The following is a 72,089-nucleotide window of genomic DNA, read 5'->3' as shown; positions in this document are numbered from 1 at the left end:
TCACTTAATGGAACAATTTTTTTTTTAATTTACTGTAGGGTGCATGCACTTCTCCAATACAGACAAATGGAAAAGCATCCTCAAAGAGGATGGCTATGCTCCAATTTTTTCTCTTCCATTCTCCTTTCTGGATTTTGGGCTTGCACTCACACATGCCTATCATGCTTTTCAAGCTGCCTGGTCCAGGATTTGAACTGCACAGTGGGCGATGTGGGACCTAGTTGCCTTAACCATTATGCCACTGGCTGGTCCCTGATTCATTTTTTACTAATCCAAGTCACTTTTTTTTTTCCAGAAATTTCATTCAATTTAATTTTTCTGATTTTGATTATTTTAAAATACCTTTACACTTTTTTTGCTTTGTTTTGCTTCTTGCTTTTTTTTTTGTTGTTGTTGTTGTCTTTGTGTTGTTGCAGAGATTGTTCATTAACTAATGAACAAGTGAATGAACTGAAGACTGCTTAAATACAATTTTTTTTTTTGGAGAGGTTTTTGTTACGGGGCATGTGTGCTTGTCAGAAAGACAGAGAGACAGAGAGACAGAAAGTGAGAACTCACCCCCCAGGGGGATGGCCATGCTGCAATCCTTTCTCCTCCCTTCTCCTCTTGGGATCTTGGGCACGCATGCACATGCACATGCACATAGTGCCCGATGTGAGTTTAAGCCACTGGGTCCGGGATTCAAACCATGGTCTACTACATGAGACTCCAGCAACATAGCCATTACGCCATCTGCTGGTCCCGTACCTACTGTGATTTTTAAGCTGCCAGATCTAGGACTTGAACCACCATTGCTCATGTGGGAGTTCAGCACCTTAACTATCACACTATCTGCTGTTCCAAGTGTTTAATTTTTATAATCCATTTACCATCTACCCCTGCCCTTCTTAAAGCATCCTCTACATGACCATGTTCATAATATACACTTAGTTTGTGTACAGTGAAGAATGGTTTCCTCAGGTTATTAAAATGAATGGTTGCTTTTTGTCAGCATTAGTTGGGTTTCCATAGAATTAATACAAGAAGCATTCTCTTTGTCATTGGTCATTTAAATCAGATTACCAGGCAAATTTTGTGCTTTCTAGTAAATTTTCAGGAATCTGAGAGTTTTCATTTCCTAAAAGTCATGCCTTAGTTCTAGTGCTTTCATTGTGCACTAGATCTTTTATGCAAGATTTCAAACTTGAAATTTTTATTCCTTATTTTAGAACTTGCCTTTCTTTTTCTTTTTCTTTTTTTTTGTATTTGCCTGGTCTATTGTTTTATATCTGGTATAAGATTCAAATACTAAGTAGAGCTGAGTATTGTAAGATGCTGAGAAGTGAAAGTATACATTTATGGGACACTTTCTTAGACAGGTTGCCAGAAATAATTAGTAGCTCTTATGTAATCAAATGATCTTGTCCATCATGTCCAGATAATCATCTTTCCATTTATCTTCATGTATCGTAACTATTATAATATAATGGAGGACCTAACATTGGAAAATGATTCTGGATGGTAAAATAATCATTTTCATTCTTGCTCTCATTCTTTTACTAAAATGCCCATTTTAGTAGTTGAGTTGCAATGCTCTGTCTCCTAGTACTCAGGATGTCAGAGAGTATTATGTTAAGTCTCTTAATCCTGACAATTGGGCTAGGTTTGCTCTTTTATTATTATCTCCAGGACACTAACGGGTCAAAGTAATTTGAAAATTACGACTCTCCCCAGAGGAAATAGAAAACACATGGATGACCTTTAAATCAGTTCCATTTTAACATTCAGAATTCCGTTAACCTGTGACTGTTTCCAAAATTCAGGTTGCCTGGTAACAAAACATAAATTTATTATTATTCTTTTGCCTTTATTCCAAAGCCAAGTCCTTTCTCTAACTAAAGGATCTTGATCCAGAAGAATGTGAAAGTAAATCTCATAGTGAAAGTTGAGATACCAAGTAAACATTCAGATCCATGATGCTACCTGAGAGGGGATCTTAATTTAAGGGACCCAAAGTAGAAAGAAATCTGTTGATTATAATGTTTATGGTAACATTTTTGACTGGATCAATATGCAGTGTATTTATGATGTGAAAATTCATTTGTTATGTTGTAATGATACACAGTGATTACATGTATAATAGATAAATAATTAAATAAAAGACACCTTTATACTGTTGCCCTGCTTAGAGAAACCAAAGATTACTAATCTGCTTGATCACAGTCTGTGTTTCTAGAAAGTTATCCAAAGTAAGACATCTTTACTTTAGTAAAACAGACTTTTTACTTTCTCTCCTTTGTGTGGGGCTTAGACCTACCATCTGTGGAAGTCCAGGCCTCCTACTTCCCTTCCTGCTCCTGACATCTGCTCCTCTCCCAGCTCAGTTGTTCTTGCTCCTGACTGCAGCTGCCAGAGATAGTTTCTCAGACTCACTGAGCAGGCCCTCAACCTTCTCCTTGGTGTAGAAAAGATTATATCCAGGCTTCCATTACTCACCTTGCTTGTTGTAGCCTTCCCACCTCTCCACATTCTCAAGGAGCCCAAGAAGACTCTTCAGCTGAAGTACTGTGTTTGTACCATGGTTGAATGCCTTGGTGAGTTGTTGCTCCCCAAGGATGCCCAGGCCAAACATCAAGGTATTTGCTGAGCCTTTTTTTTTTTTTTTTCTTTCCCCCCTGAGCAATGGAATATGTGTTGTGGTGGAGGTATTTGTGATAAAATGGAGAAATATAGGACAAATGAGCTATTTGAGGATGAGTTGTGAAGGGGAAGAGCAGGGGAGGAGAAGGGAGGACTAGAATAATTACTTCTTTGTGGTCTTGGAGAATTACAACCATTCTACTACATCTGCATGATAATTACTGTTACTTCAATCTTTTCCTGTACTGCTTCTGTTTGATATCACCTGGACCATTTGGAGTCACACAGAACACTTTCTAGCACCCTCTAGTGACAGAAACTCAGGGTAGTGGTATCTATTTCTCCCACTCTCTCCTTGTCCCCTGTGTTGTCCAAGCAACCCTTCTGTTTGTATCTGTTTCTTGTGGACATTGTGACATTTTTATTCTTTTGTATGCAATATGTATAGAGTAACCTGATGAAGTAGATGGGAGATAAAGAGTCCTATGACACGAAGAGATGAACATGGGCAGATGTGTTTTCTGGGAGGTTTTTCGTTTTTCTTCTTTTCCATCTTGGAAGATGTAGTGTCTTTTAATCTAAAGATTTGATTCTCCAACAATAAATGCCTCTTTTTATTCTGAATTGTGAACTACTTTGAAACCATGAAGAGGCCCCAAGGTTTAAAATGCAGAACTATCTTAAGTAAACACTTACTTTTCCAAACATTGGCTTCTGAATTCTGTTTCCACTTTTTTTCTCCTCCACTTTCTGCCAGTGCCCTGCCAGTGAGGAAAATGGCTGCTGTGCGGCCTCTTTCAGAGTAAAGATTGAAAGTGCACATATCCAGAGACATTGGTTCCCTACCTCCCTCACTTTAGGGCATATGCGTTTGCAGGAGAGAGACAGAGAGGAAAAGTGAGAAATCCCTCTCTGGGGGAATGGCCACACTGCAATCACTTCAACATCCTCCTTTTGGAATTTTGGGCATGTACACATATGCACCCAGTTTGATTTTTAAGCTGTCAGGTCTGGGGTTCGAACTGTGGTCAGCCATGTGCGAGTCCAGTGCCTTAACCACCAAGCCACCTGCTCACCCTGACATTAGCATTTTTTATTATTGATGGCTGTCAACAATGATTTTCAAAGTTCAAGACTTACTATACTTTTGTCACGAGTAGCCCTTCAAAGGACTTTTCTGTCCTTTCTGTTTTCTTACACAGTCCTGTTGTCTTCATGCCCTTTGTTGGTTCAGGCACAAGCTATTTCAATATAACCTAGGTTTTCTTTATATCATGCTGTGAAGTAATCATTTTTTGCGAGGACCTCCAGTTTGTTGCACTGGGAAATTGTATTTAGGAACAAGTGCTGGTGCTAGAACTGCTCACTGCTCATGCAGGCTTTGCTCTGGGCACTTTCTGTGGTAGAGAAAATATAGACATACAATTTCAAAAAAAATGCTTGTATAAGAAGACTTCAAAAGGTTAATGAAAAAATGGAATTAGGGTATGAGTTTATATTGATGCAAAAAATTTGAAGTCTATGCATAATATTATCATATCAGATTTTCCCATAAACTTTTTGAAGCCCCCTTATACTTTTTCATTCAGATGACCCTAATTTAATCTAATCTTCTATTTTCTTTCTGCTAGATTGTAATATCTTCCTCCTCAATGGGTTTCTTGCCTCATGTTTCACCTCTAGTTTCATCCTTCTAATCCATAGTACAGTGAAGCCTGTTACTTTCCACAGTTCCGTTGTCTTCAATGGCTGACTATTGTTATTATTATTTTTTTTTAGAGGTTTTTGCCTTAGGACATGTGTGCTCACCAGAGAGAGAAACAGAGCTAGTGAGAGGAAAATTGAGAAATCATCTCCCAGAGGATGGCCACACTGCAATTCCTTCTTCATTCTCCTCCAAAGATCTTGGGCATGCACACACAAGCATGCGGCATGAGTTTCAAGCCACAGGGACTGGGATTTGAACCATGTGGAAGTCCAGCAACATAATAGTTATGCCATCTGCTGGCTCTATCAATGGCTGACTATTAAAAAAAGAATAAATGCAGAATATTTCAATCAGTCATGAAAAATACCAAGAAATCTCTCCACCGCCTATAATTTCTGACTCACTACCTGTTACTCTCCCTCCAGAACAGACACAGATTTGTATTGAGCCATATTTGACTACTTGCTTTTACACAGGCACACCAAATTATTCTGCAGTGTAGCTGTCTTCTTTTTTCCAGTTTTTCCTTTATTTGATCTGCCTCCTCCAGGTTTGTAAATTCCTATGCACCTTTCAGCGCTGTTATCCAAATTCTTTCTCTTGAAGGGCCACTAAACACTTCTTAGCCTCTATAACCTCATTACACTTTGTTACAATTGTATACTTGCAGGGTTCTGCTCTCTGAGGGGTGGAGAGACCTTGTGTGGCCCATTTTAATTTCTGTTTTGATTCACATAGAGTGTTGCACACATAAACACTGAATAAAATATCTGAAGTTAATGAGGACATAAAAGGATCAAGATTGTTCTATACCCAGCAATCTGAGAATATTCATTTACTCATCTTACTCTTTTTGTTAAGGTTATTTTTTTGAGAAAGGGGCATCCCAAGAGGATCTTCATGCTACATAAAAGGATCAAGACTGTTCTATACTCAGCAATATGAGAATATTCACTTGTCATGCTCTTTTTTTTAAGTTTATGTATGTTGAGAGAGAGAGAGATCCCCAACAGAGGCTTCATGCTGCCATCCATCTCCAGTCTCAGCGAGCCTGGTCAAGGACAACTATGCATTCTGGTGTGTTCAGAGAACTACCGGGTTGCTATCTGAAGACATTTTCTATGTGAGTCCATTTTTGTCACCACTCCACCACTGCCTAGGCCCTCCTTGTCATTTTCTTGATAGAATATGGGTCAGAGCTCTGAATAAAGGCTTTCTGGATATAAACTATGAGTGTTTGGCCTTATTTTTTCCCCAGGTCATATGGTTATTTATTTAGTTCATGAGCTGTGCCCCACCCTTTTCAGCACCTTGAGCATGGCCTCCCTGATGGGCTTGGATTTGACACTGTAGATGATGGGGTTGAGCACAGGAGGCACTACCAGGTACACATAGGCAACAAGGGCATGTACAATGGGGGGTAGGTACCTCCCAAAACGGTGGATCATGGATACTCCTATGACTGGGATGTAAAAAACCAGGACAGCTAAGATATGAGACACACAGGTGTTGAGGGCCCGGGCTCGTTCCTTTGGGGAGGCAAGTCCCATTACTGTGTGAAGAATGAGGACATAGGACAGGACAATAAGCAGGGAGTCTATACCCACTGTGGATAGGAGTATATATAGTCCCAAAAGGATGTTGACAGTAATGTCAGCACAGGCTCGTTTCATGATATCTGCATGGAAACAGAAGGAATGGGACAAGATAATCTTGCCAGGGCAATAGTTCAGTCGCTTCAGCAAGAAGGGCCCAGGGAACAAGGGACACAGTGGCTCGAGTCACAATGGCCAGCCCAATCTTGATGATGACATTATTTGTGAGGACAGCTGCATAACGCAGTGGGTTGGAAATAGCCACAAAGCGGTCAAACGACATGGCCAGGAGAACTGAGGACTCCACTACAGAAAAGGAGTGCAGGAAGAACATCTGGACCAAGCAGGAATTGAACCCAATGAGTCGATGGTCAAACCAGAGCACACCCAGGGTAGTGGGCAGTGTGGACAAGGTGAGGCCCACATCAGTGAGGGCCAGCATGGACAGGAAATAGTACATGGGCTGGTGCAGGCTGGGGGTCCTCCTGATAGCCAGGAGGATCAGGCAGTTTCCAGTGAGGGCCACAGTGTACATGGAGGAGAAGGGGATGGAGATCCAGCCATGAGCAGCCTCGAGTCCTGGGATGCCAATGAGGAGGAAGGCGGGTGGTTGGAAGAAGGAGATGTTGATGTAGGCCTTGGGAGGGAGCATGCTCAGAAAGCAGCTGCAGGTTCCAGGGAGAAGAAGTGACCTCTTCTATCTGGAAAAAATAAATAAATAAAAATAAAAAAAGAGAGAGAGAGAGAGAGAGAGAGAGAAAAGACATAATCAGTGGAATAAACATTAGCTCTCATATTAGGAGATATTGGTCTGTGCACAATAGCAAATATGGCATTATCATTTAAAAGTAAAATGAGAGTACCTGTTTCTTTATCTGTCGGCTACTAAAGTATCATGTAAATTTGTAAAGCATTGTTTTCTTACATATTGAGTAAATTAATATTTTCTTTAAAAATTCATGCTGTGATTCTGATAAGTCAAATTTTAAAAATGCACTATTTTGGGACCAGGGGGCATGGTGATTTAGGGCACTAGACCCCCTGCCTGTCCAACTATGGTTTGAGTCCCAGACCTCGTGACTTGCTTTCTCACTCTCTCTGTATGTGTGTATCTGGTGAGCATTCATGCCCTGTATCAAATCAAAAAAAGAATAATGATAAAGGAAATTAAGTAAAGATTTTTATTTGAAAAATGCACTATTTTAAACAAGAAATAGTAGCCTCACGTAAATAAATTGCAAACATACAAACAAACAAATTGCATGGATTTGTGGCATATCTCTTTTCTTGGATTTTGCTTTTAAATATCAAAAGAAGCAAACGAACATAAAATAAAAGCATAGTAAAAGTAGGTAGATGTAAAAGCATAAAGGAAACAGCTTCCAGATCTCTTTTAGCAGAGTTTAAAAATACATTATAAAAAAAAAGATCTGTGAGCTAAAATGGGTTTTACTAAGACAGCTGGAATCTGCAGTTATGCCATATGCAGGCCATGTAATCAGCTCACTCTGAAGGAAACAATGGTCAGATATTGGGGGAGGCCGGTGAGAAGGTAAACAAGTTAACAGACATTATGCCTACAGGGCAGAGGATGTTGGCTATTTTAGTAGAAGATTTTAAAAGGTACATAATGAATTAAAGTTTCTTCTTGTGTCAGTTCAGTCTTCCTCCATTCTTTTTCTCTCTTGTATATTATTTTTGAGCAAAGAAGAAGCCCTGATAGAACATACTCCATTTAAAAAATGAATAACCAATAGAGAAGTTTTGATATAGAATTTGCCAGATATAGTTTGTAAACATTAAGTGGGACAAAACAAATAAAACATATATAAAAAGCAAAATAATTATTATAGAAAAGAGAAGAAAATTCTATTTTAAGATTTTCTAAAAACTTGAAAGAAACCATGAACCAAATTAAAATTTGTGATATTTGAGGGTAAAAACAAGTTGAAAATAAAGAGCAAAAATATAATTTAACACAATAGAGCAAAAAAATGAAGAAAACTAATAAAAGTCACCATAATATTTTTAAATATTCTTATTTCAAAAAGGCATACTACTTATAATACTCAGAAATATGGGAAGTAAAATTGAGAATAAGCAGAAAAAGTTCAACTAAAACAGCAATGTGTCAGTGCATGGCCTGGTAATTGGGGTGGCTGGATCCCATATAGTGGATTGCACAGTTTGCGTCCAGACTCTGCAGCTTGAGAAATGCATTAGGTGTATGTACCTACCCAAAATCCTGAAAGGAGAGAGAGATGGAGAAGGGATTGTGGTGTGACCATGCCCCATGGGGAGTGTTTTCTCTCTCTTTCTCTCTCTGTCTCTGTCTCTATCTAGTGAGCACACATGCTTTCTGGCAAATTAAATAAAAAGCAGAGAGGATATAATAGATATGCTAAATAAACAATGAAATTGAAACATAATAGATATTTCTGAAAGGAATAAAAGAAAATGAAAATGAACAAAATGAATCTTTATATCTATATGTTGATCATGTACCATGAAATACTAATGAATATGCACATATAGATTTATTTATGTTTAGCTATGTTATTGCAAGGATAAACAAAAATCTAACAAGCTCCCTGAGAGTGTCAAAAAATGGAAAAATAGACTCATTCCAGAAATTTCTTAAGATTTTTAGTTTACACATGAAAAATGGAGGATAATTGTGTATTGAGTGTTATGGGAAAGTAGATGATAATCTACATTTTCTCAATTTATCTAGAATATTATTCACTTGGGAAGGAAAAATTATGTAAACTACAATGTTTTTATTATTATTTAAAAAATTAGTTTCATTTGCATTTTTCTTTTTTTAATATACATTCAATCACATTATTATCTTATGAAATATGCACTAACATTGTAGGATGAGTGTTTTATGTGTGTTAATGCCTTTGGGAACCAAGACTTTCATGGTAAAAGGAAAAGGATTCCTATCTAAAAAATCAAACAAGTTAATTAAAACACTATAATTATAAAACTAGACATATCAGAATAAGGGCCCCATGTATTTCATTTTTAAATAATGTTTTTCACCTTTATCGGCAGAAAATAATTAGAAGCAAGAAAAACAAAGGAGTAAGAGGCACCCTAATGCTTACATATGGTCTCTAATACCATCTTTTCCTAAAAGGAGTCAACTATCCTTTGTTAAATGGTTAATTTCAAACTTCGTGCTAGAAATGAACCGAATGAACTGAACATCTTTTAATACTAGAAATCATGGAACCATTCCAACACAACTGGGATCATTAAGAAAAGATAAAAATGTCGACTTGAAGAGGTTCCACTTGACAAATACAGATCAACTGCGCATCAATGACAACTGCAATGGATTGAGTCAGATTAAATGTGTTCTCACTAGTCAGTGATGCTAGGTACTTAATGTTCTGAAAACTGGCAAAAGAACTGCCTTTCTTTTATAAAGTTTTGCATGGTATAAACAAAACATTGATGAGGGATACTTTCTCTTTATAAAAGCATTGCAGCTTATAAAGAATAATAGAATTAGAGTATCATTTTTTTTTATGAACCCGATAAAATAATAGATAAAATTGTCAAGGGTCAAAAACATCATACAATGAAGGAAATCAAAGAAATGAAATTGGATATTTTATCAAAATAACAAATCTGGCTCATAGTTAACTACTAGTTTATAGAAAAGAGAGGAGACAGAATGAAACAAGCACATTGAAAGAAACCAGTAGGTGAAGTTAAAAAAATCCAAATTAAAAGCACAAACAAACTTGACAGAACAAAATGTCGGTTTCTTCTACAAATAAATTATTAGAAAACAAAAAAAGAAGAGGAGTAGATTGGACATGACTTGCTTAACAAAATGTCATATTTGGACCTGGTTAGAATATTATTTTGAGAAATAAAATACTTAAAATATTTTAAAATACAGAATGACACAATGTTTTAGACTGACTTTAAAATAATTGAGGATGGGGAATATTCATGATGGGAATTATGTGAAATTACTGTTACACAAGTGACTAATACTTAATATTTATAGTAGTTTTATTTTTTATTTTTGGAGAAGTTTTTGGTATAGGGCGTGTGCACTCGCCAGAAAGACAGAGAGAGACAGAGAGAGAAAGTGAGAAATCACCCCCCAGGGTGAATGGCCACACCACAATCCCTTCTCCTCCATTGTCCCAAACTGTGTTTCTTCCTGCTTTACGTCCAGTCCCTTCCTTCTTCCTTCTATCTCCATGTGAATCTGAGGTTCTGGCAGCTTCCCATCTGGCAAGTGGAAAAAGAGATATGTCAGAGTCCCTGATTACTCACCCTAGCTGTTGCTCAAGGCTTCCCTGCCACTCACATCCTGCAGGAGCTCACGATGTCTGCAATAGAGGCAATAGCTTTATCCCACTGCATAGGCCACTTTTCATCAGTGTCTATCTCCAGGGAAGGCCAGGCATGGACCACAGAGGAGTTGCAGGTCCATAGAGAAAGAGAAAATTGAGGCTGACTTGGGAATTGGGAACAGACAAGTGTTTGGAGAAATTAAATCATACGAGGGAAAGGCAGACAAGAATAATGGGTTCTATAATATCTCATCAAGTATAAATCACTGTTTTTGGAGGCTATCAGTTTCAATAGCCCATTTGAATTTGAAATCCTAGGACAATATTCCTAAAGCTTCTTCTGTGCCAGGACACAGGAAGAGTCCAATAGGAGCTCATGCTCTTTGCAGCAGGTTCTGATAGGGACTGATGAGGTTGGGAGATCAGAAGTGGTGGCCTACGCTAACCTTTTGCCTATCTTTTTGTGTCTGTGTGTCCTTTTTATCCTCTATTTTATTTGATAATTTCTCCTTCACATCTAAATGTCATATAACTTCTATTATTAATTTGTCATTATTCTTTCTAAAAAATCCATTGGGCATATTTGTATGGGTGTATTTCTGTGTTCTTTGTTCCATTGATCTATATGTCTATCTCTCCATCAATACCACACACTCATCTGTGGCTGGACAATAAGCATGAAATTGGGTAATTTGATTCCTACTACTTCATCATTTTAAAGATTGTCTTCATTGGGACCAGCAGTTAGCGTAATGGCTGTATCATTGGACTCTCATATAATTGACCACGGTTCGAGTCCCGGATCGGGTGGCTTAAACTCACGCTAGGCACGTGTGCATGCATGCCCAAGATTCCGAGAGGAGAATGGAGGAGAAGGGATTGCTGCATCGCTATTGCCCCTGGGCGGTGATTTCTTGCTTTCTGTCTCTCTTTCTCTGTCTGATGAGTGCACACACCCTATAGCAAAAACCTCTCCAAAAAAAGAAAAAAAAAAGTCTTCATTATTTTAATTCCTTTCCCTTTCCATGTAAGTTTTAAAATGATCTAGCCCATGTCTACAAAATAACTTAGTGCAGTTTTGATAGGAAGGTCACTAAACCTATATGTCATTTTGGTCAGAACTGGCATCTTTACATTTTGCCTTTTGACTCATGAATGTGGTGTTTGTCCCCATTGATTTAGCTCTTCTTTGACATCTTTCTTAAAAATATTGTTTTTTTTTCAGGGCTGCTGGATACCAAGTGGGTAAGGCACTGGACTTTCACGTGGCTAACTGTGGTTTGAGTCCTGGCTTTGTGGTTTGTAACCCATGCTGGGCACATATGCATGAGTGCCAAAAATCCCATGAGGAGAAGGGATTGCAGTGAGCACAGAGAAGGGGTAATGGGCTGACCATCCCCCCTGGGGTTGGTTTCTTACTTCCTTTCTGTCTCTGGCAAGCACATGAGCCCTATAGCAAAAATATTTCTTAAAAATATTTAATGAACTACCAATAAAATACCAGAGACATTTTCCACAGATCTAAAGAATACAATAATAGAATTTGTCTGGAATCATAAAAGAGCTTATATTAACATAGCAATCCTGTGCAAGAAGACTGGAGTGGGTGGCATCTCACTCTCTTATCCCCAAATATACTTTAAAGCTATAATAATCAAAACAGCATGGTACTGGCAGAAAAAGAGATATGAGGATCAATGGAACAGAATAGAGACCCCAGAAAAAAACTCCAAAAAAATATAGCAACTGTTTTTGACCAAGGGTACCAGTCAATCCAGTGGGAATAGGAAAACCTCTTTAGCAAATGGTGCTGGAAAACACTAGATATCCAACTGCAAAAATATGAATCTGAACTTCTACCTCTCACTATTGTCAAAAATTGACTCAAAGTGGATCAAAGATATATATCTAAGACCTCAAACTATAAACTATTGCTGGAAAACACTGGGGAAACTCTGGGAGACATTGGGGTAGGTAAAGACTTCTTAAATAAGACCCCAAAAATACAGTCAATAATTCCAAAAGTAGACAAGTGGGACTCCATCAGAATAAGAAGTTTCTGCATGGCAAAAGATATAGTGATTAGCATGAATCAACAGCCCTCACAATGGGAGAATATTTTTGTAAACTATGCTTCAGATAAGGGACTGATAACCAGAATGCACAGGGAACTCAAGCATCTTACCCGAAAAAAAAAATCAATCCAATTAAAAGATGGGGAAATGAGCTGAATAAACAGCTCTCTAAGGAAGACATAGGAACAGCCAAAAGACAAATGAAAAAATGCTCAACATCCCTCATCATAAGGGAGATGCATATCAAAACCACAATGAGATATTACCTAACCCCAGTCAGAAGGGCTAAGATAAAAAACAAAAAACAAAAAACAAAAAACAAGTGCTGGCAGGGATATAGTGAAATGGGAACTCCCCTACACTGCTATTGAGAATGTAAATTCATCCAGTCACAGTGTAGAACAATATAGAGGGTTCCTCAAAAATCTACAAAGAGAACTACCATTTGATACAGCAATCCCACTCCTGAGTATCACCCAAAGGACAGAAGAATGCTTAGTCATAAAAGTGCTTGCACGTCTATGTTTATTGTGGCATTATTCACAATTGCTAAGACATGGAACCAACCCAAATGCCCCCATACAGATGAATGGATTGAAAAAATGCACATATACTCGATGGAATACTACCTAGTCATTAAAAACAAGACCACTTTGATAGAAAGTGGATGAATATGGAAGATTTACTGCTAAGTGAAGCAAGTCAGGCTATGAAGGAGAGACACTGCATGTCTCCGTTCACTATACTGACGGTACTCTGGCTGAAAATGAAATAGTGGAGGATATAGAAACATAGAAATGGTTATAGGTACTGGATACAGTGTGAGAAGAGCATAGGAGGAGAAGAGTGAGGAAAGACATTAAGGAGAAAAACGGAGAGGCAAGACACTTATGGGAAACAGAAATGTGTTATAACTGTTGATGATAATGCATATAATATTCCCAACTGGACTGGTGAGAAACGTATTCATGTTGGAACATTCTCTTTATAAGCTAAGTGATGTGTAGTGATTAAATGTGTAAAGAAAATTAAAATAAAATAAGATATAAATACACACACACACACACACACACACACACACACACACACACAGTAGGACCAGCAGATGGCATAATAGTTAAGTCACTGGACCCTCACGAAGTCGACTGTGGTTTGAGTGCGGGACCTGGTGGCTTAAATTCATGCCAGGTATGTGTGCTTGTGTGCCCTAGATCCCGAGAGAGGAATGGAAGAGAAAGTATCACAGAGTTACCATGGTGATTTCTCACTTTCTGTCTCTATGGTGAATGCATGAGCCCTATAGCAAAATCTCTTTAAATCTATATATCTATATCTATCTATATCTACATATATATCATCTATATCTATATAATCTATATCTATATATATCTATATCTGTATCTATTCTATATCTATATCTACATCTATATCTATATATATACGATTTTCAACTGTATGTCTTACATATGTTCTGCTAGAATTATACCTAAGTAACTTAAGTATTTTTGTCAGTGATCATAACTGAAACCATACTTTAAATTTCACTCCATATGTTAATGCTTGCATATAATACAAATGACTTTTTGTATTCTTTTATCTTGAAATTTTATTAAACTCAGTAGTTCTAAGAAGATTTGTTTCTTTAATAGAGTATTTGAAATTTTTGTGCAGTGATCTGTAAGTAGGAATATATTATTTCTTCCTTTCAATCTGTACATTTTTCCCCTTTATTACATTGAGTACTGACTATATTAAATAAGAGTGATGAAAATGGGCATCTGGGTCATATTCCTGAATTTACAGGGAAGGCATTTAATTATTCACTATAATATTAATACTGAAATTTTTTTGCTTGTTTTTGGTTGTATAAGATACTCATTTTCAAGTTGAAGAAATTCCTCCTTTATTCCTAGTTTTCTGAGTTTTATAATGAACAGGTGTCTGATTTTATCAAATTCTGTTTTTGTATCAATTGATGTGATCATATAAGATTTCTCCTTTAGCTTGTTAATATTGTGTATTATATTGATTAATTTTTGAGTCAGACTTGTATCCCTGAAATAAACTTCACTTGATTGTTATATGTTTCTTTTTACAAGTTTCTGAATTCTTTTTGCTAATACTTTGTTAAGAATTTGTCTTTTATTTTTAATTGTGATAAATACTATCAGTTCACTTTACCATCTTGACTATTTTTAAGTGTACACTTGAGTAGTTTTAAGTATTAGGTTGTCAGAAAAGTCATGATGTATCTTTTCTATGTTTCTCTATGCAAAAATGCATCATGACTTTTCAGACAGCCCAATATATTCACATTGTTGTACCACCAATTTCCAGAATGTTTTCATTTTGCAAAACTGAAACTCTCTACTCATTAAAGAATAGCTCTTCAAGCCTCCCTCCCCCATCTTCTGGTAATCACCATTCTACTTTCTGTTTCTGTGAATCAGACTACTTCAGAAATCTCAAATAAGTGGGCTCAAACAGTATTTGTAGATTTCCTGACCTTATTTTATTCAGCATAGTGGGGGACAGGAGAGATAACTACTTCCCTATTTCTTCTTCAAGGAAGAAAACTATGAGATACAGTTTATGGTGTCCTACAATATCTTGTAAGGGTTGCCTGTCCAGCTGATTACTCTATAATGTGCCTTTGGTTTGGATTGCTCATTTCCTTGCTTCCCTCTCTCTTGCACACTGCATCTGATCAGAGTCGCTTTATTAGACTTTTGTCTCAAAGGAACCCAGAGGAAGACAGACTATGCTCTGGCAAAACAAAACAAAACAAACAAACAAAACAACTTCTTGTAGTATCAGCAATCATCTCACTGTTTTATGCCTCCATATGCTCTCTACTTTTCCCCCTTTAATCCCCAAACTCCAACCTGGCTTTCAGTTTAAATATCATCTCTTCATGAAGCATTCTCCCATTGCATCAGGAAAGCTCCTTTCTCCCTTCTCTGTGTGGCCACTGTACTTTGGAAATAGCCCCATGGGGCACTGTGAGTTCCATTTTAATAAATTTTCTTTTTATATCTGATACCCATCACGGTATTCACTATTATTTATTTTGTATTTCCTGAATGTTTCAGGGCATGCAATATTGATCATATTAAGATATGGACATTGGGCATGAACTTAGGCACCAACTAGGAGAATTGGTGATGATCATGGCTGGAAAGAGTCACAAATATGTGATGCTAGTAACCTCTGGTCATAAATATGTATTGAGTGTATATCTTTACTTCCAGTAATAAAAAAGCTTAGGGAAGTGTCTATCCCTAGAAACAAACAAAATGACATTCTTCTCTTACTTCTTATCAATCCAGTCTGAGATAAATGATGTGCTGGTTGGAGATGGGGTCAGATGAAATTACTGGGGGATGGGAGCTATCCTACTCATTGGGCAACCTCTGATTCACTACCTCTCTAGGGGAATTGGCTACCTAAACTGGTGCCCTCCACTGACCAGGCCAACATAAACAGTGTCTGGGAACAGGGCAATGTTTCTATGGTCCTTGGTCCCTGGAGACCCTGTTTCGCTGGGAAAGATACTCGCTATCGTCGCCACTTGCTTGAGATCTCCAATTCCAGAAGCCTCTCACGACAGGGGCTGCCTGGGCCACCTCTCTGAGCTGACTCAGCTCCCTAAGCACCCAGAGGCCCTCCTCCAGGAAGTCTTTCTAGATCAATGGGAACAGGAAGGCAAACACTCTCTCAGGACCTTGGTCCCTGTGAACGGGAATACTCAATAGCCATACAGTTCCATTTAGTTTGCCATCTTCTGTCAGTCAGTCACATTTTCCTGGCAACTTGGAAAAGGGCCTTTTTTTTGGCTTTCATCCTTTGGTGTATGAAATCGATTATTACAATCTCACTTAAATCCCTCCTTCCTCACTCACTGTGCCATCTTCCTTTTTTCTTCCCTCAGCCTTAGTCCTGGTACTGATGAAAGAGAGAAAGAGGAAGGGGAGGAGAGAGGAGGACAGGTAGAAGAGGAAAGAAAAGTAGAAAAGGGAGAGAAGGGTAGAAAGGGGATAGAAATCTCAGTTCTTGTACTTCAAACTCCCAGAGTAATCTGATCAGGTTAGTACTTTAAGAAAATCTATATGACTTACTTGTTTCAGGCACCAACACATATTACCATCCCCTGGACATGTCTGAGAGACAGAGATGAATGCTTACCCCTTTTCAATAATAATAATAATGATAATAATAATAATAATAATAATTTACTGAGTTCACGCTATGTACTAAGTATTATGTTTAGCATTTTCCATGGATTATTTTTCATAATTCTCACAAAAACACTGAGTGGTAGATATTATCAGCCCTAATAAACAGATGAGAGAAGCCCTACAGAGAGTTAATTGATTTGACTAGCTATAGAACTGTCTGTTCTTTGTATTGGAAGGAGTTTCCTCTTGAAGAGCCTGTGAATATCTTCTAGGGTGGGAAATTCTTTAAGAGCAGGTTTGATTTTTTGAAAGAACCATAACAGGCAGGAAAAGAGGGTAGGAGATCAATTTTGAGAAATGTTATGTTTGGTCAAGCAGTAAGTATGGCCACAGGGAATGGGGGCCGGCTTTCTCATGTGAGTGAGAGGGTACTTCCCAAGGAGGTCCCAGAGGGTGCCAGACTTGCAGGCAGTTTGGAATTGTTGGTGTCTTCTTAATGTTTAGAGAACATAATATTTAGAAGGGGATGAGATTTAGAAATAATCTTAGTCGTCATGGTAGGCCCCAGAGATTATGTAAACTATGTAAGGTCCCCCTTAGTGGCAGAACAGGTCAGAGATCCCAGGGCATGGACAGACTAAACTAGGGACTTGCCCAGGTTCTCTCTGGGCCTGCCGAAGTAGCACATAGAGTGGGATAGGAGAAAAGGCAGCTCTTTAGCAGCAGCTAGATATAGAGCTTATGGTTACAGTACTGTATCATACAGTTCAATTTTTGCTAAGAGGATAAATTTTATGTTAAATTTTCTTATCATAAAACAACAACATAGGGGGGTTAATTGTGGAGGTTTCAAGGAGGTATGCTTCTATTCAATCACCTCAAGTTGTTTACATTAGATATCTATAGCTTTTTGCATGTCAATTACATCACAATAAAGCAGATAAAAATAAAACATAAAAAGCTCACATCGCTTGCCCACAGAGTGGAATTTGTGAGAGTAGGGACACACTAGCTTCACTTTCTCAGTCTTTTGTTTGTTTGTTTTTACATGATAAGTTATTTAATTAGGTTCTTGGTAAAACATTAAGAACACCAATTTGTGAGGATTAACTCTATTTGTAAGGGCAAACATGGATCACAAATAGCCCTGGAGCTGAGGAACGGCTTTGATTTTTGGTAAAATTTGTGAGTCCATAGTGTGTGTGAAACAGGAGAATCTGAGGAAGGACATTTAGAAGAAAAATAGGAGGCAAAGCATTAATGGCACAAAGAAATATGGTATTATCTGTTGAAGATATTTAACTGCACTAGGGGGACATGTTCACCTGTTGAAATATCCATTTTGTAAGACAAATAATAATGTCATTGAATATATAAAATAAAATGAAATAAAAAATAATAAAAAATAAGTTAAAAAATCAAATTAAAAAATTTGTGAGTCCACAGCTTTTTGATCAACTTTGTGCTGCTCTGTAATCTTGTATTTCTCCTTCTCTGTATTGAAGATCTCACTTTCCTGGTGTCTGGGCTTCTGCAGCTTCTTTTTCTTGAAGTAAGCATTTATGAGGTGTTTGGGATTTTTACTCTGCTAATAGCAATTTTCGTGGCGGTGGCAATGACTAATTTCTGGTGTGTTCTACTCAGTGGAACTTGATTAAAGACTAGAGGTCCAGTCATAAGTAGCAAGTCACTGCTCAGCTGCTTCAGGAAAACCACTCTCTTGCCTCTGTGGCGTCCAGTGAGGATGATCAGAATGGCCCCAGGAGTGATGCTGGCTTGCAACTTTCTCACATGCTGACTGAAGGGTTTTTTGCCATGGCTCAAAGCTTTCGAGGCACACCTTCAGTAGGATAGTACCTAGGCATTTTGCCAAGTTGAACCATTCGGGTACCACTATTCTTGTCTCCACCAATTGGTTTTGCGACAGTGGCAAGGACATTCTCCTCCTTTTTCTTACCAAATATTTCCTCTTGTACATGGCCTTCCTGTAATACATGGCAGAACAGGAGTATCTGCTGAGGTCCCTGACTAGGACTGGGTTTCAACTATAACGGGCTTCCTTTTCCTTTTCTTGGGCTTTTTAGCCTTGGGGTCACCCTTTTTAACCTTGTCATTGGCATTGGCTTTTTGGCTTCAGGTTTCTTCTCCTTAGTATTCTGATTCACAGCTTTTTCACCTGCCAGATAGTTGCGTTGAAGGGCAAGTATTACTTTGTCCCTTATTTTCAGGTGCAAAAATAAAGAGGGCCGCAAGGGAAGTGATTTGTCTAAAGTCACCTCCTACAGAGGAGGTGATTTCCCAGGATCCTCCCTCACTTATCTGGATCAGTTCATTCCTGTTGGGGTAGGCTACAAATCACTAGTACAATTACAATGAAGTGTGAAAAAGAAGACTTGCCAGTCAGAGAAACCTAGGGTCAAGTCTAGACTCTGCCTTTTACTATTGAGTGACATAGAGAAAACTATGTAACTTTTTAATGCCTCTGTTTCCTAGTCTGCAAAATAGTCATCATTTCAAATGATGTTTTGTTTTGAGGATTATGTAAAATAGGAATCCCTCAGTAAATGGTAATGAAAATATATCGGATTTTGCATTTCTTATACTTTTACCTCGTTCCCTTAACCAGATAGGAAAGACGCTCTATGTGTCCCATGTCACCTCCTTGACCCACCCCTGACTTACTTATAACAGACACTTTCATTCATTCTGTTGCCTGCCTTGAGTGGGAACGCCTCTGTTATTATGTGCTTTGGGACTTTCTGCAAAGCACACAATGAAAGTGCAGAGAAGTTAAAGGCTCAGGGAAACTAACCAAATGAGGCCAAGAGTTGATGAACAAATGCTCTTCCCCATCTTTGGTGTTGGCTATTACCTAAAGCATTCATTCTATACAATGGTCTTGGAAGAGTCAAATAACTGTATCTATAGCAGTAACCTTGGCAATAACTCTGCATGAAATTTTCTTTCTCCCATATGTCAGCCTGTCTGCTTCTTTGCTCTTATTTTCTAGGAGCATGTCTTAATTACATTACTTTCAGCCAAGTTCTTCTTTCAGGATATGCTTTGAGGTCACCCAAATCAAGACAACTAAGCATTTTTTAACAACCTACTGCCTCATGCTTTAGGAACTCTTTTTTTTTTTTCTGAAAGAATTATTTATTTAATTATATTTATCATTATTATTATTATTATTTTCAATTTAACCAGAGAGATCCAGAGAGAGAAAGAAAATGAAAAACCAAGCCTCCAGATCTGGGACCTGAATTGTGGATGGCCATGTGAGAGTACGGTGCCCTAACCATCATGCCACCTGCTGGCCTCAACTTCAGGAATTCTTACATGTTTATAAATTACTAAAGCCCACTTGCTAAAGTCCACCAGGATATATCTGTTATTAAACAGAGTTAGATTTATTAACTCGTATAGCTAAGGAGAACATGTCAAGGGAACCACTAAGAATTTCATAAGGAGAGCGTTAAGGACATGTCTTTAAAGACTATGGGGATCAGGGATTAGTCACAAAATGGCTTTGGCAGGGATCATTCAAGAGTCAACTTTAGAACACATGAGTTCATACAGGCTAACTATTAGATCAATCTGTCATTGATCTTAAAATATTGGATGTTGGAAAAATGCATCATGACTTTTCCAATGACCCAATACATGGTTTGAATGAACTGATGTTAAACATTTCAAACTTGGATGGATTGTGATGGTTTTCATAGACAGAGCTGACACAGTCAATCTGTTTTGCATGCTGCATTTTTTTATGGTATCTCTTTCAATGATCAGTTCTTCCTTTGCAGCTCCATTGCTCATAGGGATGGTTTTTTCCCTTATTTCAACTATTAGGTTAGAATTTGTCAGAATCCTTTAGAGAAACAGAATTAGTAGTTCAGAAAGAGAAAGAGGGAGAGAGATTTAAGAGATATTCATGTTAAAGAATTGGCTCATGTGATTATGGGAGGTGAAGTCAGAAGCTGGGCTAGTAGACTGGAGATCCAGGAAGCCGCTGACATTGTAATTTAAGCCCAAAATCTACATCTGTGGGCAGAATTCCTTCTTGCTCAGGGAAGGTCAGTCTATTCTATGCAGGTCCTCAACTAATTGGAAGAGACCTACCCATCTTGTGAAGGACAATCTGCTTTACTCAAAATCCACCTATTTGAATGTTCATTTCATCCAAAAAAAACTCCCTCACAGAAACAACCAGAAAAAGATCTGATTAACTATCTGGGCACGACAGCCCAGCCAGGTTGATACATAATAATAACCCTCACAAGGTTATATAATGATTCTCATAGTCACCATTTTATTATTCTAGCCTGAAAAATCTTGCTAAATTATGATCTCATAGCACAGAGGGATCTTCAAAGTATACTTGAAATATTTTTTCCTATTCATGTATTTTTGCCCAGGAAATGAAACCTATAGTAAAGTTATAGGTAGAAAAAAAGGAGCTGAGGAAGCATGTGACTTATTTGAATAAGCACAGTGGCAGGAATCCTTGTCTCCCTCTTCTGTTTGCTTTTCCTCAGGCTGTGTGGCCAAATACAGGGGTGTCTTTCACAGCGAGATTTGAAGGCCATGATGTTTTTTGAATTATCTATTTATTATTATTATTAATTTTAAATTTTGCTATAAGGCACATGTGCTTGAGAGAGAGAGAAAGTGAAAAAGCAAGCTGCCATGTCTGTGACTTGAACTGTGGTCAACCATGTGGGAACCCTGTGTCTTAATCATACCTGCTGACCCCCGAAGGCCATGAATATTGCCACTAAAATTCATAGACCTGTGTCTGTTACAATCTTAGTAACCTTATGATTAAAATTTTATTATTTTGTATAAATTCTCATTTTGAGCTACTTTAAAAAACTTTTCTAACTAACATTTTCTGTAATCCAATATATCTAAAATATAATCATTTTATAGACTTTTGATATAAAATTTATAATGGAATATTTTATATTCTTTTGTGATTTTTATTGTAGTAAGACACACATAATATAACATTTACCATTTTAAATATTCATTTTACAATCTAATGGCATTAAGTACATTCACATTGTTGTGCATTCATTACCACTATTCATTTCCATATCATTTTTATTATCCTAATCTAACACTATATCCAATAAATAGTAACTCCCCATTCTCCATTCCCCTCACTCCTGGTAACCTGTATCCTACTTTCTGCTTCTATGAATTTACCTATCTAGAACTTTATAGAAGTGGAATTGTACTGTATTTGTCATCTTTGTCTGGCTTATTTTATTTAGCATAATGTTTTCAAAGTTTATCCATGTTTCAATATGGCTCAGAAGTTTATTCCTTTTTAACATTGGATATATTCCACTGTGTGCATGTCAACATCCAACTGCTGTGACACTAACTCTGCTAATCCTTTCCCTAACATCCTGTATGACAAGTGTTAGAAAGCCTTAAAAAAGTCCCAGAGCTCCGATCGGAAACAAATTTCATTCATTAAAAAAAATTCCATTGTGTGCGTACATCACTTTTTGTTTATCTACTCACTTGTTGACAAATAACTTGGGTTGTTTTCACCTGTGGCTACTGTGAATAATGATCTTATGAACATAAGCATACAGATTTGGGATACTTTTCTTTTTTTCTCTTCTAAGGCGAGGCCTCTCTCTGTTGTGGTCTTTCTTTCTCAGCCTCCTTGAATTACTGGTATTATAGGTTCATGAGACCATGCCCAGCCTTTAGGTTGGACCAGGAATCGAACCTGGGGCCCCCATGCAGTCCAAATCTAGTGCATGTCACTGTGACTGGGCTTGGGTCCCTTTTACAAGTTAAAAATTTTAAGACGAAGGGAAGGGGATGGGAGCCTGTAGTAGAATATGAATAAAGGCTTACTTTAAAGTTGGGAGGAAAAGATACACTATTAAACTGCCCATCTGCCTCTGTTCTGAAGCATATAGAAATAGGCTGGAGGATTTGATCTGAGGTATAGTAATGAGCAGAGAGATAGAAGAGGGTTGAAGTTGTGGGGAGAGATATAAGAAAGTTCTACCTCACAAAATAAAGGTCCTGCCCTTGTAATTTGAGGATAGGGCTCAACATCGGAATCCTTTCTATTATAGAGCATAGGTACCTTTTCATTTATTTAAGGAAGTTACCTATTTCTTCCATTTGATTCCCTTCTCTCAGCCCTAGTCTACCCGCCTTAATTAGCTGCATGACTTTGGAGTCCGCTTTACTATCTCTGAACAAGGAATAACAATCGGATGCTCACAGATTCATACGCTCGCAGGGTCTATCTGTGTGACGTCCCTCCTAAAGAAGCAGCCATAGCATTAACGGGACAAAGAAATGTGGTATGATCTGTTGAAGATATTTTATAGTTTTATCAACTGGACTAGGGATAAATGTTCACCTGCTGAAATATTCACTTTGTAAGCTAAATAATGTGATTGAGTGTATAAAAGAAAATGAAATAAAAAAATGAAAAAAAGAAGAAGCACCCATAGTATGGAGTTTCCTTCTCCGTATATCACCCAAATCTCCTATCCAAGATTTGTTCAGTGAAGCTACAGACAGAACAACTGTATCCAGATTTCAGTTGTTCATTGTTGCTCAGCAATACAACGGGGATATCCATCTCAAAATAAGAAGCATCCAGTATCTTACAGTTACATACACGATACCTGTCTGGACCTGTGCATTGATGAGAAAAAGACTGAGGAAAACTCTTACATCTTCAAATCAAAGTGTATAAGATTCTATGAATCAAAGGACAATAGCCATAGCACTTGAAAACATTTAAAATAAAATTTTATTTTATTTTATATTTAAGTTAAAACTCAGACAATAACATGTTCAAACTATTGATGAATACAAGACACACTAAAAAAACCGAAAACACGATAAATGTAAGAGATAAGTGGACATAAACATTCTCTCTTAATTAGAGGTGAAGCAAGCTCTAAGGTCATGAAAGGTGATCATAAAACATGAAGAGTATTCTGGATTTGTTGCCCACCACTAGGGCTGCGTTATTGCTCAGCACAAATACACAGATATCTGTCTTTGCACAGAGCAGAGAGAAAACAGATTTTTACAGGCTGAGTAAACAGATAGCAGATGTTAAACAGGAAGCACTATAACACAGCAGCTAAGTAATTGTATTTAGTTAACAAATTAAATTTCAAATCTTGGCACTGTAACCACAAGCTTGTGACTTAGATAAGGCAGCTTCTAATATAAGCTTCAATTCTCTCATTTTTAATGAGAGGACAAAAATAGTACTTACCTTATAAAATTGTGATGATGACGTAAAGCCTGCAGAAGTCTTATCATAGTGCTGGGAACATGGTAAGCACGCAAGCTGTGCTCATGGATATTATTATTAAGGACTGAGATAAATTCCCATGTAATGCCTAATAAATCAGCAGTGAGGAGTATGGCAAGCTCTGGTCTCCATGAATTGTCAGTTTCATTTTCTTCATTTTAAAATTGTTTACATCAGCTAAACAAGATATCCATAAGTAAATTTAGAAAATGGAATGGAAAGATACTTGTGGGACACAGATAAGGTTTATTATCTGTTGACAAAGATGTATATGGTGGTCTCAACTGGGCTGGACTGAGGTGTATATCATGCTGGGTAAAGTCTCTTCACAATATAAATGATATATAGTGATTTAATGTATGAATAATAACAATAATAAAATATATATAAAAAAGAAAGTAGAAACAAGAATAAATCATTAGAGGAATTTGAGCACATTTCCTTTAAGACATGTGCTGTTTTTCAAATTAGTTTCACTCCTCTATCCTTGTTTCTGTTAACATTATCAGTGTGTTTTGTTTTTATAGTAAGCTCTAAACCATGTAATATTCCACTGATAAGGCTTACTCTATATGATATTCCATGAAGTAGATGACCCATACCTTAGTTCATGATTCCAGCCAGAGACAAACACTAGTGTGCTAGAACTGAAATTAAACTAGTGGGAAACTGCAATTAAACTAGTGTTAAGAATAGTAATATGAAACCAGTAAGGACAAGGAGAAGTAGAGAGGGAGAGGTCACTTGCCTCCTTCAGCTTGAAGGTCCTTGTCACAGCTAACTTTGAACATGGCCAGCACCCGGGCTCTGATCTGTTTGGTCTTGGCACCGTAGATAATGGGGTTGATCACAGGAGGCAGCAGCAGGTAGATATCCCCCATGAGAACATGCACAATGGGGTGGAGGCTGTTTCCAAACCGGTGTACCACTGAGAGGCCAATGAGTGGCACATAGAAGGCCAGAACCACACTAATGTGTGACACACAGGTCCCAAAGGCCTTGGCCCGCTCTGACTTGGAAGGCAGTTGCAGAACTGTTCGTATAATTAGAAAATAGGATAAGAAAATGAACAAGACATCCACACCCATGACCAGTAGAATGGCAGTTAGACCATAGACCACATTGGGCAATGTGTCTGTGTGAGCCAACTTCATCATATCCTGGTGCACACAATAGGAGTGTGAGAGCACATTGGAGTGGCAGAAGGCCAGTCGTTTGATGAGCAGAGGTAATGGGAAAAAGAAGAGGGATCCACGAACCACGGCCACCATGCCAATCTGGGCTGTGATTGTATTGTTGAGCACTGCGGCATGGCGCAGTGGGTGGCAGATGGCCACATAACGGTCAAAGGCCATGGCCAGCAAGATGGTGGATTCAATGGCAGAGAGGGCGTGGATAAAGAACATCTGGGCAACGCAGGCATCAAAGTTAATCTCCCGGGAGTCAAACCAGAAGAGGGCGAGGATCTTGGGCATGGTGGATGTGGACAAGGCCAGGTCAATGGCTGCCAGCATGCAGAGAAAGAGGTACATGGGAGCATGCAGGCTACGTTCTGTCCTGACGATGAAGACCACGATGCAGTTTCCAAACACTGCCACAGCATACATGGAAAGCAGGGGGAAGCCAAACCAGAAATGGGCCTCTTCTAGTCCTGGGATACCGATAAGCACAAAGGTGGCGTGTGTGAAGTTGCAGCTCTCCATAGCTGGAACTGAGGAAGGGGAACTGGAGAGGCTGAAGTCACTCTCCCAGCCTATAAAGACATGGAGCACAATAAGAGAGTCCCCTGAAAACCTGTCTTGGTTCTCACTCCCCTACTGTTTCCTCCTATTCCCACTTAGGCTTTATCATAAACTATGAGGCCTTCTTTAAGGGAGGAATGTGACAGCTCAAATTTATTTATTAATCATTACCCTCAAATTTAAATTTTTAAAATTTTAAAATTTTTAAAAAGGAATTTGAGGAGAGCAATGTTTATCCGAAAATGTAGCCTTTCCTTCAGGTTCCTCCTTATGGCCCATAACTTCATTGTCTTTATACTGGGCAGCTCTTTTCTACAATACTGTTAAAAAATCCTAATGGGAATCCTTTCCAGATAGGCTTGTCTTCCTTCCTTTCTTCCTTCCTTCCTTCCTTCCTTCCTTCCTTCCTTCCTTCCTTCCTTTGTTCTTTCGTTCGTTCGTTTGTTCCTTCCTTCCTTCTTTCATTCTTTCCTTCCTTCTTTTCTTCCTTCCTTCCTTCCTTCCTTCCTTCCTTCCTTCCTTCCTTCCTTCCTTCCTTTCCTCCTCCTCTTTCTCTCTTTGTTTCTTTTACTTACTCATAAATATTTACTTATATGACCTACTATGCACGAGGCTATTTGCTAGCTGTTGACACTACAGAGATTAAAGACACTCCCCTTGCCCTCTAGATGGCTTGCCTAAGTTGGAAGACAGATACAGTATCAATATATTACAATATTGTGGTTAATGCTAGCCTAGGTGTACATTTAATACCTGGGAGAAGGAGGCTGATCACAGAAACTTTTTTGGAATGAATGATCCTTCTGTTCAGTCTTCACACATGAGAAAATTAGATAGAGAAGGGAATAAAAGGTGTTTTAAGGCAATAGGGATAGAAAGTAGTTGTCAAGTCTCAGGATTTTAGGCCCTCACTTCCAAGGTCAGCAAAGTGGAGGAAATACAACAGTAATTAAAAAAAAAAACAACAAAAAACAAACAAACAAACAAACAAACAAAAAACTGAAAAGAAACAAACTAACAAAAACTTAGGAGAAAAGGCCAAAAGCCATTCTCTTAAGGAATAAAGGCAATTCATCTGGGCTCATAAAATCAATGTCCTCCAGTGACTTCAGAGATGAAGTGCTAGCAGGATACTTGGCCCCCAGCAGATCCTAGTTGCTTGGTATGATCTCTGTAAGGAATCTGTCCTCTGCTCCTGGCCAATGAGTAGCTCCATCTCTGATAGCTGCCTTTGGCCACTCCCTGTGCCCCTAAAGAGGGCTTATGTCAAGCCCTGACTTCAGAACAGGTATTGCTGGGGCCAGCAGATGGTGTAGCGGTTACATCAGTGGACTTCCAAATGGCCAGCAGTGGTTTCAGTCCTGGACCCTGTGGCTTGAAACTCATGCCAGACTCGTGTGTATGTGTGCCCAGGATCATGGGAGGAGAGTGGAGAAGAGATTGCAGCACGGCCATCCCCTAGGAGGGGGCGATTTCTCACTGTCTCTGTATCTCTCTCTCTGGCAAGTGCATGTGCCCTAATGCAAAAACTTCTTAAAACAAAAAAGAAAGCAAAAGCAAAAAATGAAAAAAAAAGAAGCATTATTCACTTACGTAATGATATTCCTAGAGTTTTGTCTTTCCTGGAACATGTGCCAAAAGGACGTTAATGTCAGGGTATTAATTTGTTTTTTAGGGATCCCCTCTTTGGCTTTTTGGAGATCCCCATTGTTGCTTTGCCCCAACCTCCTATCCTACCCAAATATCTGGCCTCGGACCTAATCTAGTCTTTCTCTGTGAGGCTGCGTTTCAGTCTTTGATGTTAATTGTCTTTAAGGAGCCCAGGGCTTGACTGTCAGAAGCAGAAGCTCTGACTCTTGGAAATGAACTTTGTAGGTGTCTTCCTTGATAGTATTCAGGTTATCCTGTTATCTCTACCTGCCCCTCAAGGATTCTTCTCACTTCTAACCCGGGTTCTTACTGCAACTGGGAGGTGCTCTTCAACTTGGCTTTAATGGAGAGGATTTAGAGACTAGTGATCTTAAAATATAATATGAAAGATGAGTACTAAGATGTTTGAATTAGATTCACTCTATCTTGGATGAGCAAGGAAGAACTCACCCAGGATTGAAAGGCTACAAAATCTACAACTCTGTCCTCCATTTGCTCTTTTCTACCCTCAGACTTTGTGCAGAGACAAGCTACCTTTCTTGACAAATATAAAACCCCAAATTTAGCCCCCAGCTGCTGTCAGAACAGGAAAAACCCTTTGAGTAACAGATAATTACATCTTTCAGTGAGATAGGAGATAGCTTGGATCTTGACTCTATCTATCTGTGTGTCTTTCCTAGATAGCTTAGAGAGTGGAATTGAAGACATCCAAACAATTCATGCCAAAAAATAAAAGACAGAGCTAAGGAGCCTTCCCTGGAGAAACACCAGGTTACTAGATCCCTGTGGCCAAGAGAAACTGAGCCTAGGGTGAGAAACAGGGCAGGCACAGAGGAATCTCAAGTGAGAACAAGGGCTTACCTCTGCTTTCTCAAGGTCTTCTGCCCATGCTGATGCAGGAAGAGTGACAGACATGGGGCCTCTGTTGACCACAATCAAGTACTTTCTTGACCCCTCTCTTTGCAGAGCACCTTTTCTGCTTTGTTGGCACCTGCCCTTCCTTACTAAAGTCTAAGACATCAGCTCTTTTCCAAGAAGACTTATCTCCCTCCTGTGTTGTCTGGGAGTGACTCCTCACTAGGCTCAATTTTAGCTTGTTTTTTAGGTCCGAATATTGCTTCTGTATTTATTCTCATCTGCTTTCCTGAACCATCAGATAAGGTTCTGAGACATTTCTTTCTAGCACATGAAGAAGTGGATGGAAAACAAAGGCTTTCTCTGCCCTACCATGAAGGAGTTTGTAGGATCTTGAAGTTCCTGTAAGATGGCAGAAACCTCAGGCTGTTGGATCCCAGGATGAGGGTGCACTCACCTGAGAATGGTGCCGTCCTACATAGAGAGAACATTTGGAGCTTGCTTGCTTTCTGCACAGGCCTTATTATAATGCTACTTAGGTGGCCCATGGGAACAGGCTGGGACAGTTTGAATTGAGGCCCCAGGGACTTGGCAGAGGAGCACCATCTCCACATCCTCTAGTGTGTCATTCTACCATCCCTCACTGGGAGGAGCAATCTCAAAGGTCCCAATGCATCTATCCTTACTCCCCTGCCCACTTTCACTGCTATGTCTCCCGACAACCTGTCCTCATTCTGACAAGCAAACCCAACTTTCCACAGTCAGCGATGGGGCTAGCAGCTTTCCTCATTAACCACTCTGCTGGACACACAAGCAAAAGGAGTGCATAGATACAGTCTTGGGGCTCTAGGAATTTCAATTTTCTTTAAAAATCAAGATTGGCACCCTGAAATGTAGCTCCATGATTCAAAGCAGGAGTGTGTACTTTTCTGTATCTTTCTCTAGCTTTTCTTTCAGTTGGCCAAACAGCTTTAGAGGCAGAGAATCCATTTTTTATTGAATCTGGGTTGGAGATAAAGAACTAAGATAGAGAAAGGTTCTTTTTTCTGTTACATAGTTAATTAGTGATAATATCGGTTGAAGAACCAAGTATTATGACTATTTGTTCAGAATCAACAAAAAGTTATCATAAGCCTATACTGTCATAAGCAAAATAAACAAAAGAAATCCCTACCTTCATGAAGTATACATTCTGATGAGGGAGACAGACGATAAATGTAATTAGTATATATGTATTAAATTAGGTATTAGGTAGTCACAAAGAAAAAATAAAGGGAAAAAGTAATTAGATAAATACCTGGGTGGGGAGGCATTGAATTTTAGATGAATTTGCCAGGGAAGTCCTCACATAATGGAAACGTTTGAGGAGAAGCCCGGGGGAATGAAGGATATATCCATGGGAATACCTAGGACTGACCAGTCCAGAAAGAAGGAGTAATAGCTACAAATAAAGTTCCTGAGAGGTATGAATCTGATGGTTAGAATAACGAGAAAACCAGCATGCCTGAGTGAGAGAATAAGCAATAGGAAGTAGAATCAGGGAAGATTGTGCAAACTGAGTCAAGTAGGGCCTTATTGGACTTAAGAACAGTTAAGGACTTTAGGTTAGTCTATAAGTGAGCTGAGATCTATCGGCGAGTTTTAAACAGAAGACAGATGTGATTTGATGCACCTATAAGGACTAGTTTTTGCAGTTTCCCCTCAGGCTTGTTTGCCCCTGTATGTCATTGCCCATTCTGTTCTTCCTTTCATGTTTTCTTTTCCAGGACTTTTTCATGCTTTGAGCATTTAAGACCTAACTTAAGCACTACTTTCTCCAGGAAGTATCCCCAGTAGCTCCAGACCTTCCGATCTCTCCTTTCCAGTGACATGTATGCTGTGCATCAGGGCTGTATCATTATACTTATTCAGCACTTAATCCTGCCCTATGTGCTGGCCTTTCTAAATGTGCCTCACACATAAGCCTACCCTGCTTTTGTCACTGAAATCTCTGAGAACAGGAACAAAATTACTTCCTTATTATCAGTCACCTATACCTGGCAATGGAGTTACTTTATTTATGTCTAATGAGTATATCTTCAATGCTAGTTTTGTGTAGGCACCGAGTTGATTTTAAGGGTTACACAGGTGAGTAAGAGAAAGTTATTGTCCTTGAGGTGCTCATACACACCTCCACAAAAAATATTTAGTTATTAATTTATTTCTTCCATGAGTCACACACACACACACACACACACACACACACACACACACACACATACACACACACAGATCATTCCAACAGGATCATGACACCATGATCCATCTCCAGGCTCAGCCAGCCCTGGATCATAGGCATATATCTTCCTGGCATAGATAGATTTCTGGACATGAGCCGGGAACCTTCCCTGTGGGTTGACCTCACAGAGTATTGTCTTTTACTACTGTACATCTATCTGGTTCTCTCGTACAATCTTGAAATCACGTGGAAGAACACTGAATGCCAGCCATTTTTAAAGAGTTGAGAGAGTATTTATTTCATCAGGGGTAGGTCCAAGAAAAGATTATTTCACCAAAGAACAAATCATAGAGGAAAGAAACATAATTCTGTACGGGAGAGACTATTAGCAGTGTGCTATGGCTGCAGCATAAGGCAACACAAAATGAAAAGCAGAAACTAGAGGGAGAAATGGATGTGACATAATGGTAACCTCACAGAACTCAAGGACTCCAATCTGTTGGAGTTTTAAGGAGAAGGAAAGATTTTTACCAGGGACACTGTAACAAGTTATGTTTTAGATTTCTATTCTAGAGACGATTGGCAGCGACTGGATATGTTCAAACTCTAGTTTTTCAAGACAGAAACTTAAGATTCACAATTCTTTATCTTCCTCCTGTGGGGAGCGGCCAATCTGAGAACACATGTAACCTTTAGACATGCTTCTGTGCGCTTTCACAGAACTCAAGGACTCCAATCTGTTGGAGTTTTAAGGAGAAGGAAAGATTTTTACCAGGGACACTGTAACAAGTTATGTTTTAGATTTCTATTCTAGAGACGATTGGCAGCGACTGGATATGTTCAAACTCTAGTTTTTCAAGACAGAAACTTAAGATTCACAATTCTTTATCTTCCTCCTGTGGAGAGCGGCCAATCTGAGAACACGTGTAACCTTTAGACATGCTTCTGTGCACTTCTTTAGCAATGGCTATGAGAGTATTTACATATGAAACACTATCTACCTGCTGTCAGTTATTTTCCTGTTGTTGATACTGATACTGCAGGGTAGTATGAGGCTAAAAACAGTCACATCTGTTTATCAGATCTCACCCCAAAAAGAGCAGAGAAATTACATGGTGCCAGTCATTTTCACATCTTCAGATGATTTACATCCTAAAGCAACTGGCTTTGCATTCCATTTCCTCTTCCTGATTTCTCTGGTCGCAACTGCTCCATCAGAGAATTTGAACTCACCTGATCCTTGCTTTTCTATGCTCCTGTGTCTTTGTGTATTTGTTGTTAACGTTTATGTCTAATCCACAGCCTTTCCCACTCAGAAAAACGTGTTCAGCTGAGCAGGTCCTGGCACCTCCCATCCCATTCTTCAACCAATCTTGTCTATCTTTCCTTCTAGAAATCTCTCGTATGTTTCCTATTATGTTTTTTTTCACTATGATCATTCTATCCAAGTAGCTACAACAATGGCCATGTGTCCACTGCTGCTCTGGCTTTTAAGTACATGATTCATTGTGACCTGTCCACCTTAGTAAGAACATGATATTTGCTCTGAAACCCCCTCATTCTCGTGTCTACATTACTCACTTCCTGGTGATGGATGCTGGTTCCCAGGACTATTGGACAGTATAGCTGATCACAGGCTAGTGTGTGTGTGTGTGGGGGGGGTGAGCAGAAAAACCTGCACAAATGCCATGACCATTTTGGTTGTCTTGTCCTTAAGACAGAAGTTCCTTCTCCTTTCCATTTCTAAGAATGAGTACCTCCTTCCTTCTTCAGCCCAAGTTGTACTTTTCTCTCTCTCCTCTCTTTCTGCATACCACATCTTATGTAGTGTGTGGAAACAAATGAACTAACAAAAAGCCCATGTCACCTGAGCTCTTTTGTCTTCCCATCTTGAACTTGCCTATAGCTCCTTTGGATTTTAAAAATATATATTTGCTTAATTTTATTTATCCTTATTAATATTATTAAATTTGCTACAGGGTGTGTGAACTTACCAGAGAGAAAAAGAGAGGGAACGTGAGAAAACAAACTGCCAGGTCTGAGATTTGAACCGTAGTCATCCACTTGGGAGTCCAGCACCTTAACTACCACACCACATGCTCACCCTGTTTCTTTAGATTTTTAACTTGCTTCATTGTGAGTTAGAGGTCTGCAAAAATGATGTATGGGGTACAGCTGAGGAAGAAAGGAGAGAAACTCACAGAAATAGGCTGACAGTTTATTCCAAATACAATTGCCTTTTTAAAATGTCCTCTGAACTTTGTGTTTTTACCTAATTTATTAGTGACTAGATAAGGCAGGCTTTATGTAGGAAAGAAGGAGAGAAGAAGGGCTACATGAATTAGGGTAAGGTTATACTAGGTAAGATATGAATCAGAGAGAAATTTTCATAACAAAGGGCAGCACCTGGTACGATACTGTTCGAAGTGTGGTTTCATGGAAATATATCTTTAGACACTAAGGAGAACTTTCTAATGTTAGGGAACTTTGATGTCTTCTTGTATGCCATCCAAAGTCTTATGTATCTTTTACATTAAATTTTTTCTTTATTCATGATAGAGCATGTGCACACACATGTGAAGGGAAGCAAGAGACAGAAATGTACCCTCTGCAAAGTCTGTTTATACTGCGGTCCCCTTCCTCCAGTCCTTCAGCCTCTTAAGTCTTGGTCACTTGTGCATGTGCCCAGTGTGTTTCAGGTTGATTGGGCCAGGGATTTGAATTTCAGTTGCCATATGGGATCTGGTTTCTCTTGAGCAGTGCATTGCCACTGTGCTGCAGAGCTGGCCTCCTTTATGAAGCTTGTTTTCTTTTGTTTTTCAGTTTTGCCAGTGAGTGTGTACAATTGCTAGAGATGGGGTGTGTGTGGGGGGATGAGAAAACATCCCCCATATGAGGAATGGTCATGCCATAACTCCTCTCTTTAATTTGGAATATTGGGCACATATGCACACATGCCTGGTGTGTTTCTTAAACAGCTGGTTCCAGGACTTGAACTGTGTTGTCAGCCATATGGAATCTAGCTGCCTTAGCCATGGTGGCACCATGCTGGTGGCATGCCTTATGCATCTTTTAAGACACTCTTTATTTATTTTTCATTAATTTTACCCAATTAAAAGTTCCAGACATTATGGATACAAATGTGGAAACAACAGTGAATAAGACACAGTCCTTGGTCTTGAGAAATGACTTAAAAGTTTGTTGTGGAGAACAGTTATTTTTCTTGATGGAAATATTAGGATTTGTTTTTGGACATGTTGAGTCTAAGATTATGAGGTGTCATTCAAATGGAAATATTGATATATAAGCAGTTGGATGAGTCTGAACTATAAATGTTAATTTTGGATTTGTTGACATATAGGTGATAGTCCCAAAGATGGGACTATGACAAACAAAAAGTTTTGCAAACAAAGTACTGGGACATTCCAACATATGGAGAAACAGGCTAACAATAATTGATACTGAGACTATTATTGTCAAACACGCTGAAGATTCTTTTCACTCTTATTTTTAAATAGCACTGTAGTCACCTAATAGATAAGAATAATTACTTTTCCTTCTTTTGTGGATCTGATATCACCTGTAGGGTCCACCTTACCTGAGTAATCTTAGTGTATCATTCAAATACGTTTTAAAAGTATGAAAATGAATCTGTTTGAAAATGAATGAATATATCCAGGTTGAAAACAATTTATAGATTTAACTATTACATAATATTAGGTTGTCAGGAAAGTCATGACATAATTTTCTATGCAAAAATGTGTCATGACTTTCCTGAGAACCCAATACATATGGCACAAGTTTTAAAATTTCTAAGTAATGACCACAAGTTATAATTAATCTTCTTGACTTTGAAAACTCTCAGAAGATACGGCTGTGCTTTTATGAAAAAAATATTTATTTTTTACTTATGTCCATAGTACAGATTATATGAACTGATATGTATGTATATATCATATAACAATATACCAGTTTGTCTTATACCATATTATATAATGAGAAAAAAATATAGCATTAAAGTTAAGTGTGTGAGGGATCCTGAACTTGGTTTGCACAGATATAATGTCTTCTGTCACTTAATAGGCATTTTAGTAAGCTACTTAACATTTTCTGCCTCAATTTTTTCATTAGTAATAGAAGTAACTACCTGATAATGTTGTTTAGAATATAAAATGTGTTAATACATATAGAAAACATGTACAGCAATGACTGGTCAAAGAAAATAATAAATATTAATTAAAATTAAAGCTACAGATAGAAATATTACTTAGTCACTCTCATAAAAGAATGACTTTTCTATAATGTGTCGTGCTGTTATGAAGTGAGTGAGATAAGAATAGACAGGTTGTGGGACCAGCAATTAGCGTAATGGCTATGTTTCTGGACTCCCATATAGTCGACCACAGTTCGAGTCCCAGACCAGGTGGCTTAAACTCACACCGGGCGCATGTGCACGTGTGCCCAAGATCCCGAGAGGAGAATGGAGGAGAAGGGATTGCGGCATGACCATCCCCCCAGGGGGTGAGTTCTCATTTTCTATCTCTCTGTCTCTCTCTGTCTTTCCGGCAAGTGCACACGCCCTATAGCAAAAAACAAAAACAAAAACAAAACAAAATAAAAAAAACAACAACTCGCCAAAAAAAGAAAAAAAATAGAAAGGTTGTTAGAGAAAAAAGGCAATTACAGTTTGGTGCAATCAGTGGTCAGGAGGAGAAATTAAGGCTGTTTATCCCTCTCATTTTCATATAACTACCTCCTCATTCGTAAAATAAAGGGGTCAAACTGTCTGATGTTCTGGATACACTCGAGATTTAACTTGAAATGATTGTATACTTAGATTTATCAGGTACTCAAATATTTGTTGGTTTGTTTTTAATTGATAACGTGACCTGGAATAGATTATCTTGAAGGGTCCATCTAGCTGTCGATTCTATGATTCTATATTCCTTTAGAATGTAGAATTTTAATCAAAGCTCTGCGAATCTGTTTGGTCTTCACGCTGTAGATGATAGGGTTCATCACAGGGGGGATCAGCAGGTAGGTGTTAGCAATCAGAGTATGTACATAGGGTGGGGCCTGTTTCCCAAATCTGTGAACAAAGGACAAACTGATCAATGGAATATAAAATATAGCCACAGCCCCAATATGGGAGATGCATGTGCCGAAGGCTTTCTTCCTCTCTTCTGAGGATGCGATACTGAGGACAGTCTTAATGATCAAAATATACGAAAAGAGGATGAGAACCGAATCCACACCAACAGTAGAGATCATGGCAGTCAACCCAACTGCACTGTTGATCCTGGTGTCTGTGCATGAGAGCTTCATCACGTCGGGGTGGAAGCAGTAGGAGTGGTGGAGCACGTGACTGCGACAGTAGGACAATCTTTTAAGAAGAGCTACCATTGGTGTCAGCATTAGGGTCCCTCTGACGACAATTGCCACCCCAATTTGAACTATTCTAGAGTCAGTTAAAATGGTGGCATACCTAAGGGGATTAGAGATGGCCACAAATCGGTCAAAAGCCATAGCCAACAGTACTGAGGATTCCATGACAGTGAAGAGTTTGATAAAGAACATCTGTGACAAGCAAGCATTAAAGCTGATCTCCCTGGCGTTGAACCAGAATATCCCCAACATGGTGACCAGAGTGGATATGGACAGGCCGAGGTCGGTGGTGGACAGCATGGAGAGGAAATAGTACATGGGCTCATGGAGGCTGGGCTGAGTGAGGACGGCAAAGAGAATCAGGCTGTTTCCTGAGAGGGCAGTCACATAGAGAAAGCAGAAGGGAATTGAGATCCACGTGTGGAAAGCTTCCAGCCCAGGAACACCCGTGAGCAGGAAAACGATCGAAGAGGATGTGATGTTCTGGAAAGCTGACATGTTGGGTTAAAAGTACAGAATAAGATGAAAATCTGTAACAACAAAAAAACCCTGTATTTATTTATGTATTAATCCAATTACAAATAATTATATTTAACAGAAAACTGAGCAAAGATGAGTATCTCTATAAAATGAAAATATAACTGGCTCACTTAAATTGATAGAAATGTAAGATTCAACTGCATAGGTTCTTTTTTTTAAAAAAAAAATTATTTTCCTAGGGATCTCCCGCTAGAGACCTTTGCTGGTAGCTATGTTTGTATGTTATGATTTTTCCTCCCACTTCTCTAGGCATAGATAGCTGAACCAAGAATAGGCCCTTTACTCCACATTTCATTTTGTCTGATGCTTTTAATTGTGATAAAGTAATATGTTAGTTTTATATAGTTGGGATCAGTGAAAAAATGTGTGGCAGCTGTGGAATAGCAACATTGCCTAGGGCTCTAAGTGTGGGAAGCACAGAAGCTTACAGACAATGAAGGAAGCCAGAAAATGTTGTGAAGGATATCATCATAATACAATGTGTTACAAATGATGGGACACATGAATGGCTTAGGCACCAGTGCAGTCATGTGCAAGTACCGTTAGCATCTAACCATGAAAGGGGCCCTTACAATGCAGTCTCTGGTGTCGCATTTGGGAGACAGAGAGTTAGAGTAGAGACCTGCCACTAGGTTTAGGGACAGAAGGTACTTCCCTTTCCCTGATACGTGTGCTGCTCTGTTCAAATATATTTCCCCTTCAATCTGCCTGAACACGAGACCTCCAGAAAATATTTTCTCCATTTTGTTAAGATATACATCTTAGAAGACACCTAATAGAATGTTACTGTTTTGCTCTGCAGGGAAAAATGTAATTTCATTGCAAACATCACATTTCTTTTTTTCATTGAGTGGAGAATTGAAGATGAGGGAGAAGGGCATGTACGAGTTAGAACTGGGAGTCTGGGGAAAAAAAAGACACACAGATTAGAGTTGGGTTTAAAAAAGGCTCAATCAACAAGAGCTAGCTAATTTTAGGGTAAATTTCCTCAAGGGAAAAGAACAGTACTGAGTGGCTGGCAGGAAGTATATGATAAAAGAATCCAGGGCAATCTTAACGTTTCTAGACTGTACACATTCACCCAGATAAAGTGCCACCTCTAGGACAACTTGAAGAAATATTAGTAAATACGTTTTAGTTGAAATTAATTTTTAAAAATCAAAGAAAAAAAGAAGTGTTAATTTACATGACTTGAAATAAGTAAACTGTAATTTTTGACTAATAAGAGTGAGAGAAAGGGAATCAAAAGGAAAAAGAAAGAAGCAAAACATTTAAGAGACATAAAAATGGAAAATTATCTGTTGGTAATGTGTATGAGAATATCTAACTGGACTATTTTAGTGTATTCATGGTGGGAATATTGATTTGGCAAGCTGTAATGATATCAAAGATTGAATGTATAAAAATATAATAAAAAGAGTGTCCTCAGAGCATTGATTAAATTAATATCAGAAATGTATGATATGGGACCAGCAGATGGCACTGGACTGCCATGTAGCCCACTGTGATTTGAGTCCTGGACCCCGTGCCTTAAAACACATCTGGTGTGTATGCATGCTTGCCCAAAATTCCTAGAGGAGAAGAAATTGCAGCTGTGGCCAGCCCCCTGGTGGTGGGGGTGATTTCTCACTTTCTGTCTCTCTGGTGAGCACACACTCCTTATAGCAAAAAATCTATCTCTTAAAAAGAAAAAGTCATGATAAAGCTTCCTGATGGAAAAAAGAGTTAACAGAAAAGGGACTTTAGTAGAGTTGGAGAACACTTTCTAGGAAAAGTATGCTTGAAGTATTTCTGCATTTTGCATAAATCATGACAAAGAATTCCAAGGAATGTTATATGTAAAAGTGCCAAGCAAGAACGTACTTATATCTTCCTTTGATATTGCCTCACATTCTCAGGGACGTTTACTGAGTACCTACTCATTGCATAGTCTGTGTTAGAAGGGATAACAAAAATAACCTCCCTCTTCCTTGAAGACTTTATGATCAAGTGAGAGAGAAAGATCAGAACTGTTTTTCAGTAACTTATTATTTTTTTTTGGAGAGGTTTTCGCTATAGGGCGCGTGCGCTCGCCAGATAGAGAAAGACAGAGACAGAAAGTGAGAAATCACCCCCCAGGGTGGATGACCACACCACAATCCCTTCTCCTCCGTTCTCCTCTCAGGATCTTGGGCACGCACGCACACGCGCCCAACGTGAGTTTTAAGTCACTGGGTCTGGGAGGCGAACCGCGGTCGACTACGTGGGAGTCCAGCGACACAGCCATTACACTAACTGCTGGTCCCTGTTTTTCAGTAACTTTAAAAGCTAGTGTACACTGGTACATTATAAAAATGATTATGATCTCTAAGTGTGGATGGCCTCTATAGGTCAATAAATTCTGGCTATCGGTATTTTTTTTTCATACATGACGACTGAGTTGTCATTTTTGTCACTGAAGTCTTGGAAATTTTATAAGTGATCACTTCTGAAAACTTAAACTGCTGGGACCGGTGGGTGGCATGGTGGTTAAGGACGCTGGACTCCCACATGTCCGACTGAGGTTTGAGTACTAGACCTGGTGGCTTGCTTTTTTGTTTCCTTCCTCTCTCTGTCCCTCTCTCACTCTGTCCCTCTCTGGTGGTCAAGTTGAAAGTGGAAAAAAAAGAAAGAAGAAAGAAAGAAAGAAGGAAAGAAAGAAAGAAAATAATTCTAAAAAAATTAAACTATCTGAAAAATGTCTTCATTTTCTTTCCTTCATATCATTTCAATAACTCAAATAATTCATTGCTGATTTTTATTCTTCTTAGCAGTTTTTTCCCCCTTGTTCTCTCTTGCTGAGGGGTCATAAATGAACAAAACCAAACCCAATCAATAAAGTATGGTTTGACCTGATTTTTTTTTTTGAATCTAGTAGAAGATAACTCAAATTCTCTCTTTTCCATGGCTCTGTAGGAATATTTTACTGTACCCTGCCCTCATCCATGCTAGGCTCAGAGACAGAGGATTCCTAATTCTGTTACATAGTCAGTAACTCCACTGGGCTCTTGACCATGTGTCATGAACAGTTTAGATCAGTAGCACATATGTGCTGGGAGCTCACTATGTTTTCCATCAGCCACTGGAATACGATTTGGTGCCAGAGAAAACCAAACAGGTAGTCATAGAATGAAACCCTCATGTTTATAAGACTGAAATATAAGATTGAAAACCTTATCTTTTAAAATTGTATTTTATTCATTATAGGGTGTGTGTTCTCACTGGAGAGAGACACACACAGAGAGTGAAAGAAAAAAGTGAAAAATTACCCCTCTTGGGGGATAGCCATGCCACAATCCCCTCTCCTTCATTATCTTCTCAGGATTTGGGGTCATGATCCCTTTTCCTTGATTATTCTCTTGGGATTTTGGGCACACAGGTACACGTGCCCAGAGTGACTATCAAGCCACTGGGTCTGGAACTTGAACCATGGAGTTGACCCTGTGGGATCCAGTTACCTTAACCTCCATGCCACCTGCTGGCCTGAAGACATTATTTTTACTAGGAGTCTGCTGATTCTTATTAAAAATGAAAAGTGATCAATTTTTCTTTTTTTGGAGAGGTTTTTGCTATAGGGCGTGTGTGCTTGCCAGAAAGACAGAGAGAGACAGAGAGACAGAAAGCGAGAAATCACCCCCCAGGGGGGATAGCCACGCCACAGTCCCTTCTCTTCCATTCTCTTCTTGGGATCTTGGGCACACACGCACACACGCCTGGTGTGAGTTTAAGCTGCTGGGCCCGGGACTCGAACCGCCGTCTACTACGTGGGAGTCCAGCGACATAGCCATTATGCCAACTGCTGGTCCCAAAAAGTGTTCGATTTTAAACAGCTAACATGCCATGCTCTGTATTAAGCAAAGTGCACATCAGAGGAGTCAGAGACAGAGAAATGCCACTAGCCACAGAGCTCGTAAGCGTGAGTGTACATAAGAGGCGAGACAGAGGAACAGTGGAGAGCAACACTCTGAGGGTGTGTATACAAGAACATGTCTGTGTGGGTCAGGAGGAATCACTGCTCAGAAATCTTCAAAGATTAGATAAATTTCAACTATACAAAGTTCTAATAGGTGGTTGTGAGTTTATAAGGATTAAACGCAGGAGAAGTTTTATTTTTCTTTTCTTTTTTTTTTTTTTAGAGGTTTTTGCTATAGGGCGTGTGTGCTTGCCAGAAAGACAGAGAGAGACAGAGAGACAGAAAGCGAGAAGTCACCCCCAGGGGGGATGGCCATGCTGCAATACCTTCTCCTCCATTCTCCTCCTGGGAACTTGAGCATGCATGCACACATGCCCAGCGTGAGTTTAAGCCACTGGGTCCAGGACTCAAACTGCGGTCGACTACATGGGAGTCCAGCGACCTAGTTACTACGCCAACTGCTGGTCCTGAGGAGAAGGGTATTCTTGACATAGATGATAATGTGAGCAGAGATAGGAATGAGAGAACTATGCAAATGAGTTTATTGGGTAACTACAAGAAAACTGATTTCCGGGAGCCTTAAATGGGAGGCTGGGTGCTGTTGCGAGAGAAAGGTAGAAAAATCAACAGAATCCCGAAAGCATGGAGAGGAGAATGAACTTCGGTTCTAGTTGCAAAGCACCCAAAGCCAGGCATTTCTCAATAAGTTATGAATAAGTAAACAAACTATTTGTCATCTTTTCTAATTTAACTCCAGCAAAATTCTTTTTTCTTCTTTAGTGTCTTGTTTAGTACAATTGATTCCTTTGCTGCACTCTAAAATACTTAAGTTTTACTCCAACTCAATAATGAAAGTGTACCGTTTTTTTTTTCACTCACCAGAAAGACAGAGAGAGACAGAGAGATAGAAAGCAAGAAGTCACCCCCCAGGGGGGCTGGCCATGCCACATCCCTTCTCCTCCATTCTCCTCTTGGGATCCTGGGCATGCATGCACATGTACCTGGTGTGAGTTTAAGCCACCAGGTCTGGGACTTGAACAGCAGTCTACTACATGGGAGACGAGCGACATAGCCATTATGCCAGCTGCTGGTCCTACACTCACTTTTTATAGGTGTTTTCAACACATTCATTTCAACCAGGATATAATAAACAACTCTCATAATTGGCCTCTGTGCTTAGATAGTGAGGAACATAAGACATAGACTGTATTTCTCCTTTAGTCTCCTTTATCTTTTATTTACTTTTATTTGCCTTAGGGTGTGTATGTTTGCTGAAGAGAGAGAGAGAGTGAAAGTGAGAAATCACTTCTCAGGGGGAATGGCTATGCTGCAATTCCTTCTCTATTCTCCTTTGGGATCTTGGGCATGAACACACACACACACCTGGTATGATTTTCAAGGTGCCAGGTCCAAGACTTGAACAGTGATCAGCCATGTGGGAGTCCAGCAATGTAGCTACTATACCATCTGTTGACCTGTCCTTTATCTTTTATAGTGACAAAAAGAAAAAAAAATATTTGAAGAACAGTCTTCTGTTTCCTATTCCTTCATTTTCAGTAACAACCAGGTATCTTTAATGACTCCGGAAATCCTGCAACTGATGTCACCAATGACTTTCTAAATACCAAGGCTGGAAGTTTCATTTCAGATTTGTTTTTCTATCCCTCTTCTCAAATTCTGGTAATGTTGACTGCCTTCTTGAAACTTCTCCTTCATTAACTTCAACGATAGTTTTTTCGTGAGTTTTTTTTTTTTCCTGTTTATTACACAAGGTTTTTGTTCTCTACCTTATAAATTGTGACATTCTAGAAGAGTCTACTTTTAGATGTCTCTCTTCTTTTCTTACCCTCCAGATACTTTCCTTGACATATCTCAGTTATTCCCATGGCTTTAAATAGTATTTTTATCCAGTTGACTCACAAACATGCAATCTGATTGTGGCATCTCTGAGTTATACAAGCCAAAAATTAATAGAATCTCTAAAGCAAATGGCACCACAATCTGGTAAATCATCTAAGTAGAATCACCCACCTCCACCCTGCTCCAGGCACACATTCCCTGCACACAAATATTCATTAATTTTTTATTTACCCTATTTCTGAAGTGTTGAAAACTAGAATCTCAGGAGATCTATGTAAGAAGGCTAATTAATAGCATTTTGTTGGTTGTGGGTGTTTGAAGCTATATTTGATTACATTTTTCTTACATTGAAGAAAACCTAACTGCTCATATTGAAGAACAAAAGGAACCAAGGTGCTTGAGGAGGCACTGCAATTCCCCTGAGCTGCTCTTCTGTTCTGACTTCTCTCTGACATCTGTCTCATCTCCTCCAGTCCATATATATTTTGATTTTCTTCTGTATGAGATGAATGATGGTTTCTCAACTGACTTTCCGGTTCACTCAGGTCACATTGAAGCTTTTCTTTCATAATACTACCATGAACTGTAGCTTGTGGCTATCTTTAGCTATTGAATTAGACCATAAGGCATTATCAGTACTCTCCAAGCCATGGCCAATAGCTTGGCTGTGGTGAGTTCAGACCCTTCTTCAAACACTAGCTAGTTTTGAGGCAAAAATAGAAAATATTATTCGTCACGGTAGAAAATATTGTTCCCTTGATCTGTGAACCTTATCATGCCAAGTGCACTATAAGCATTCTATCATTTAATTCTTACTACACCACTGTGTGATATATTTTATCAGCTTTATTTTCAATTCACTTTTCCATGAAGGAAACCGATTATCAGGGAAGTTATGAAACATATTTAGGATCGCACAGAACTAATGACTGTCAGAGCTGTAACTTTCAATTTAGTTCTATTTCCAATGTCCATGTTCTCGAAAGCTACTATTTGTCTGAAACCAATAAGTAATGTAAACTTCCTTTGATCCAGTTTCCTCATCTATAAAATTGGATATACAGTATGTCTAATAGAGTACCTGGTGTGCAGTAGGTGTTCAAAATCATTTTTCATTTTTAGTAAGAGCTATTGGACTTAGAAATAAGGTACACTGACCATGCTGTTTATCAATATATCAGTACACTGAATAAACTTTTGACTTATAACAGGTTATCTAGTCTATACCAGACAGAACAAAATGCCCATTCTCTACAGATTTCCTAGGAATCAATAAGTCTACAAATTCTACCATCCTCCTCAGTCCACCATCTCACTATCTAATTTTATTCTGCATATTGCAAGGAAATTTCTTTTTGTGGATAAGAAAGCACGGCTTATCTAGCATCAAGTATTTTCATTGAACAAAGTAATTTTACTTACAGAGCCCATACAGCAGTTCTGCCTGTCCTCTTGGGTTGATTCAGAAAGCTGAGGATGCTTTAGATTCCAGGGGAGGGCAGAGCTTATAAGGAAACTTATCACAGCCTGGTTGGAAACAGGCTCAGAGCTGAGAGGCCATTTCCTGGCGGTGGTGCTAACTCACTGTGTCTCTAGGGTGTGGAGGTTCCCAGAAGACTTCTTTCGCTTTATACAATCTTTTTATATCTGTTCCGTTATGCAGTTACTTTATTGCAGCTCTGTGCTTTAGAGGCTGATGGACCTTTGTATCATGCTATTTTATTGAAGAGTTTTCTTTTAAAACAGCATGTACTGAGATATAATTTATACATGATTAAATCCCATACTAAGCAATTCAATAGTTTAAGTTGCAGAGTGAACTGTCGTCATGATATAATTTTAGAAAATGTTGTCACTCTGCAAAGAAACCCCGTAACCATTAGTAGTCACTCTGAAGGGAATTTTAACAATGAAATATTACCGAAGTGCTAAAAGGTGTTTATAATTATGAGTGTGAGTCCATTCTACCTTGTAACTCCGTAGCATCTATCATTATTCCTAGCTATATGGGTTCATTAGCCTACCTGTCCTTCTCAGCAGCAGCTGCAGTGTCTTTCATACACCAGGAAACGTAATTATTTTACTAATTCATACACCTGTCCAGTAATCATTTCATGAGCGTGCCCTATTTATTGTCCAAACATCATGTCAAGTGCTAGAAATTTACAGAAAGAAGAAGGAATACAGCATAATTCCTATCGTTTAGGTTTTTAGTGTAGATGACAGTTAATAAAAAATTACATACTAACCAATGACAACATTACCTTAGAGACATGAAGTAAGTTCTTGGTGAATATAATGGGTGAATATCTCAGTCCACAATTTAGGTGCATAGAAAACACAGTTTGTACATTTTAAAAAATAATTTAACCTATTTTCTATTTTGAAGTCCCAACACACTAGATGAAAAAAAATAAAAACAATATTTTGAGTATTCTCCCTATTTGTATTCAAATTTTGAGGAACTTATATTTTAAGGAATTGAGGTAGGTGATAAATCTAGCCATGGATTTCATCTGATGTGAGGTACCTATTACTCTCATTAGTATAGGAGGGGCTCAGTTAAAAGCATTTAATAAACAGGAATGCAGGTAGATGGGGCAAATGAGTTTTGGAATGGCATACCACAAATAAGTAAAAAAAAAAAAAAATTAAAAAACCCAGACATAGCCAATCTATCTATCTATCTATATTTCAAAAAGTAAAAAAAAAAATAGTAGAGCAAAAATAAATGGTACACATTATAATATGGTGTTCTTTGTCGAAAATTTGAAAGTGGGGACTAGCAGGTGGAGTAGTGGTTAAGGTGCTGGATTCTCATGTAGTTGACCACAGTTCAGGTTCTGAATCTGGCGGCTTGAAACTCACACTGGGTGTGGACAATGGAGGAAGAAAGGGTTGCCTATGGCCACCCTTTTGGGGGTTTGATTTCTTGCTTTCTGTCTCTCTGTCTCTCACGCCCTATAGAAAAAATCTCTCTCTCTCTCAAAAAAAGAGAAAATTTGAAAGTGATGAATATGGTATTATCCTTGACTTGACTATTGCATACTACAATATGCTTTGAAAATCTATATTATATGCTTTGAAAATCTATATTATATCCCACAAAACTGTACAGGAATTAAATGTAAACAAATTATAAAACAAAAGAGAATAAAATAGATAAGAAAATTAATTGCTGAACTAAATAAAAGCCTACATAAATTAAAAAAAAAATAGATTTTCCATTTTCTTTCCTATTGTTTCTTTAGATCTTCAGTATCCTTACCATTTCTGGACCTTTCTTGGGTATATGGGTCATGGATTGAGCCCTGATTTATGTCTTTTCTACCCTACATCCAAGCTATTGATAAATGCTAAGAATCTCTTGGAAAATATAACCAGAATTTGATCATTAATATTTCCCAAAGTGCCATTTTTATCTAAGTCATGGTTACTTCTCACTTGGAAAATTTCAGTAGTTTTTCCTAGTAATTTTCTCTGGTTCCTTCCTTATCACACCCTGGCTACTGAAAATATGTTGGCCTGAAATATTTTATTCACTATGACATAATAAGAACAAAACAACACCAACGTTTTATTGTGCATTCTAATCCAAGATATTATTCTAAGCATTTGTGGTAGGTAGAATAATGGTCCCTAAAAGTGTCCAAGTCCTAATGCCTGGAATATGTGAGTAGGCTGTCTTATGTGGCTAACAAGGTCCTTGAAGATGTGATTAAAGTTAAAGATCTTGAGAAGGGGGATTATCTGGACTTTTTGAGTGAGTCCAGTCCAATCACATGAGTCTTTCAAGTGAAGTACCAGAGAGATGGCAACCTGAGAAGAACTTGATTCTCTCTCGCTGACTTTAAAGATGGAAGGGAATGCAAGCCAAAGAATGTGGGAAGCTCTAGCTGGAAGAAAGGTAAGGGAATTGATTTGTCACTTAGACTCTCTAAATAGCAACACAGCCTGCTGATGCCTTGATTTGAATGCAGCAAGTCTCATGTCATGCTTCTGACCTATACAACTATAAGATAAATTGGGTAGGATAATTTATTAGTTTGATTTATGTAGTTGCCATGTATAAAAAGTTTTTTTTTAATTGTTTTTTAGAGATTTTTGCTGTAGTATACATGTTCTTGCTGGAAGGACAAAGAGAGACGGGGGTGATGGCCACACCTCAATCCCCTCTCCTCCATTCTCTTCCTGAGACCGTGAGCATGCACACACATGTCCCTGGCATGAGGCCCAAGCCTTTGGGACTGGGACTCAAACTACTGTCAACCATGTGGGAGTCTGGTGACCCAGTAACCACACCACTTGCTGGCTCCAAAAGTTTTAAATAATTTACTTAGATTTCTAAATTAATAGATAGCACAACTAGTATTCAAGCCTGGGTTGTCAAATAACATTTCCAGTTTCAAAACTCATTCCCTAAAAAGAGTTTTCACATGACTGTCTATTCACCCTACCTCCAACTTGAGTCATCTTAACCAAACAGCACGTATATGTACTTGTGGGCCAGACTGGATGTTAAGAGGTTGTCATTTGTATATATATTTTGCACATAAAAGCTTTTTTAACTGTTTTGTCTTATCGTGAATTTCTCAAGATCTTTGAAAACATTTTCTCTACCAGGTTGGGCAAAACTTGGGGCTGTGAGTAGTTTCCTATCAGCCTCAGAAAACACTTGGGAATGGTCTCATTTATTTTCCTGTGGTCAGAAGACTATTATTCTTCTCTCAGAGCAATAGAGTTACTATAGTGGTATGATATCAATTCTGTGACAGAGGTTAATATGTGCATATGGAACTGGTGTGCACAATTGAAAAAGCACCGATATACACACTGGTGCACACTTAAAATATGGCCCTTTTATTGCCTTACTTTGAAACCAACCTAGCAGAACACCAGCTGAGAATTTAATTAAACTATCCGAAAACCTGAGCACAATTTTCTTTGTTAAAAACACATTACAGCATACCTAATTAATATGTCTGTACTGGTATCATTGAATCTGGGAAACACTTTACATCTGTGATGTCATTGGACTTCCTATTAATGTTTCTCAGACTTTATAATACAAACAGGAAGAACAGAAATGGACACCAGGAAACGGCTGTAAGGACTTGCAATAAATCTTATCTAGTGAGTGGCCACATTGCACTATATAAACAGTAAAATATTCTTGCTTATCAAATCAGCAAATATTTTTCAAACCTCACAACACACAATGCTGTGTTTCTGTGTTATAGTGGACTAGGTATGCTTTACAATGTTTGTGTGAACTTCTGAAAGTGGATTTTCCAGTATATTATTATCTTAAAAAGTTCATAATTTTTCATTTCTAAAAATTTATTGGAAGGAAAATATCAGAATTACAGTCCATGTTTTATATGTAGGAACCTTAGAGCAGTATTATTTATAGTAGTTAAACATACAGGAAAAAATTCTCAATGATATGAAATACATAAAGTATTTATATACAGTGCTGGTATCTTATGCAACCTTTAAAATTCATCCATGTAACAGTTCATGTAGATGGTGTTGCTGGGTCAGAAAACAGGGAAGTGGGTTTCAGGAATGAGTCCTCCAAGGCACAAACAGTGAAATAAAAAGAGTTTGTGACCGAAGCAAGAAGCCAGAAGTCACCAGGTAACTTATGGTTAATGTATTCAAGTTATGGGAAGTAAACTTAAGATCATGCAAATAACTACAACAAGAACCAAAACTGGTTCCTGCATCAAAAACAGTACTGTTCTGTTTAGGTTATTATGTACAAAATATATAAAGTCCCTGTGTCATCCTTGGTCCGTTGAAAGCACGATGTAACTCTTTTCCTTTGTCCAGCCGTGTTGAATGATTAGTTTTCCTGCCCTGTTGATTTGGCCAACACTGTTCAATTTTAGAGTATAAGCAGCTGTAACTCATCCTTACCTCTCACTATGAACTTCCTCTGGCTATTCCTATTATTTCTATTTATCCCATTTCTCTCTTTACTCCCACGTTGTCTCGTACATACTTTCATCAATGTTCTTCATCCCTCATTGCAAAAAATATTATATGTAAACCATGCATCTGATATTGAACAAAAGCCTGAAAATATAACAGTGACCACAACAGTCATCACCCTAGATGTTACAGTGTGATGTCTTGTGGGAGATACAAATCTCTGGGGAGTTACAGTACCAGTTATAATTCCTCTCAATGGATATTAACAGATCTTTGCTGTTAAAGAACCAATAGCATAGGCATCATCTAGAAGCTCTTTGGAAATGCAAACATTTATATGTCCAAATTCCAATCTGCATTTTTACAAGATACTTAGGGTATTCATGTGGCATTCAAGCTTGAGTAGCACTGGTGTAGATCACATAGGGGTTGGCACAACTCAACCTGTGTGGTCAAGGGAGGCTAATCAAACATATTGCTCACATGACCCTGAAGAAGTCAAGAGTTTCCTAGAGGAATTAGGAATGAGGGCAACAGAGTGGAGAGTAAGCTGAGGAAACAACTAGAGATTAAGGACATGTTTCAGGCACAGAGAACATTGGCTGTGCTTTATCTTTTTAAAATATGAAGCACAAGATTAGGGACTGTAAAGAAGAGAGACTAGAAAGAAAATCGAAATAGAAAAAAAATTATGTAAGAATCCCACATAATTAACTTCCATTAATTTATTAATAATTTATGAATCAGAAAATCTAGAGAGAAAAAAAGGTATTTTAATTTTAATGTAAATAAAAAACAAAATTTATTTTGAGTTACATTGAAGGCAGCATTTAAGAAGTGGTTAGCACCCTAATGCTGTCTTGGAGACCAGAATGAGAGAAGGCTTAGCCGTAAACCAGAGCATACCATATTCGAGTAATTAAAAATGAGTTCAGTATGAAGCAGAGAAAGTGGAAAGACAATGCTCCCAAGGGCAGAGGGAAGTCAGTCTGAGGACAACGGAAGGCAAAAACATTGTAAGTTTAGTAGTGTCCCAATCAGATTTGTCTTATTATATTGGTTGTCTTACCTCCTAGGAGTATGAACTTCTTGAGGGTAGTTACTACACCTTTTCATCTAATTTTTAGAATGTAACACCTGACATATGTCAGGCACTAAATGATAATTTACTAAAATCACTGTATTGTCAACAAAAAATAATGGCAATGAATATTAGTAATAATTGGTACATTTTGAGTGAGTCCTAAGTGTACTGTGGCTAAGATCTTTCCTTCAACTAATAAATGGACATTTAATTTATTTTATAAAACTTTTTTTTTTTGAGAGGTTTTTGCCATAGGGCACGTGCGTTCGCCAGACAGACAGAGACAGAGAGACAGAGAGCAAGAATCACCCCCCAGGGGGGATGGCCACGCTGCAATCCCTTCTCCTCCATTCTCCTCTCGGGATCTTGGGCACGCACGCACACGCGCCCTGCGTGAGTTTTAAGTCACCAGGTCTGGGATGCGAACCGTGGTCAACTATGTGGGAGTCCAGCGACATAGCCATTACGCTAACTGCTGGTCCCTATCTTATAAAATATTTTAAATAATAAAATAGAAGAAAGAAATTCACTATGTTAAATGCCTCATGTAAGTGGAATGATATAATATTTATCCTTTATTTCACTTAGCATAAGGTCTTCGAGATTCATTCATGTTGTACCATTTATATTAATGTTATTTTAAATCCTCTGTTAAAATGAAAAAAAAAAAATTCAATGAAACTTACCAAAAAAATGACAAATAAATAAAATTTTTTTTGAGAAGTTTATGCTAAAGGGCACATATGCTCATTAGACAGACAGAGGGATGGAGAGACAGAAAGCGAGAAATCACCCCCAGGGGGGATGACCACACCTCAATCCTTTCTCCTCCATTCTCCTCTTGGAATCTTGGGCACACACGCACACATGCCCAATGTGAGTTTAACCCACTGGGTCCAGGACTTGAAATGCGATCGACTACATGGGAATCCAGTGACACAGCCATTACGCCAACTGCTGGTCCCAATAAAACTTTTATTTTAATTGTCTCCCCCAAGTTAAACTAAACAGAGGTGCAGGTCAGCAGGTAACATGGCGGTTAAGGTGCTGGACTCCCACATGACTGACTGTGGTTTGAGCTCCCAACCTGGCAGCTTAGAAGTCATGCTGGATGTGTGTATGGGCATGCCAAAAATCACAGGAGGAGAATGAAGGAGAAAAGAGTGCAGTGTGTCCATCCCCTCATGGGGATTTCTCACTTTCCTTTTCATTGTCTCTCTTTGTCTCCCTCTGGCAAGCACATGCACCCTATGGCAAAGACCTTAAATTTATGAACAGAGGTAGGGCAGTTATGCAGTTAACCCAAGGTGATGCATTGCTAACAGAACTGAGTTTTGGACAAATGCTGTCTTGTTCCAAATACTTTTCAGTTGATCCAATGCTACATTGACCTATCATGGATAGCTAGATGCAGGGAAGATATTCAAAATATTTAAGTCCTAGGACAGGCCATTTAGATCAGACACTAGGTCAAAATGAGCTCTGACCATCATTTTCTTGGTCTGTGTACCCACTGATTATTAAGTCTTGGCTAATGAATAGTTTAAATCCCTGAGATAACACTGAAAAAAAAAATAAAAGCCTTGGATTCATGAACCAGTGTTCCTCAGGTTGGGATCCTTAGCATGGACAGCAAGATATTTACATTTGTTTCCCTATGGGACCCTGTACATCTCCTTTTGCTTCTGTATCTTGGAAATTTGTTTGAATTATGCATTTCTCCCTGGAGTATCATACATTTTGTGGCACATTTATCCAGGACTGGGAAAATATCTCTGCAATATGTTGAAGTGCTTTCTGGGTAGGGCACGTGTGTGGGGGGAGGGATCATGTTTCTGTTATCCAGAAGACACGTGAAACAGTCTTTTTTTCTCCAGGTTTTGATGAACTCCTGAAAAGAACTGCATCTTTACAAATTTTCCTAGAGATCTGGAATTCTGTGACAGAAGAAAAAAAATAATAAATGAAACAGGACAATTAAGGTATCTGCTGTGCAGCACATCTAGTGGATATAAACAATTTTCTCATCCCAATCTTTCATACAGGATGTTTTTGCAAGGTAGTGAGGTCTTCACACAGCTTTGCATGCCAAGAAGCATACTTAGTTATTGTTCTTAGAATTCACAAACCCTCGAAGCTCACTGCTAATTGTCAGAGGCTGTGTTAGTGGGAAAAGGCACAGGAAACTGGTGATTGTCTGTGAAATGTGCTTAATTTTCCACCACAGTGGTATATGTAGAGGCAGCAGTTTCAAGCCAGTTATCAGAGCAACTCACTATAAGCTAACACGGGACATGCAAGGGATCACAAAGTTTTTGTTTTCCTTTAATCACTTCTTCTTAGGTGACTGTCATTTTCTGTGCCTGCACACAGGTTAGCTACAACTCCCGAGATCCTCAGAATGCCCAGGCAAAAGCCTGGACTGTGAGCAGTCATACTGGCTTCAGAGAATAGAGTTACTCAGCAACCCCTTCCTAACTGGGTTCTGTGTCTTATGGTCATTACAAAACAGGCAAATGACAGCTGTGCAAACTGATGGATGATGCATTAACACTATCCCTTACTCTCTCTATGCAAAGCTCTGGCCCACAGCTATTAGGAGATCAAATTTGCTCGTGAATGAGTACTGCGATTCTAACTCATCTGCAGGATTCTCCTTTGAGGAAGTAAGAGTAAAGCTAGACTGAAAAGAAACTGCCCATTGCAATCTGTAATTTGGAGCATGAAAGATTAGAGGACACAGCTATAAAGAGTTCTCCCCTAGGACTTTGTTTTTCTGGGGGTAAACGATTCTCACCAGGCAACTCTAACCAGTCGGCTCTTATAAAGGCTCTCTTTCTCAAATCTTGAATCTTGAATTTTTTTCCCATGGGTTCTATAGCAAAAGAAAATCTCTTTGCAGATAATGTCAGGGGACACAACTGACTAGGGATTGATCCCCCAGTTACATATATACATATATACAGAAGGATCTTTCTGCCAGTAAGTTTGTGAGTTTGTGGTAACCTCTCTTTTATAGACTGCTGGTGTCTGGAATAATCCTTCAACAAGCAGAGGGCAGAATCAAATGATGTAACATCCCAGGTCCAAGAATTTTGTGTGTCAGGTCAGTTTTCAGTGCATTGTAGACTTTTTTGATATACCAGGCAGTGTAAACTCTTCACATAGTTCATTAAGCAAGCATAGAACAGTTCAGAGGAAACTGGTGAGGAAAATCTCAATAATACATCTTCAGCAGATTCACATATTGGGTTGTTGGAAAAGTCATGATGTGTTTTTTCTATGCAAAAATGCATCAAGACTTTTCCAACAATCCAATATTATGCCGTTTAAGAAACATTGTTATAATGACCAAAATAGTTATTACACATTTAGACTATAGGCATGAGCATGTGTTCTTTTATTCCATAATATTTTGTAAAAAATTAAATTATGTTAAAAGAGAGAATGGCAAGAGCATTGCATCTAAAGTCAGAGGAAAGTGTTAATTTCTGGAATCTGCCTTTGGCTTGTTGAGCAAATGTCAGAAAGAAGTATGGTTCCTCTGAGTCTCAATTTTCTAATCTTAGCCTTTCTCATCTGTAAAAAGGAGTTACTAATAACCAATGATAGTGTGACAGTGATGGCTGTAAAATATTGTAGTGAGAGCTGTCTATTTAGACATTCCTGGTGGCCTAGTTATAGGATTGTTTAAATTTTTTCAAGTGCCTGTGTTGGAAGAATTCTCAGTGGGTGAGAAAGAGATACTTAAGTATATCTTTCCAAAAATTTATTGAATATGTCCTCATTAGTTTTAGAGTAAGACAGCCCAAGTGTAGTTTAAGAATCATATAAATTAAAATAAAAAGAAAGAAAGAAAAATTGCTCTTGCCCCATTTTTGCTACTAGAGTTCCTTGTGTTAAAAGTATTCTACTATTCCCCTTTGACCATACAATTTTTAAAAAGATGCATTGAGAGTTGTCCATTCAACTCATTTGCCCATATAACTCGAGTAATACGCGTTGTTTTCACGCTGGTAAAACCCATTTTGTATACTTTAAAGATGCACAGTGACTAAATGTAAGTTAAGAAAAAAAGATGCCATGGGCAGTGGGAAGGAACTCAGACAGAGATAGTGAGGTAAACTGGCACGTAGGAGGCACTTAACACATTACCACTATAGTTATCAGAAAGAAATTCAGCTTGAATACTTAGATAACCCATGGGGTTGTCTTTTTCTCTTTTATTTCTCCTTTTTTCTTTTTCTTTCTTTTTGCTGACTACAGCAGTCATTTTATTTTTTAATTAACTAATTGTTTTATTTATGTCGTGGTCAGAACACTTAACATGAGTTGTACTCACTTAACAAACTTTTAAATGCACAGCACAGTATTACTAACTATAGGTACAGTGTTGAATAGTAGATCTCTAAAACTTACTCATCTCTAATAACTGAAACTTTATACCTGTTGAACAGCATCTCCCCATTTCCTCTTCCCCCTAGCCCCAACCACTATTCTTCTCTGTGTCTGTAAGTTTGACTAAGATACACTTCCAACATGTGAATCACGCTGTGTTTGTTATTCTGTGATTGGCTTATTTCTTCTTCTTTTTTTATCTTGGAGAGGTTTTTGCTATATGGTGCGTGCTCCTGCCAGAAGGACAGAGAGAGATGGAGAGACAGAAAGCAAGAAATCACCCCCGGCCACACTGCAATCCCTTCTCCTTTATTCTCCTCTCGGGATCTTGGGAATGCAAGTACACGTACCCAGCGTCAGTTTAAGCCAACGGGTCCGAGACTCGTACAGCTGTCGACAACATGGGAGTCCAGTGACATAGCATTACATCAACTGCTGGTCCCAGTGATTGGCTTATTTCACTAAACAAAATGTTCTCCAGGTTCATCCATGTTGTAGTGTGTATCCACTCAAGTGTTGGAATGAAAGTTACGAAGTTAACTCATATTCAAATATTTTATTTTGCCGAGTTATGTTGAAACCTTTTTGGAGTACCAGGTATAATTCTTTTCTTTTTTTTTTTTTTAAGAGGTTTTTGCTATAGGGCACGTGCACTCACCAGACAGACAGAGAGAGACAGAGAGACAGAAAGCAAGAAATCACCCCCCCCAGGGGGGATGGCCATGCCACAATCCCTTCTCCTTCATTCTCTTTTTGGGATCTTGGGCACGCACGCACACACGCCCAGCATGAGTTTTAAGCCACCGGGTCCGGGATGCGAACCATGGTCGACTACGTGGGAGTCCAGTGACATAGCCATTATGCTAACTGCTGGTCCCAGTACCAGGTATAATTCTAACTACCCTTGTACATTGACACTTTGTAGGTATTTAAACATTGGTTGAGTAAATATATGCATGATGAATGAATGAAATTGGAACATTTGTGCATTAAATCCCAAACATTCTTTCTGTAGATAAAATTTTGATGTGAGAAAACTTAGCACAAGAACTAAGATAAAGGAATTTGAATCCTGTAAGTCCATTGACCTGAATGAGAGCAGACAACTTATTTTCAAACAGAAGAGGGAGATCCCACCCCTACTAGCAGCCAGTCCATCATCAAACTGAAAAGCTAGACACTTCTTTAGATAATTTTGTTCCAATTAATATCTATTAATCACCACTGAGTTCTTTTGTTCTTATTGAAATTACCTTTAAACCATCTCTCTTCAGGCAAATTTTCCTTAAATATAATAAGGTTCTTAATTACTACCTATCTGTTCAAACAAACTCTTGTTCTACTCTCACCAGTTGTGATCTATTTGCACAACCCTTTTTTTGTTTTGTTTTGTTTTGTCATTTAGATTTTTCTGAGGGTTTATGAGCTCACTAGAGAGATACGGGAAGAGAGAGAGAGAGAGACAGAGAGAGACAGAGAGAGAGAGATTACCTTCTCCATTCTTCTCTCAGGATTTGGGGCATGCACACTCATGCACCCAGCATGTTTTCAAGCCTCCAGGTTTGAGGTTGAAACTATAGAATTGGTCATGTGGAATTCAGCAGCTTAACTACCATGTATTTGCACAAATTTAATTGGTCTTTCCTTGTATTTTATTTTTATCTTGTATTTTTATCAAAATATGTTGTGTGTTTATTCAGTCAGAACTACCTTACTAGAAGATATTTAATATTATTTTATTGCCCTATTTTCATTGGGTACACAAGAATTTACAAATCTCAAAAGGGGTTCAGGGTTTTGCTTCAGAAACTGAAAAGTAAAGAAAAGATGGGCAAATTGCCTCTTCCTTTGGGTTATGTTTGCCCAGAAATATCCTGTCTTCCTATGCACATAGAGTTATAGTATTAGAAAATATTATTATCTAGTGTAATTTCCTCTCTATCTAGTGTACACACACACACGCACACACACACACACACACACACACACAGGTAAGTATACAGAAGCCTAAATATGACATAATGGAAATGTGGCTTAACCCAGATTTCTCTACCATAGCTTAGTGTTCTTTCATTCTAGTTTATCCAAGATCAGTTCTAAATGTAATAAAATAATACCTGGCTATACATTTATATGAGTGACACAGCATGGTTTGTAGTAACTGTAAATTGTATGATTCGTAGAAGAGAGTGAAAATATTTTCTTTCCTGTTATTGCAGGGTAGGATCCCTTCACCCCAGGAAATCTACTTCCTTCACTCATCATGTCATCTTTCAATCAAAGTATTTTCCACCCTGAAGTCTTCTTACTTACTGGCATCCCTGGTCTTGAGACCTCACACACCTGGATCTCTATCCCATTCTGTTGTCTCTATGCCATTGCCCTCTCTGGGAATGGCATGATCCTGTTTGTCATCATCACTGAGTCAAGTCTCCACGAACCCATGTACTATTTCCTCTCCATGCTCTCCTTCACAGACCTAGGTCTGTGCCTTTCTACTTTGGTCACCATGCTAGGTATTTTCTGGTTCAATGCTCGAGAAATCAACTTCGATGCCTGCATCGGCCAAATGTTCTTTATCCATGGTTTCACATTCATGGAGTCCTCAGTACTCTTGGCAATGGCCTTTGACCGCTTCATTGCCATCTGTAACCCTCTGAGATATGCCACAATCCTAACCAATTCACGCATCATCAAAGTAGGCTTTGCAATCATTATTAGAGGGACAACAGCTCTAGTGCCTTTACTTCTCCTCCTGAAGCGTTTGTCCTTCTGCCACAGCCATGTACTCCACCATTCCTATTGCTTTCACCCTGATGTGATGAAGCTCTCGTGCACAGACACCAAGATCAACAGTGCATTTGGCCTGGCCATTGTCATCTCTACTGCCGGGTTGGACTCTGTTTTGATCCTCCTCTCCTATGTTCTCATTATCCACTCTGTGCTCTGTATTGCCTCCCGGGAGGAGCGTAAAAAGGCCTTTGGCACCTGTGTCTCTCACATAAGTGCTGTGGCTATCTTCTACATCCCCATGATCAGCTTGTCACTGGTGCACAGATTTGGGAAGCATGCTCCTCCCCTTGTGCACACTCTTATTGCCAATGTCTATCTGCTCATCCCTCCTGTAATGAATCCCATCATCTACAGTGTGAAGACCAAGCAAATTCGCAAGGCTGTGCTCAAAGTATTTCTTTCTAAGCCAATTTAAGAGAATTTCAGAGTACCCCTTTGCAAAGTTTTCCTTGATTCATGTCTGATTATTCACTTGTGTGAATTAACTCTGTACTTTGAAAAAACTGGTTTATTCATGCTCTCTCTCTATTCTGATGATCCAATAACTTACTATTTATATAGTTCTAGATTAAGGATTCTTTGAAGGCAGGGACTATATCTTGTGTACTTCTCCCTCCCCCACCCCCGAGGGTGTGTACATTTACCTGAGAAACAGAGAGAGACAGAGAGATAGAAAGTGGGAAATCACTCCCCAGGAGGGATGGCCACACCACAGTCCATTATCTTCCATTCTCTTCTTGGGATTTTGGGCATGCACATACACATGCCTAGCATGAGTTTCAAGCTGCCAGGTTTGGCATTTGAACTGTGGTTCACCATGAGGGAGTCCAGCGATGTAATCATTGCACCATCTGCTGGTCTCTATCTTGCTGGTACTTTTGATCTTATCATGAACACTTATCTGTCACAGCATATAGGACCATGGTTAAACCATCTGAAAGCATGGAAAAATGAAGTCATACCTGAGAGTCCAGACAGTCTCACTGCCTATAGGGTATGTAGCTATCCAAAATAGATGTCATACAATACAGGTAAAAAGAAAATATCTACATGTCTGTAATTATTTTTCTGTTTTAATTAATTAATTAATTAATTAATTTTAACTTGCCAGAGTGTGCAAGTGTCCACTGGATAGAGAGGGAGGAGGAGAGAAATGTGAGAAAATTTCTCCCTATGAAGGATGTTTGCATCAGAATCCCTTCTCTTCCATCTCTCTCTCTCTCTTTGGGATCTTGGGAATGCATGCACCCATGCCCAGTGTGTTTCTCGAGCTTCCAGCACTGTCAGTTATGTGGGGTCCAGCCATCTTAACCACCACACCATTGGCTGTTCTGGCTTCAGTCATTCTTATAGTTTATTGGTGATGATAAATATTTCCCCAAATAGATTAGTTTTTGTGACTGTGGAACTTGAGTAAGGACAAAAAGAAAAGTGAGTGAAAAAAGTAATTTCCTAATTCTTAAAAAAGTCTTTAAGGTTACTTTGGTATATGTATTATTTTAATTATGCAAGAACTAGTGATTCATTTTCTAAATTTGTGTCTAAAGGGGAGAAATGAGCCATAATGTATAGATTTGTGATGTTCGACCTAATTGTATATTGCTATGGAAATTTAGAAACCTCTTGGACAATTAACTTAGGGTATTGATTAAATAAAGTACAGCAATAAACTAATACTGATATAATTATAAATTATATTAAGAAAAAAGATAGATTGGTATAGAGCATTTATCACAATTTGTATATATATTTCATGTAAATATACACACACATAGATACAAATTTTAAAAGGTATGGATTGACATATCCAATTGTAAAAAGTGTTTATCTTTTGATAGGTGGGTAATGTTTTGCTTATATTTTCTTTATACTTTCCTGTATCATTTTTTTAAGAGTTATTTCATTGGGACTAGCAGTTGGTGTAATGGTTATGTTGATGGAGTCCCATGTAGTCAACGTGGTTCGAGTCCCGGACCTGGTGGCTTAAACTCACACCGGGCATGTGTGTGTGTATACACAAGATCCCAAGAGAAGAATGGAGGAGCAGGGATCATCTTCCCGGGGGGGGGGGGTAATCTCTCGCTTTCTGTCTCTCTCTGTCTTTCTGGCGAGTACATATGCCTTATAGCAAAAACTTCTTCCCCAAGAAAGCTATTTTATTTAACTTTATTTATTTATTTATTCATTTGCTTATTTCTATTTGATCAGAGAGGGACAGAGTAAGAGGGAGAAAAAGAGAAAGAGAGAAAGAGATTGAAACTGAGAAACAAGTTGCCAGGCCCGGGACTTGAACCATGTTCAGCCACGTGGGAATCCATCACCTTTAACCACCATGCCACCTGCAAACCCCTACTTTACCATATTCTATAAGTGGTCAATAATGAGGTTTAAAAAATATATATGTAATAAAATAATCAATTTTCATTAAATGCTTCTCCCCAGAACACACTTTTACTCTTTATCTTTTCAGAGGCTCTTCATTCCTGTGGTTCTTCAAAATCTGGCTTTACTCAAATCAGTGGATTCTCTTATAGCAGAGCATCTATTTGCATTTGAACCCTTCATTGTGCTCAGAGTGGCCTAGCACTAGTGTATCAGAAACACTTGAGATTGTATGTCGTGTATATTTCAAACTGGGCCTCCTATGTGGTCTCAGCCTGCCAAATAGTGGCGTCAGCCATGCATGCTACCACCCTTGCTCCTGATTTTCTTTTTATTTATTTGCTTATTTATTTATTTTATATTACATTTAATCACACATATCTTTACGGTGTATAACATTTCTTTTTCAACATGATTACCATGCATAGCAATCAAAAGACATTATTATACACATCATCAGCAGTAAATAGCTTTTCATTTTTTTAAAATTACAGATTTAAACTCCAACCTAGAACTGTTTAATCAGAAACTTTTGAGATGGAGTCCACAAATTTTCATTTTAATCCCCACCTGCAGATTATCATACACTCTGAAATAACACCCTTCTGGAATCTAGGATAATACATGCTTCTAAAAAACACCACACATACCTTGCCTCTAGATCTTTGATCATTTTACTCTAATTAAAATATCCTCCCTCCTTTTGTTATTGCTTGTTCCTTTTTTCATTATTCCAGTTTTCATTAATAAATCTTTGCATGATAAGTAATCTCGTTTATTTTCCTCTACTGGCTAGAAGTTTTTTAATATAGGCATTACACTTTTGTACTTTATCGTTTGTACCTTGTGAGAGTTGATTTATCTTTAAAAGACTCAAGCAAAGGGCTTTATTTTTTTAATAATTATTTTATTTAACTTGAAACTTGATGTATTTATTTACTTTAATTTGACCAGAGAGGGACAGAGAGAGAGAGAGAGAGAGAGAGAGAGAGAGGAAGCCACCGGGTCCAGGACTCGAACCATGGTCAGTCATGTGGGAGTCCAGCTGCCTTAACCACCATGCCACCTGCCAGCCCCACAAAGGGCTTTATTATTAACAATTACTTAGTATATGCTTATTTAATTTAATTTAGTTTTACAAAACTTTCCATATATTTTCCTTATTATTTTGAGGTTCTTCATTTTGCCTAGCATGGTGGGAAGTACTAGATTGTACTACTAGATAGAGTACAATGAACAATGAAGACATAGTTTCAGTTCCTAAGGTATTTATCTATTTGTTTATTTGAGAGGTTTTTGCTATAGGGTGCGTGCACTCTCCAGAAAGACAGAGAGAGACAGAGAGACAGAAAGCGAGAAATCACCCCCCAGGGGGGATGGCCACGCCACAACCCTTCTCCTCCATTCTCCTCCCAAGATCTTGGGCATGCACACACACGTGCCCAGCCTGAGTTTAAGCCACCAGGTCCAGGACTCAAACCATGATCGACTACATGGGAGTCCAGTGACATATCCATTACACTAACTGCTGGTCCCCCTAACATATTTATAATCTGACTGAATATCTCAATTGAAATAATGTTTCAATCTGTTTTTTCTTTTTTTTTTTTTTTTCCTTTTAAAATTTTGCTCACAAGAGAGAGACAGAGAGGAAATTGAGAAAACAAGTCACCAGGTTCAGGACTCAAACCATGGTTGACCATGTGAGAGCCCAGCACTTTAACCACCACACCACCTGCTCACCCTAGTCAGTTGTTTCTTAAGAATGCTTTACTGGGAACCGGCAGTTAGTGTAATGGCTATGTCGCTGGACTCCCACGTAGTCGACTGCGGTTTGCATCCGGGACCCGGTGGCTTAAAACTCACGCCGGGCACGTGTGTGTGCGTGCCCAAGATCCTGAGAGGAGAGTGGAGGAGAAGGGATTGCAGCGTGACCATCCCCCCTGGGGGGGTGATTTCTTGCTTTCTGTCTCTATGTCTCTCTCTGTCTGTCTGGCGAGTCCACGGACCCTATAGCAAAAACCTCTCCCCCCCAAAAAAAGAATGCTTTACTATGTAGAAAACAGTAGCTAAAAGGAGTCCTAAATGTTGGTGTGTCTCCTAGGGGAAAAAAAAAAAAAGAGTCAAAACGAAGGTAAAATAACTAACCCAGGAAATACTTAACCTGATGAAAAATACGACTCCTAGAAATTTAGGAGACACAATATGCATTCATTTCTAAGCAATAAAAATGCAAACTTAAATGATTTAAACTTCACAGATGCTCAGAAAATTTTGAAAAAGAAGAATTTTGAAGATGGGGCCACCATAATTTTGGGTGTGTTTTAAGACAAATGTAGTAGAGAATGTTTTTGTGAAAATAACAATTTTAACTGATACTACAATTAAAAAAAAGATAATTCACAAAGTATCAATAACATGGTTTTGTGTAGTATAGTTTGTATAAATCAGTAAAATCTCTTTGTAAAGTGATACATTTACATAAAATTATTTAAGTAAACTTTTATTTCCTTTTATTCTTATGTGCTATATGTTTTACTTTTCCTACTAGCTGATTTAGGTTCTGAATTCAACATTATCAAATACAGAAGTCTATGTTTTGCTTTCACTGAGAGTCTTTGGGACACAATGCTTGTTCAAGATCCTTTGAAACAATGCTAAAAATAATCATCTGGTTAATCTGAATTAGAATTTGGAAGAGTAGGTGAGGGGGAGTTTTGCCAAGACTGAGCTCATTGAGGTTCTGTCTGAGACTGTTTCCTAAAGTGATATTTCTGTGTGATTGTTTTATTGTTGCTTAAAGGAAAAATGACTTGAACTATTCAGGTTGATGGTGATACCAAGCAGGGAACTGCATTATATTAAAGATCCTTAAGTAAGGTGCTTGACTTCCTCTGTTGCTTCACGGAAAGCTGTGAAACTGTGTTTTTCTTGGAAAGGAAGAAAGATTAAATGCCATATGAGAAATTTATTTCATGTTACACCATAATTTTGGGTGTGTTTTAAGACAAATGTAGTAGAGAATGTTTTTGTGAAAATAACAATTTTAACTGATACTACAATTAAAAAAAAGATAATTCACAAAGTATCAATAACATGGTTTTGTGTAGTATAGTTTGTATAAATCAGTAAAATCTCTTTGTAAAGTGATACATTTACATAAAATTATTTAAGTAAACTTTTATTTCCTTTTATTCTTATGTGCTATATGTTTTACTTTTCCTACTAGCTGATTTAGGTTCTGAATTCAACATTATCAAATACAGAAGTCTATGTTTTGCTTTCACTGAGAGTCTTTGGGACACAATGCTTGTTCAAGATCCTTTGAAACAATGCTAAAAATAATCATCTGGTTAATCTGAATTAGAATTTGGAAGAGTAGGTGAGGGGGAGTTTTGCCAAGACTGAGCTCATTGAGGTTCTGTCTGAGACTGTTTCCTAAAGTGATATTTCTGTGTGATTGTTTTATTGTTGCTTAAAGGAAAAATGACTTGAACTATTCAGGTTGATGGTGATACCAAGCAGGGAACTGCATTATATTAAAGATCCTTAAGTAAGGTGCTTGACTTCCTCTGTTGCTTCACGGAAAGCTGTGAAACTGTGTTTTTCTTGGAAAGGAAGAAAGATTAAATGCCATATGAGAAATTTATTTCATGTTACTTATATTCAAATGCCTTAAAATGCCTGAAAGATCTTCTTTAACATGGATCCTGCCTCCTTATTTAGCTTCATCTCTTGCCACCGTTCCCACATTTACTCAGGGTTCTTCCCACATTTACCCAGAGTTCTCCCCATGTCTACCCAGGGTTCCAGGGAACTGAACGTGTGATCAGTCATCTCCTGTTTTCAATACTGTGTGCTCCTTTTAGTCCTAAAATATTTGGTTATGACTTTTTTTTGCATGTTTCACTGAACTCGCCTCATAAATATGTGCAGTTTTATCTCACTTTAGAGACATTTAAAAATATCAGAAACTCCATTGTCTTTGGGTACGCTTAGTTACAATTCTTTTAGGATGATTTTTCACCAACTAACCTCTGCACAGTTATTTTTTCCTTAGAGAACTCTTTCAATTCCTCCCTCTCAACTTTTTAATTTATACAACCTCTGCTAAATTTTGTTTGTTGACATATTTATTTTCTGAACTATCCTATTTTTTACTAACTATTCTCAAGGGCAGGTATAATATTCAATTTGTATCTCTATAGTCTAAATCACTTACCAGATTCAGTAATGTTTGATGCTAAACTAAACTAACATCCAAAATTGATTGAGAGGCTAAATACTATGGCTTTCTGGAATGGAGCAAGTGCTTCCTTTTTACCATCAAGTTTGTGTCTGTGTCCTCCCTGGATTGTGAACTTTGGAGGGAAGAGACTAGACTCTGCTTTATTCTCTGTACTATTGCTGCAAAAACCTGGAATGTGGTAGAAAATCGCATTTTTTTTTTTTAAAGAATAGGGGAAGCCTTTTTATTTGTTCTGGGCCTGAAGAGCAGAAGCAAAGGGGTTTGAGAATTTACCAAGATGATATTAGAGGAGGATAAATTTATCAGCTGGGTATGAAAATAGTGTGGGTATGAGAGGCAAGCTCATGAATATAGCAGGTGTTTTTTATTTGAGGGTTTTTTACTCAAAAACTTAACTTTAATAAAATTTTATCAGAGCATAAGGTCAAAGAATACCACCACTAGTCTCTTCATGGGAACTTTAAAAATGGGTGTGACAAAGTAAAAGCAGAAATTACCCTTAGGAAGCTTCAGACTCTGGGGATCACCAAAATCTCCATCAGGGTTTTCTGCTTAAGGGATTTGGGCACTTTGAGATCTGGCTTCTTTTATATGCCTCCTATGCCTGGGTAGAAAGCCTCCTCAGCTCCTCAGACTCCTTCCTAGAAAACGGGGCAGAAAAAAACCAAATCTCTATACTTTGTAAGTACAATTGCTGTATTCAAGAGAAATATTAGTTTTTTGTACACTTGTTTCTTTTAAGAATGAGAGTGATTTTATTAGCTACAAAAAGTCCCCATGGGTACCTAGGGAAAATGGTGGATAATGGGTTTTACAGCTGTAAATAAGGTCTCTCGAATATGTGACATAGATGCTAGTTAATATTATATTATTTCAGGCATTTTAAGGCATTTGAATATAAGTAACATGAAATAAATTTCTCATATGGCATTTAATCTTTTTTTCCTGTCCAAGAAAAACACAGTTTCACAGCTTTCCATGAAAACAATATTATGGATAGGTAAAAAGGACAAGTTCTCGTGTTATAGAGTATAGCAGGGTAACCATGATTAACAATTTACTGTATGTCTTAGAGCAAAACCAAACTAAACCAAACCAAACCAAACCAAACCAAACCAAACCAAACCAAACCAAGAAAAAACTCATAACAGATTTGTACAGCTAGTATTTTTTAACTGTAGGAGAGCACATGCACTTGTCAAAAGAGACAGAAAGTACCTCCGAACTGGGTGTGGTCAGGGCTTTAGGGTTTAGGTCACTTATGTACAAGCATCCAGCAGGTTTTTCAAGCTGCAAGGGCTAGGATTCAAACTGTGGTTGACCATGTGGGGCTTCCTTAAGCACTAGGCTATGAGACTGGCCCCACTTTATGAGTTATTGATGAGGGAAAACAGATACATGTAATAGTGATGCAGGGTTAAGAGATTTTTTTGACTGTTTTGTTTTGTTTTAGGTTATGTTTAGGTCGAGATAGGAATCAATATATTTATATAGATTGTGGTGCTACAAATTCACTACCCCTTTAAAGTGACATGATAATTCTAGACTTGGTCCCTGTTGCTTCTTAAATACTGCTTTTAAATAATTTTTAGCTCACACTTTAGAGACATTTAAAAAATATCAGAAACTCCATTATTTTTGGGTATGCTTAGTTAGAATTCTTTTGGGGTGATTTTTCACCTACCAACCTCTGCACAATTATTCTTTACTTAGAGAAACCTTTCAACCCCTCCCTCCCAACTTCTTAGTAAATACAACCTCTGTAATTTAAACACAATTTTATTATTGCATATATGAAATTAAATTTTGTTTGTTGACACATTTGTTTTCTTTTTTTATTTTTCTTTTTTTGGAGAGGTTTTTGCTATAGGGCGTGTGCGCTCGCCAGACAGAGAGAGAGAGACAGAAAGCGAGAAATCACCCCCCAGGGGGTATGGCCATGCCGCAATCCCTTCTCCTCCATTCTCCTCTTGGGATCTTGGGCACGCACGCACATACGCCCGGTGTGAATTTAAGCCACTGGGTCTGGGACTCGACCTGCGGTCGACTATGGGGGAATCCAGTGACATAGCCATTATGCTAACTGCTGGTCCCGACACATTTGTTTTCTGAACTATTCTATTTTTTACTTAACATTCTCAAGGCCAGGTGTAATATTTAATTTGACTCTGTTTCTCTGTAGTCTATTACAAGATTCAGTAATGTTTGATGCTAAACTAACTTACATTCAAAATTGATTGAGAGGCTAGGTACTATGGCTCTTTGTAATGGAACAATTGTTCATCTTTTGAATCAGAAAAGATAAGGAAAAATGTGGAAAACATACCCGTGGAAAAAGAAGGGACCAAATGAGGAAGAGCTATCAAAAATATCTACAAAATAAGATTTTTTAAAAGCCAGCCTCAAGAAGCTCGAGTAACTTATTTACTGTATCAGAATCATTGCACATACTATTTACTATTCATCTAAAATGTTATACAACCTTTTGAACACATGTTAACAAACATTCACTGATGACCTAGCATTTGAAATCAGGAAATGATGCACTAAAATCTCAGCCTTATAACTTATCAAATATATGACCTTAAATAAGATAGCATGCTGCTGCATTTCTTTTGGCCTACATTCTCTATCTACATGCAATTGTTCATTTTTTGTTTTCTGCTTATTTGATACTGTCTAAGTTTGCTTTTTAAATCAACCTTTGTGAGCTCTTTATACAATATAATATAGATATTGTCTCTTGTGAATGTTTACCTGGAGAAATAATTAATTTCAGGTTTAATGCATAATAAATAAATACACTTTATGATTGCAGGACACTCAGCTTAAGGTTCTACAGCTTGAGTTCAATATGCCAGCTTTCCAGAACATCACATCCTCTTCGATCATTTTCCTGCTCACGGGTGTTCCTGGGTTGGAAGCTTTCCACACGTGGATCTCAATTCCCTTCTGCTTTCTCTATGTGACTGCCCTCTCAGGAAACAGCCTGATTCTCTTTGCCGTCCTCACTCAGCCCAGCCTCCATGAGCCCATGTACTATTTCCTCTCCATGCTGTCCACCACCGACCTCGGCCTGTCCATATCCACTCTGGTCACCATCTTGGGGATATTCTGGTTCAACACCAGGGAGATCAGCTTTAATGCTTGCTTGTCACAGATGTTCTTCATTCATCTTTTCACTGTCATGGAATCTTCAGTGCTGTTGGCTATGGCCTTTGATCGTTTTGTGGCCATTTCTAATCCTCTTAGATATGCGTCTGTCTTAACTGACTTTAAAATAGTACAGACTGGAGTAGCAATCATTACCAGGGGGACCCTAATGCTGACACCAACGGTAGCTCTTCTTAAAAGATTGTCCTACTGTCGCAGCCATGTGCTCCACCACTCCTACTGCTTCCACCCCAACGTGATGAAGCTCTCATGCACAGACACCAGGATCAACAGTGCAGTTGGATTAACTGTCTTGATCTCCACTGCTGGGGTGGACTCAATCTTCATCATCCTTTCATATATTTTAATCATTAAGACAGTCCTCAGTATCGCATCCTCAGAAGAGAGGAAGAAAGCCTTTGGCACATGTATCTCCCATATTGGGGCTGTGGCTATATTCTATATTCCATTGATCAGTCTGTCCTTTGTTCATAGATTTGGGAAACAGGCCCCACCCTATGTACATACTCTGATAGCCAATGCCTACCTGCTGATTCCCCCTGTGATGAACCCCATCATCTACAGCGTGAAGACCAAACAGATACGCAAAGCTGTGCTGAAAATTCTTCATTCTAGCATGACAAAGAAATAACATCCTTTCTCTTTTCCTCTAGTCTTTGTCATTGTATAGAAGAGTTAAATGCCCTTCAGATCAGCTAAAATGTTTAGACTCATGCTTGTGCTGAAAGTTTCCCAAAAGAGGGACCAGCAGTTGGTGTAATGACTATGTGGTTGAAGTCCCATGTAGTCAACCGCGGTTTGAGTCCCAGACTGAGTGGCTTAAACTCACGCCTGGCGCGTGTGTGCATGCCCAAGATCCCTAGAGGAGAATGGAGGAGAAGGGACTGTGGCAAGGCCATCCCCCATGAGGGGTGATTTCTCTCTTTCTGTCTTTGTCTGTCTCTGTCTTTCTGGCAAGCACATGCACCCTATAGCAAAAACCTCTAAAAAAATGAATAAAAAAGAAAGAAATAAAGAAAGTTTCTCAAAAGATAACTTTTAAGTAAGAAGATTGTGGCAGAAGAGAGGTTAATAGCTGGAGATTCTTAAGGGCATCTCTATTTTCTTTAGATAAACACAATAATAATAAGGATACTTCATTTAAGAAGAACAATTTCTGAAGATCAGATAAAAAATTATTCAGTTTAGTTTGTTTTCAAGTGTGGAATTTTGTGGCTGTTGTTAAAAAAAGGAAGAAGAGAAAGTGTCCATTGCTTGGTTTAAATTGCTTCTTTACAGAAAGAAATAGCATCATCTCTGCTTACTAGTGGAAATAAAGCAATTCATTAACAACTGCAAATTATTAAATATCATTATCAGCACTGCATAAGCAATTGGCAGTGCTCATAGTTGTTTAGTTGTTCCAAATATTCTGAGTTTCTCACTTTGCCTCTAGTGTGTCCCTGTCATCCTCATTTAACAGCAGGTTTGTTCATCAAGGAACATTTTATTGCCTTGTCAGTAACCTAACCTTATTTGGTCAAATAGTTATAGTTTCTCTCAGCTGTTCAGGGAGAATTTTTAGCATAAGCATTCTGTGAAACATAACTCTTTTTAATTCAACTCCAATGTGTATTGTTTCTTCTGAACTAGGAATGCCATACTTATTGCTTAATAAATGTTTTTGTTTTTGGCAAATAATTTTTTCAAATAAGTTCATTTTCTTGAAGCAGCAAGATTAACAGGAAACAAATGCAGAAATTTTTTGATCTGGTTCTACTTATAATGCTGTATTTGACATCTATTCAAGGAAAGTTGAAGTGGATATGCCAGTCAGGCTTTAGACTGAGTTATAGAAATCATACCAGTGATTGACATAGGGAGCCTTTAGTATAAGGAACTGAATAAAATAGTTTTGGAGGACTAAAAAGGCAAAAAAAATGCAAATAAAATAACTGTAAGAAATTTCTTCTATCTGTTTGACTTTGAGGACAAAGAGAAGAATTTTGGATTATTAGTCTAGAATCTTGGTGGAAGCTCTCCTAGACTTGATTCTCACACATGCCTGGCATGAGTTTAAGCCACCGGGCCCAGTACTCCAACTGTGGTTGACTACATGGGAGTACAACGACATAGCCGTTATGCCCATTGCTTGTCCCGATGATCCCTTCCTTTCTGAGGAGGTGCTTACTAAAAGTGAACATGATCCTGAAGGTGCTGAGTATCATCCACTTGAGGGTTTTAACACTTTTATTGAATACACACAGTGGTACCTGTGTATACACATGTACGCAGAGCACACACTGAGGATTGTTCAGAGATTTTTAAAGTCAAGTAAATGCATTCTATTTTACATATCCAATGTGCATTTTGCTCTACTAAGTAACTCTATTTTGAGACCATATGTGTTGATATATATATTATTCATATCATATATTGTTTCAAACACTTGTATAACACATCACAGTAGATATATAGCATGTGTTTTTAAAACTTAATCCCCCATTCACAGGCATTTATATTGTTGCTAATTTTTTGTTGTAACAAAGAATTACATTTAATGTCTTTATCCAAAGCTTTAAATATTGCAGTATAAACATCTCCCTAGTTCATAATTAAGTTCTCTGGAAGTTAAATTGCTAATTAATATTGTTAGTTAATAACATAGGGAAGTCAAGGTTTAAGCAGAATATCAGAAGCCACTTAAAGTATTTTTAAAGCATAATGTTATTTTTGTGATGAAGAACTTGAGTGTCAAATAGGTGTTGGTGAGGTAACCCTCTTGTAGGAGCCAGGACAGATGCTTGGCTGGAGAGTGGTGTTAATGGAGCTCAGGAGCTACAGTCTCCTGATAGAAATTAGAAACATGGAAAATATGCAACACTATCAAAGAAGCTGCCCAAAGTAGAGAGGGGTCAGGGCAAATCTCCTAACTCATTTTGCCTCACTGCCTTAAATCTTCTGTTAGTGTCTCCCATGGGCCTAAATCCATTCAAATCCAACTGACATGGAAGTCTGAGATTCAGCTCTACTGAGATATTGACCAGAGTATGATACAGGAAAGGTAAATTATCTCTATTTGCAGATGACTTGATTATTTACATAGAAAAGAATCCTAATCAATTCAGTAAGATACTTAGATATGGTAAAATGAAATCAATATATTTGCAGGGTGAAAAATCAACATGCAAAAACCTGTAGATTTTTGTACATCAACAATAAGCAGATCAAGACAGAAATGAAGAATGTAATCTCATTTACAATAGCTCCCATACACATACAATACCTAGGAGTAAATCTTACCAAGAAAATGAAAGATATCTACAATAAAACCTATATACAAAAGCTGAAGAAAGAGATTGAAAAATATACAGAGAAATGGAAAGAAATCCCCTGTTCACAGGTTGAAAACATCAATATTGTTAAAATGTCTATAACTGCCCAAAGTAATTTACATGTTCAATGCAATTCCTATCAATTTACCAGTGGCATTCTTAGCAGCAATAGAAACAAACAAAAAACCCCATAAAATTTGTCTGGACTCACAGCAGATCCCATGCTCTCCAAGCAATAATAGACAGAAACTTTAGGCTGTGAACATAGACTCCAGGGTTAATGGCTGGAGAAACCTGATGAATTACCCTCTTTGAGAATAGAATTAGATTACATTAGTCCCTGACAATCAAGAAAACCCTTGAACTGACCATGTGCCTGGGTCCCCTACACTTAATTTTGCTTTCATGAATGCATGTAGAGAACTACTCTGGCAGGCCAGCATGAACTGACTGCTCTCCTTGCTTTGCACATAGCAATAAAGCTGCACTTTCCTTCATCACACCTGGTGTCTACAGTTTGGTTTGTGGTGCTTTGGTGATTGAATTTGGTTTGAGTTAGGTAACATAAATGGCACTAATTGTTATAGAAATATTTGACGAAATTTACTGGTCATCCAGGTCTGGCTTTTGCTTCTTGGAAAGTTTTGTTTTTGTTTTTGAGAGATTTTTGGTATAGGGAGCATGTGCTTGCCAGAGGGACAGGGAGACAGAAAGAGAGAAATCACTCCCAGTGAAGATGACCATGTCACAATCCCTTCTCCCCATTCTCTTCTCGGAATCTTGGGCATGCACACACATGTTCTGGTGTGAGTTTTAAGCTGCTGGGTCCAGGACTTGAACTACGGTTGACTACATGAGAGTCCAGTGATATAATCATTATGCAATCTGCTGGTCCCCCTTCTTGGGAAACTTTAAAATTGCTAATTCAATATTTTAAAAATCAGCAGAAACTGCATGGAGAACCATTTTGGGTACCAGAGACAGTGTTGGAGGAGGCTGAGAAATGGGGAGGGTGAGAGGAAGAAAGTCAAGGGGAAAAAGAAAGAAGCAAAACATTTAAGGGACACTAAAATGAAAAATTATCTGTTGATGATAATGTGTATGATAATATCTTTAGCTGGACTAATATTCAGTGTATTCTTGCTGGGAAAATTCATTTTACAAGCTATAATGGCAGTGATTGAATGAGTAAAAAGTAAACTATAAAAAAAGAGAAAAATCACTTTTGCTGTATATATTTCTGGGGGAAAAACTCATTGTTAATGTTGTATGCCTCTCTCTATATATATTGACATACATAAGCTTAAAATGAATATCTATATCTATATCTATATCTATATCTATATCTATATCTATATATACACACACACACACACACACACACACACACACAGAAAGAGACATACGAGCATAAGAATGAGTTTATATACATAATATATAAACTTATAGATGAGTTTATATGGATGACCAGCTTTGGTTTTGTTGATTTTATATATTTTCTATCCTATGTTTTATTAATTTCCACCCTAATAATTATTATTTTCATCTTTTTGCTTTATTTTTACTCTCTCCTTTGTTATCCAAGTGTCTTTTTTTCTTTGAGTGTGGTAAGTATGTGTGTGTGTGTGTGTGTGTCTATGATGTTTTGTTGTGATCCTCCTGCCTCAGCCTCCTGAGTACCTGGGACCACAGGTGTGTACTACCAACCGTTGGTGCTCTTTCAAACAGGGTTTCTCCAGGTTGATCATGCTGGCTGTAAACCCACCTTTTGCCTCAGCCTCCTGAGTTGCTGGGGTTATAGATTGCCTGCCAACTGGTCTAGAATTTTTAGGGTAAGTGGAGAATCAAACCCGTTGTGGCCGCTGCCTACCAAGAAGCATCCAGTGCACTGTGCTATGTGGTTGGGCCTCCTGGTGTCTTGAAATGGAAGTTTAGATTACTGATTTCTTATATTTCTTTCTTTTCAATATAGGCATTCATAGCTGTAAATTGTTCTCTCAAAAATCCTAATCTCCATTCCACAAGTTTCTGTATGCGGTGTCTTTGTTTTTACTCATCTCACACCATTTTCTAATTCCTTTGGGATGTTTTTGACTCATTGATTATTTAGGAACATATTATCTAATTTTCACATATTTGTACATTTCCAAATTTCTGTTAATGATTTTTAATTTAATTCTAGTGTGGCTCACTGTTCTTGAGGTCAAACTCTTGTTCTATAAACAGGGCAATAAGTAGGCTAGCACACATCCTTGGGCATGGTGGCACCCGCCCTATAGCACACATCCTTTTCAGCTTGTATCTTGCAGCCTAGATCCTTCATTTAATTATTGAACTGAGAAAAGGGTGATGAGACCCCAGTATTTTTTCTGACTGCATACTTGGAGCAGAGCCTCTGTCCTAGGAGTGGAGGTGGGTGGACTAAGGGATAGACTAACCTCTTGAGTACACTCTGCTGGAGGATACTTCTGCAATGTGGAGGCAGAATCAGGTGAGGGAATACTGGTAGTCTAAACTGAGCCTTGAGGGAGATATGGGGTGGGGGGGAAAGGAAGGTGGTGGTGGAGGCCAGGGGTAAGGGTCTGGGGTGGAGGCCAGGGGTAAGGGTCTGGGGTGGGGAGTTGGAGGAAGCTCTGTTGTTTTAGCTACACCTACCAGGAGTGAAGCTATTAATATGCTGTGGGTGGGGAAGGGTGTGGAAGCTGGCTATAGTTCAAGTGCCACAGAGTCTCACTCTTCTTAAAATTATGTAATAGATTAAA

The 72,089-nt window shown here is 38.3% G+C and overlaps 5 protein-coding genes across 5 annotated transcripts; 2 read left to right on the top strand and 3 right to left on the bottom strand.

Annotated features, from left to right (window-relative positions):
- Positions 1–5,607: 5,607 nt before the first annotated feature.
- Positions 5,608–6,574, bottom strand: LOC102471604 (olfactory receptor 51I2-like). The gene is given in 2 exon segments (XM_014590081.1): positions 5,608–6,090; positions 6,092–6,574. Coding segments are annotated over 2 exon segments (966 nt in total).
- A 17,981-nt stretch (positions 6,575–24,555) lies between these two features.
- LOC102479214 (olfactory receptor 51E2) lies at positions 24,556–25,562 on the bottom strand. Its single transcript, XM_006140896.2, has one exon. It carries the CDS (start codon positions 25,516–25,518, stop codon positions 24,556–24,558), a length of 963 nt encoding a protein of 320 aa, XP_006140958.1. The 5' UTR covers positions 25,519–25,562.
- Positions 25,563–35,218: 9,656 nt separating this feature from the next.
- On the bottom strand, positions 35,219–36,163 carry LOC102471181 (olfactory receptor 51F2). The gene has a single exon (XM_006141110.1). The coding sequence runs from the start codon at positions 36,161–36,163 to the stop codon at positions 35,219–35,221; it is 945 nt and encodes a 314-aa protein (XP_006141172.1).
- Positions 36,164–55,678: 19,515 nt separating this feature from the next.
- On the top strand, positions 55,679–56,623 carry LOC102470757 (olfactory receptor 51F2). The gene has a single exon (XM_014590076.1). The coding sequence runs from the start codon at positions 55,679–55,681 to the stop codon at positions 56,621–56,623; it is 945 nt and encodes a 314-aa protein (XP_014445562.1).
- A 9,070-nt stretch (positions 56,624–65,693) lies between these two features.
- On the top strand, positions 65,694–66,644 carry LOC102470332 (olfactory receptor 51F2). The gene has a single exon (XM_006141108.1). It carries the CDS (start codon positions 65,694–65,696, stop codon positions 66,642–66,644), a length of 951 nt encoding a protein of 316 aa, XP_006141170.1.
- Positions 66,645–72,089: the final 5,445 nt, after the last annotated feature.

This window comes from Tupaia chinensis, unplaced genomic scaffold, assembly GCF_000334495.1.
Source record: "Tupaia chinensis unplaced genomic scaffold, TupChi_1.0 Scaffold000047_1, whole genome shotgun sequence".
NCBI lineage: Eukaryota > Metazoa > Chordata > Mammalia > Scandentia > Tupaiidae > Tupaia > Tupaia belangeri.
This window is presented reverse-complemented; position numbering and strand designations above follow the sequence as displayed.

Excerpts from the sequence above, each read along its gene's own strand:
- LOC102479214 (XM_006140896.2), bottom strand. The coding sequence starts at position 25,518 with ATGGAGAGCTGCAACTTCACACACGCCACCTTTGTGCTTATCGGTATC.
- LOC102471181 (XM_006141110.1), bottom strand. The coding sequence starts at position 36,163 with ATGTCAGCTTTCCAGAACATCACATCCTCTTCGATCGTTTTCCTGCTC.
- LOC102470757 (XM_014590076.1), top strand. The coding sequence starts at position 55,679 with ATGTCATCTTTCAATCAAAGTATTTTCCACCCTGAAGTCTTCTTACTT.
- LOC102470332 (XM_006141108.1), top strand. The coding sequence starts at position 65,694 with ATGCCAGCTTTCCAGAACATCACATCCTCTTCGATCATTTTCCTGCTC.